The following is a 53208-nucleotide window of genomic DNA, read 5'->3' on the forward strand; positions in this document are numbered from 1 at the left end:
ATAATATGGCCAATTATAAGATGTAGTTTTTTTGGCATTCAGTGTATATACAGCATCGCAGCGATAGTTTGCCTCGTCGCCATGACGACGGCCCTTCCCCCTCTCCCCACTCCCGCCTGCTATTCCAAGCAACTTTCGTCTGACCAAAGCTATGACCTCAGCTTTGTCTGCAATGACGGAAGACAATACCCCGAGTAAGTACATTTAGCAACGTAGCAAACAATTGACAGGACAGGTCGGTTTTATTTCGTTAGAAACGTCCTTTTTCGCTAGCGAAAATACCATTTGAATTTCCATATATATTAATTCAAATGAAAACGAGTCATATTTATACATAAGGCGTAAGTACCAATAAGTCAAAATGTCGATATATATTCATTTTGTATGACATACCACGTACGTTTGAGTCGAATGTATATGTTATAAGAGTTAATGTACCGTTAAGTCGAAGTGTCTGACATATTCACTTTGGACTATATAACATGTACCTCTAAGTGGCATAACCGACATGCGTTGATGCACCGTTAGGTCGAAATGTCTGACATTTTACTTTGTCTCCAGACAGGAGATCGAGGAGGCTCTGTACTACGCCGACGATCACTGGCGTATCTACCTCAACCTGACATCCACCTGCTTCCAGGACCAGGACACCTACTTCTTGAACAAACAGTAAGTGACAAATCCGGAATAATGAATCTGGATTAGGGAGTAATGTCCCTATAGTTAATTTAATCGTCCACGATAAGCACGTCTTGAAAACTGGTTCACCATCCACTATCAATGACTTTGATAATTCATGAGAAACATACTGATAAAATGTAGAAAGAGAACATTAAAATATTGTGGTCTAATGTTCATTGCTCTATACAGTGAAAAGCTCCATGTTAACAAAATAACGTTACTGTTAAATGTTGTACGTTGTGTATTTAGTTCAATGCTTGTTTTCCTGGTATCCATACGAATTATCATGCCAGATATTCACTTCCCCCTTTAGCCATTCCCGTAGTTCTTTCAATAAGTATATTTGAGACCATGACATGTACAAATGAATTGCTGGTGTTGGCGAATGTTACATTATTCAACATATATTGGCGAATGTTACAGTATTCAACATATATTGGCGAATGTTACAGTATTCAACATATATTGGCGAATGTTACAGTATTCAACATATATTGGCGAATGTTACAGTATTCAACATATATTGGCGAATGTTACAGTATTCAACATATATTGGCGAATGTTACATTATTCAACATATACTGGCGAATGTTCAATTTCAACATATATTGGCGAATGTTACATTATTCAACATATATTGGCGAATGTAACATTATTCAACATATATTCTGGAAACGTTATTTATTTGACCTTGACATTGCAGCTCTGAGCCCAACTACTACAAGTTGAAGAGCGTGTGCAACACCACTCGTACCATGGTGCACACCATCTATGCCATGGACGGTCAAGTCTGCCACGTTGTCCGCCCTATGTCCCAGAAAGTCTTCTACGCCACATGCGGGTAGGTACACAGCTATGTTATTTTAGAAAGTTCTTATATGTTACTAAAACTCATAAAGATGTATTAATGAAGAAGGTTTGATTCTAAAACATACAGACGCCGACAAAATCAAACAAATAATTCTTGGAGTAGTTTGAAATTGTTTTTATAAATTTTAGTATTCAAAGGAAGCTTAAGCGAATCAAAACCCTTTACGTATATTGTCCACATTCATATATACACATTTATTGTATAAAAATAAAGGTATAAAGGATAAAGAACTTTTGCGAAATAAAGGATTATCGACAGGGCAATAATGATAACAATCTACATATCGATACTTAATGACTTAAATATTACTTATTTACGTTATTAAATATGTATTGTTTGTTTTACAGAGGAGAATGTAACCTTGGTTACGACGGCGTGACCGGCTATCACTGCATTCAACGCGGCATCACCTACCGCAACTTCCTCGGTTACTGCCGTCTCCCCGACTCCGCAACCTTCCCAGAATCTTCCCCCATCTATGCTCTTGACCCCTCCGTCGACAACTTCTACGACCCCCGTGTTGCCCCACCCACCCACCGCATGCAGCACACCCCCCTCAAGAGCGGGGGCCACTACAAACCCAAGGGCTACTTCACGGAGTTGAGCGTTACCCTCCCAAGCTACTGCGGCTGCAGGGGATATTTCTGCCCCCACGACAGGATTCTTTAGATAATGACTACGTTCTTTAAGGCACTGGTACGATTTGAACCTGGACTAGTGGACCAATGAACCAAAGTAAAACCAATTTTTTATACAAGCATTTCATTTTTGATAAATGAAAACTATTTTTTAAGAACCAAAATACTTTACGATTTTTTAACAATCTTTTCAACGAATTGGAAATTGCAAGTGTTATTTTGTACACAGGTCACTTTTTTCAAATTATGCTTCTGTTAAACTTATAATTTTTTTGCACTTTTATACCACAATGTGATCTCGGTCTTAAGTTGGCAAATATGTTAATTGTAAATATTTTGCGAATTCCATGTAAATACATCCAACAGGATGTTGTGAATATGTATTTATATGTTCCATCTTTGTACAGTATAAACTGACATCATCATTACTTGTGCGCGCATGTATTTTATGTACAGATAATAATATGTGAAAATAAAAGCAACATGAAAATATGTACTGTTTCTGCTTTGATGATTATTGCTAATTTTGGCCAATGAAACATAAACATGACTATATCTGACTGATTTCACATTGGTCGAAGACACAAATGCATAATTAGAACTTAAGTGAAACTCCGTTAATACGGACCCGGTATTCCGGAATCACACTCCTCCGTCCGATCACTGTGGTGAGTGAACGTACGTACATACAGTTGCTCTTCTCAAGACAGTATGACAAGAGGGATGACTTCAACTTTCCAATAGTCAACTTTCAATTTGTGCCAAACGATATTCCTGCCGCTCCAGCCTTTGGTGTCTGCATTTCACAACTCTTTCGTTACAATCGAGCAGGTTCTTGCCACGAACATTTTAAAACAGCGTCACACGTCTCCATACTCCATACAGCTGTCTGATCTTGGTTACAGCAGTCAAAACCTCAGCAAAGCATTCAAAACGTTTTATATTAGATATGTGGAGGACATTTACCAATTTGAAGCACCAGTGACAAAGATGATGCCCGATGCAATTAATCTGTTTTGACTTGTACGATATGCTCCGTGTTGTTTTCAGGTGAACCGTTAACTTGCCTTTGCATGTGTTTATGACGGATGCCAGCGGTTTGGCAGGATACGCTCACCTTTTCCCGAACCTGGTATCGTTACTATTTGATAGTGATTCATAAACAGATGCTTTTGATGCAGTCGGGACCGTACAAAAGGACTCTCCTTTTAGTGAAGGATTTATGAAAATCTTTGTTTTTGTAACTATTTGATAATAGATTAAATCGGACATTTGTTCATCCAGATGATGGTACATATACTATTACTGTCCAGATAAACGGTGTCGTTGTATATAAAAAAATATTTACCATTGACAAAAATCTAACTGATTTATTAAAATATATCAACTCTGTAAAGACACGAATATTTTACCAACAATAACCAACCATCAGTTGCCTGTAAATATGCCAATCTAGAACACCTGAACTACACCAGTGGTAATTGTTCCGATATGATGGTGCTCTCAGATTGTAATTTTTCTTCTTTTCGTTATGAAATAATCCCCCACGTCGCTTGCAGCTTCCATGCTTCCACGTCTATAAGTTCATGACAAAACATCGACGATACCCTTCCAGACATTGTAGGGACCGCCTCCGTGGTCTAGTGGTAGAGCGTCCGCTCGGAGAGCGGGAGGTCCGGGGTTCGATCCCCGACCGCGTCAAACCAAAAGACGTTAAAAGATGATACTTGTTGTTAGGTTGTCTGGCGCTCGGCATTAAGGCGCTAAAACAAGGACTGGTCGGCACGGAGTCAAAAGTGTCTGCACTATAAATCGGCCTCAGCCCGGACTAGTATAAACAGTCACACACACACACATGCACGTCGCTATATAGGTGCAATAATTTTGGACGTGACGGTAAACCACATTTCACCTCACCCACCTTCAGACATTGTATCCATCGGACTCAAAGTCAATGATATTTATTGTATGTAAGGCCTCCGGCCCATATACAAAAGGGTTACAAATAAGTAGTTTTTACATATTTGGATATATACTCTATATATATACTTATTTCTGAGGGAAATTGCATTATTAACATATACAACCTATTTTAATATGACAGCATCTTCTTTTGAAAAAAGAAGAGAAAAAACAGGTACGGGATAATTTGACAGATAGCGTTCTCGTATAAACTGGTTTCTTAGATCACAATAATAAGGACATACAAAAGTAAAATAAATTAAATTTTATATAGCTGAATGACATAATGGGCATCACCTCTTCGACTTTTCTTCCTTCATTTATCATGAGATCTAACAATCCGAGCCTAAATTGAATAAAAAGACGTCGAAGGGTTTCATTCTTTCATTCAGTGCCACCTGACCCCTCTTCTATAATATGACAATATTTCTTTTATCATAGTTAACTGATTGATAATTTCCACTCTTTGGTGAAACATTCTAAAATGTTAAGCTGTTATTGTAGTCCAACAACAGAATTTGATACTAAAATGACATCATCGGCAAAAAGAAGCATCAAAATGTCCGTTACATCTGGGAACATGTGAAGACCAAGTTTACCCTTAGCCACAATTTCATAATATAATTCATTAATAAAAAATAAGAACAATATCGGGCTCAAGATACATCCTTGTCCTAAGCCAACAGGATAGTCAAAGAAGTACACATGATATATTATTTGAATACATAGCTTTTAATAAAGAGTACATTTCCCCCAGAAGACCAGTAGTTCTTAAACAGTACTATAGTTTATAACGATCAACGGAGTCAAAAGCTTATTTTTTTAAAAATCGACAAAGGCTACATACACTTTGTGCTTACGACGTGATAGACATTTTTGAATAATCGCATATAATGCGAATATACGATCTGAAGTTGAGTACTTTTTTCTAAAACCAGCTTGAGTTTCGGGAATTTTATCACGCATGTTAGCCAAATTCGTAATCCTAGAATTAAGTACTGATATAAAAATCTTTCCAAGAATACTCATTAAGGATATTCCCCTATAATTGTCCGGATTGTTTAAAAACTCCTTTCGTGTGTATTAGTATAATTACCGAACAAGACCAGCTTCTGGGAAATATACCACTGTCAAACATCCTATTGAAACATTTTTGACGAAAAGGCCTCATCTCAAATTTGGAACATTTTATCATATCAGTAACAATATGGTCAGGACCAGCAGCTTCCCACAGTTTAGATGCATTATAGCGTCCAGAATTTCATCCTGTGATAGGTGATTCTAAAATATGTTTGTCAACAACAGTATAACATGGAGAGGAAATATCCATAATATCGTCAAACCAACACTGTCAGTGTTGAAAACAGTGTAATTGGAAAAAAAAAACTTTCATAAAACGTATATGCCACTAAGCCTTTGAGATACTATCTATTCTATTTGTCTGCTTCTTAATGAACGTATTTGTTTCCAAAACTAAGAAGGAGAATGGATAGTATCACCATGTGTATTAGCCTAAATTTACACAAGTCATATTTATATTTCCTACAGCAGAATTTGTTGTGATTTCTCTTTTTGCAGTACATGTTTTTATTAGAGTCACTACGTCTACATCTAATTGTATAATTGTCGCAATTGTGTGAGTGAGGTTAACGCCGCTTAGAACCACGTTAATTCAGTAATATAACAACAAATCAGCTTAATATTGGAGGAAAGCCCCAAAGTAGCTGAGTGATGAAATGAAACCAACGGGCACGTCTGTAGTGTTGACAGACAAGAGAACAATAATAAATTAACTAGCTGTTCTCTTCACAGTATAAGCTTTGTCTGTTTGTTGTCTAACGCCGCACTCAGTAATAGTCAAACTATGTGACGGCGGTCTGGAAAAAATCGAGTCAAGACCGAAATTGGGATACGATGACATGCATCGACCAAGTCAGCGAGCCTGACCACCCGATCCCGTTAGTCGCCTCTTCCGACAGACATAGTCGCCTCTTACGACAAGCATGAGTTGCTGTCAGCGTACAGGCTGCTTTCAACGGGGAGCTCCCGTGTGCCTGATTAGGATGCCAGTATCTCATGCTTACAGTGCCTGCCGACTAAAATATGAGCTGGGTTCTTTTAGACTTTCCTCCATGTCGTGGATAAGCTGAATTTAGACACTGGTGTTTTGAATAGTTTTCGAGTTGTATACAGAGGCGATAAAAGCCTTTTCGTTATCACACGACATCTCTGCTAAAAACTGAGTCCATTATATGATTCCGACTACCTAGTTCATAAGAAACGTGTTTATAAATCACTGTGAAATTGTGATGAAAGGTCACTTAACACAGGCTACAGATGCTTACTTCTTAAAAGCAGCTATCAATTCATAAAGGGCTTGGTATTTTTTGTTTTATGTAATAAAATCACAGGACTCTTTACAGAAGTTTATTTAAATAAATTGCCTGTTTTGTGACGATTCCCAAAGGGACACCATGCTCCATTGTCTGTTGCCCATTTTCAATGACTGCAATAATATTAATGTGAGACATTGACACATTGTGTCTGTGTAATGAGAATAACTATTTGTTACTTGACTGATCGAAATAAAAAAACTTTAAAAAAAATGTGCAGATGGGTATTGCATATTGCTCTAATGCAATTTGGCCCAAATCTAAACTCGCGTTAGGTTCAACGAACTACCTGGAAAGAATTGACAACGAAACATTGGAGCCACATGTGCGTATGTGTGTGCGTATGCGTATGTGTATGTGTATGTGTACGTGAATGCGTATGTGCATGCGTATGTGAATGGGTATGTGTATACGTATGTGTATGTGTATGACTATGTGAATGCGTATGTGTATGCTAATGTGTACGTGAATGCGTATGTGTATGCGTATGTGTATGTGAATGGGTATGTGTATACGTATGTGTATGCGTATGCATATGTGTATGTGTATGTGAATGCGTATGTGTATTCGTATGTGTATGTGTATGTGTATGCGTGGGCTTCGGGAAGAACTGTGTCATTCTATGTTCTCTTGTGTCGAGTGATTCAATTTGTATGCATAATATCATCATTCTCTTTGAACTGATAGTTTTGAACACTTTGTAATTCTGGAACTTGATGTGTTGTTGTAAGAGATTTCGCTACATGTTTGGTATAACTTTGATACAGGGTTCTAAAATAGCTCACCCATAATATAGATTACAAGGGGGATTTATATGTCTTATTGTCATGGTTATACCCATATTATCAGTTACCAGTGAGTTAAATGACCCACTACATGCCAGAACGAGTGATGCATGTCAACGTATCCCTTTTGCGTAGTCCCACAACTCCCGCTGATACAGAGATATAGCACAACGAGGAAACGTTGTATTATCTTTAGCTAGCATCCCCATGGGCACCAACTGTGCTCCCATTCTTGCTGTCCTGTTTCTTAATGCATATGAGTCGGGATTTCTTTTCAGATTGGCAAAAGTCAAAACAAGGTAATTTGGCCAAGATGTTTAACCTGGGCTTCATGTGTATCGACGATCTGATAACGTTCAATAACTATCAAATAGTCAATTCACTTCCTCTGACGTACCCACCTGAACTACAAATTTAGGAGACCAGTGAGACCGCCTCATCTGTTTCATGTTTCAATCTATGGACAAAGAATCAGAGTGACAAAACACTCTCCACGAGACTGTATGACAAGAGGGATGACATCAACTTTCAATAAGTCAACTTTCCATTCATGTCAAGCAGCTCCACCCTTTGGTGTCTACAATTCATAACTTTTGAGATACAATCGAGCATACCAAGATTACAAACATCATCGTGCGACTTTTGCTCAGAAGTTGTTTGATCAAGGTTACAACATCCAAGGCTCCAAGCTTACAAAGGTTTATGGTAGACATGAGGAGGACATTTCCAAATGTGACGCATCGGTTGATAAAAACATGACGTCCGATGCTTTTATTTATTTTGAACAGGGATGTTGGTGGATGTCAATGTTCAGTTAGCCATGTGACGTAACATGGAAAGTCTACTTGTTCATATTGTTTTTGTCACAACTAGGCAAACAACAAGTTTGCTTTCGGTTTGTTTTATATTCATTTTGTATAAACCATTCACAATAAAAAACACCGAAAAAGAGTGAGTGAGTGAGTATGGTTTTACGCCGCTTTTAGCACTATTCCAGCCATATCACGGCGGGGGACCCCAGAAATGGGCTTAACACATTACACCATAAAAGAAAATACACAAGTATTATTCAGAGAGATTTATTATTACACAAAGTTGGCAACACAACAAAATGTACACGTTATGTACAATATAAACAAACTATTTACATGTGCGAGCATGATATATTTACAATGATAATATATAATGTCACAAATACTTCAAAATCAATACGATTAAAAGCATTTTTGTAAGGTCGAAATAAACAAAGTTCACAAAACATTGTCCTTCTTGTTCTCAAGTGTTCCTAACATAAACGAATAAATGTTTGTATTCGGCATGACGCTGAGTCCCACTATTACACATGCGTAAAAGTACGACTTCGCAGAGGGAGTGTAAACCATGGTTTACACAAACTGATACTTGAGACATTCGTATTTCTTACAGCTGCATCCGGTGGGGATGGTGACGCGGGTTCTGCGGCACTGCTTGATCTCGCCGGGACAGAAGACGTAGATATCACGTTCAACCATGCCGTCGGGGACGCAGTAGTGGTGTTTCACCTCCGTGGTGTCCATGACGCAGTGACCTCTGGAGAAAAGAGATGATGGTGAATATTGTGTAATAATACTTTTTTGTACAAGCCTCAAATGTAATACCGACGTGTACATTATAAAAAGACCTTTTAACATTTTTGAATTGTGCGACTCAGAATCAGACCAAACGTAAATTGAAGACGTATGTTGCGCATATTGTTTATTAATACCTCTTATTCCCAAAATTAGAAACATAAGACCCATGTTACTTACAAACCCCAAACCACCATGAACTTGAAGGAAATCGTTTATCATGAATACTAGCATATGAAAGCTGGACATGTTTGGTCAAGCTAATCGTGTGACGTACCCGCATTGAGCGACTTCAATTCCCTGGGCTTCAGGCATGATGACGTAGCAGACCTCTCGGCGCCCGTTCGCGGTGTTGGTCCACCAGATTCTCTCCAGAAGCTCGGTGTTCTCGGAACACAGATCCTTGTAGCGGTAGGCGGGGTAGTGGCTGGAATATACCACAAGCATGGTTTAAACAGCTGTAGTGCAATAATTATAGCATTGCGTTCTTGAAGAAATGTCTGTGCGGCTGGAGTTTAATGCCGCGTTTCAGCAATACTCCAACCTACGGTGGAGTGAACCAGGCATGGGATTGACACAGTCGAACTTGGTTTCTGAGAGTGAGTGAACGTTTAACAACAAGTCTACTCCATCGTCCATTATACAATTGAGTCGTGTGAAACATGGAGATGACATCACTGATCCGTTTGTCTCGTCATATAAATTGATAATATTGTCACATCATAAACAAGGTAAAAGACTGTTTTACATAGGTAAATTATTTTTTTAATGTAATAATGACAACTCATGGTATGACACATGTGATAGTACTCGAGTGATTTAGTAGGACACAAGATCAAATTGAGTTGGGTGAGTCAGTGCGCTGAGTTTTGGAAAGCCACAGGTAACCTTCTAACATGTGTAAAAGTGACCTTCACCTGAGTGAGTCAGTTCCCTATTGAACAGTATATCAGATATATTGCGACGGGACAGCTTAATATGGGAGGGTAGCTCGAAGTGACGATGAAACGGGTGATGACTAGTAGCTTGGGTGGATCATTTGTACCTACCCGGTGGAGTTCATCTTGTTGTGGAGGTAGCATCCCTGCACCAGCAGCATGTACTCCATTGCGTCGGGGTCCTGTTCCAGGGCGCTGAACACACGGTCACTGGAACAACCACGTTAACATCATTGTCAGCCTTCTCATACACTATGGTGTACAGACAACAGTAGAACTTACAGTGTGAACACACGGTCATTGGAACAACTAATAACGCATCTTTGCAATTTCACAACATAGCTTCTTAAAATTACAAAAGACGCGGGGGACAGAACCCGAGCCATACAGATGACAAGCGATGACATTTACAACTTGGCCATCCCGCCCTACTGCCTGAACTAATTTACAACATAAATGAATATAAAGCATACTTCGGATAAATATAAATAATATAAAATAATTATTTACCTGTTTGTTGTTTTCCTCAAATATTTATGCATACATTTTAAGGGAAACACAACATCAAAGCATATTTCTAGATAAAATACATACACAGGGTATTTGTAGGACTTGTCGAAGCACAGCTTTTCCTTGGTAGGCCATTCGTACTGGGGGACGCCATTCTTGTCAAAGTAGCAGATTGGCTGTTTGGTCTTGGCGGAGAGGGCGCTGAAGATGCTGGAACCGTCACGGACGCGGGCACCAAACAAGGAAGACTTTCTGGATTTCAGGAGGCTAGCGAATCGGCTGGAGGTTGAGCCTCCCAGAGAACGCCCCCCGACAGGGGGTCGATTCCACGCCAAGGTGACGGCGGTGAGGGACATGAGAACGCATAATGTCACAAGAACTCTCTGGAAGAAATGAGAGACAGGGGTTGTCAGCAAATCGTAGAAACTGGATGATAATTGTTCATTGTCTATTGTGTATTAATGCTGTTGAATTTACAACTTCTACAACTACTACTGTTACTACTGGTGCAACTGCTGCAACTATTATTACTACACTCAATATTGCATACAGCTGCGAACGGCGCTTAAAACAACTGTTAGATAGGATATATACATCATTTAAACTACTCTGCACATAAATAAACTGTATATCAAGACATTAGCATCGTACACAGTTAGCAAAATATTCTACTTACCATATTTACAAACAAAGGACCAATCTATGTTAAAATAGTTACTGTAGCTGTGTACAGCGATGGCTGACTTGCTGGGGCCTTTCGCTCGCTTTTATTCCCTCTCGATTCGGAAGGAGGAGCACATTTCAGCCAATCAGAAGTGGCGTTTTTGATTGAATGACCCTGACGTCACGCGGCAACACTTCTTCCTGAAAACAATGGCGGCAGTGGATGACGTGCCTACGTCACAGATCATAACAAGGAGATTTAAAGATAACAACCTCTCTCTTATACATTCACGGTGTTCCAATGCCACTTAAGCCTCTTGCCCATCAATCAGAATGACAGAGTGAGAGAACATGACAATATATACATACATACAGATGACGCCAGTTATAATTAGATACATATAAATGACGACAGTTGTGACAAGATTGACGTTGTACAATAATTTATTAAGAGATAAAAAATTGACGTCACAGAATTTGAAGGACAACTGTCACGTGACAAGAGAGACAGGGTACGAGTCGAGAGTATATAAGGAGACACTGGCCCAGTCTGAGCCAGCGACTGTGAACACCTCACGAACCGAGCTTCACACATCATCCTACCATGGGAAAGGTATATATCTATATCTTATTTATTTCTTAGAAATGGTTTATATGTTGAAATATATTTCAAAATGAATTGATTGAAAGCATTTAGCTGTGTATAAAGTTGCATATTGCTTATTGAAATGAATTTTTTCCACGAAAATGGTGTTCACAATACATTTTGGTATTTTTAATGTGTGCACTTCGACCGTTACGTTAATGGTAGCATTTTCCTTTTAGTGGTGCTATTGTTACAAACACATATTTAGGTATATCTTCAAAGCTAATGTTCCGTAGGTAGTAATACTCAATATTTAAGATTTTTGTTCAACTGTGCCGTTTATTCTAGAACCTTATGGATCATAAAAACACCAGAGAAATTGAATTGTTCTTTCATTACCCCTTTATACTCAAACATAACCAATTACAAGATGTGATCTTTGTTTTCCAGTTCACCTACTATATCGCGGCGTTAGTCGGCCTCGTCTCCATGACGACGGCCCTCCCCCATCTCCCCGCTCCCGCCTGCTATTCCCAGCAACTTCTGTCGGACCAGAGCTTTGACCTCAGCTTTGTCTGCAACGACGGAAGACAATATCCCGAGTAAGTACATTTAGCTACTTCGGAAACAATGTACAGGGCAGGTTGTTTGTGTTTCGTTTGAAAAGTCTTCTTAAGTTTGCCGTTTGCTGTATGAATTTTCACAAATATATAAAATCAAATTAAAATGAGTCATAAATGAATTGTATTTAAGTCGAACTGTCTTTGAATGACACACCATGTACCTTTAAGTCGAATTACCGACATGCGTTGATGTTATAAGAGTTTTTGCACCGTTAAGTCGAAATGTCTGACATATTCACTTTGGACTATATAACATGTACCTCTAAGTGGCATTACCGACATGCGTTGATGTACCGTTAGGTCGAACTGTCTGACATTTCACTTTGTCTCCAGACAGGAGATCGAGGAGGCTCTGTACTACGCCCACGACCACTGGCGTATCTACCTCAACCTGACATCCACCTGCTTCCAGGACCAGGACACCTACTTCACGAACAAACAGTAAGTAGCGCAGCACACTAGATCTACTTTGAAATAAAGCAACAAAACCCTCCCCATAATCGAACGAAATGTCTATTGTCCTTTGCACGATTAGGACAATATCATGAGCATGTGTTTCTGAATCAATATACAAAAAGTAATGATACCAGATGCTGGCGACACATTGAGCGTTTCCTGCACTTGTGGAACCCGTCACAAACATATGCAAGGACATCTCAATTGTTTACCTGAAAATATGCGAATATATTGTATTGATCAAAACAGGAAATTGCATCGATCGTCAATTTTTACCCCTTTAATCCGGACGCGTCGCTTCCAATGAAATCGCCCGGAATAACGATACTTGAGTTGGGAGTAATGTCTCACTGGTTGTATGTCATTCACAATAATAAAGTCCTGAAATCGGGGTTCCGGATTAACAGGGGTTCACTATCTATTATCAACGACGTTCTTATATATTTTCATCCTAGGGAGTGCTTTATGTTAAATATACTGAAGAAATGTAGATAGGAAACACATTAAAATATCTTAGAATAATGTTCATTGCTCTATTCAGTGAAATGCTTCAGATGAAAGAAAATAACCGTACTGTGTTAAATGTTGGTACCTGGTTATTTCGTTCATTACCGAATGATACCTGGTTTTCCTGGTATCCATACGACTTTTGACAATACCAAACACATACTTCCCTCAGTTTATTTGAGGCTTGACATATACAAATTAAAACTGGTATTTGTGAATGTTACTATATTCTACATATATTCTGGAATCGCTATCATTGACTTTGTCCTTGCAGCTCTGAGCCCAACTACTACAAGTTGAAGAGCGTGTGCAACACCACTCGTACCATGGTGCACACCATTTATGCCATGGACGGTCAAGTCTGCCACGTTGTCCGCCCTATGTCCCAGAAAGTCTTCTACGCCACATGCGGGTAGGTACACGGCTATGTTTTTAACAAGAAGTTCATTATATATACTAAAATTCATAACTAAGCAGTTGGTTATAATTAATATATTTTTAATGATATGTCAACGACGAAGGCTTGATTATACAAAACGCAGGCTCCTACGAAATCAAACAAATAAATGTTGGAGTAGTTTGACTGCATATTTATATTTTTGAAAAAGATTTTATATTTTAATATTCAAATGAAGCTCAAAAGGATAAAAAACCCTTGCATTCATTGTACACATTCATATATACATATTTATTGTCTATAAAGAAAGTTTAGCAGTTCAAATACTCATGTGAAATTAAGAATTATTAAAAGGACATTCATAGCAATCTACATATCGACACTCTAAGACTAATTATAAGACTTATCATTAAAATATTATTTATCCATTACATCTCGCTTTACTAAATATGCCCTGTTTGTTTTACAGAGGAGAATGTAACCTTGGTTACGACGGCGTGACCGGCTACCACTGCATTCAACGCGGCATCACCTACCGCAACTTCCTCGGTTACTGCCGTCTCCCCGACCCCGCAATCTTCCCAGAATCTGACCCCATCTACGCTCTTGACCCCTCCGTCGACAACTTCTACGACCCCCGTGTTGCCCCACCAACCCACCGCATGCAGCACAACCTCCTCCAGAGCGGGGGCCACTACAAACCCAAGGGCTACTTCACGGAGTTGAGCGTTACCCTCCCCAGCTACTGTGGCTGCAGGGGATATTTCTGCCCCCACGACAGGATTCTTTAGATGATGACTACGTTCATAAAGGGACTGATACAATATGAACAAAGACCAATTGAAGCCAGTTGTTTTCCACAAGCATTATTTTTAAATAAGTGAAAACTATTTTTAAAGAACCAAACTCTTTCTGATTTTTAGAAGCCTTTTCAAGTAAATGGAAATTACAAATGTTATTTGGTTTACACTTCACTTTTTTCAAATCATTTCAGACTTACCTTTATTTTTTCCTCACTTTTATACCACAATGTGATATCGGTCTGAAGTTGGCAAATATGTTAATTGTAAATATTTTGCGAATTCCATGTAAATATTTACTATAGGATGTTGTGAATATGTATTTTATATGTTCCATCTTTGTACAGTATAAACTGACATCATCATTGCTTGTGCGCGCATGTATAATATGTACAGATATTAATATGTGAAAATAAAAGCAACATGAAAATATATACAGTTTCTGTTTTGATGATTATTGTTTAGTTTGGACAATATACACTGTAAATGTATTTCAGTAATATATAAAATATATATTTATCATATAATGGGTAGGTTTCTTAGCAGGATAAAGCCAACGGATAAAAACGATATCCGTTGGGGTCATATGCGGAAAGAGATGCAAATATCAAAGGTCAAGTGGGGACTACTTTCAGTGTTTATAAACAAACATGGCGTTGCCCTTGTCATTCGGCAACCGAGTCAGAATTAATCATCGGGAATCTGGATAAACTACATAGATAATTTCTATAATTATCAAAAGAACAGTCTAATATACTTAAAATCAGTGTCTAGCTGTGACGCAGTAAGGCATTTTATAAGTTTTGGCAACTTTGGAGATATAAATTTCGAAACAATTTTGCGAGGGCACTAGGCCTAGCCAAGCGGTATCAGTAGCCATATCTGTGCTTGTTGACCTCTGCGGCTTGAAACCTTTTCCACAAATAAAAATAGTTGGATTTGGCAGAAATATATTTGAATTGTTACCTTGTTTCGTTTGGTCGCTGTGTGTACATCTGATTGCATTTTTTAACGTTATGACAGGACAGGACTAGTTACTCTAGCGGACAGACCGATGGATTGCCGCGAAATGCAAGTGAATAACAATTGTTGTTTTGCGTATATGTTGCTTCGCCACTCTATAAAAAACAGATTTCAGTTGGAACTATATTGGCTACTGTCACTGTCCGACTGACACATCACTTACCCTGTGACGTAATAAATATTAATGCGCGCTTTCCAGGAAAATTCGCAATGTTTAGGTTATGTTTGTGAGAGAGTGAAAGCGATTTTCAAGTACAGATTAAAGAATGACATTTTATGATAAAGAGGTTATCACGCTTGTGTGTTTGGGGATGGTAAACATCCTGTATTAGGAATAAACACTATGTATTCCTAATGAAGGATATTTACCTTCCCCAAACACACTCGCGTGATATTAATTAATTATATATATATATATATATATATATATATATATGTGTGTGTGTGTGTGTGTGTGTGTGTGTGTGTGTGTGTGTGTGTGTGTGTGTGTGTGTGTGTGTGTGTGTGTGTGTGTGTGTGTGTGTGTGTGTTATCACACGAGTGTGTTTGGGGATGGTATATATATTTATATATATATAATTTATATATAACTGAAATATAAATTATATATAACTGAAATACACCAATACACCAATATTTATACTGAAATATCTAATTATATATATATATATATATATGTGTGTGTATGTGTATATATATATATATATATATATATATATATATATATATATATATATAAATTATATATAACTGAAATACACCAATAGTCCTAAATAGGTCCATTATATTGGTGCTGTCAAGATAACATTTTTCTTCTTTTTGTTATGACATAAACCGCACGAGAGGTTGTGGTTGTCGAGGTTGTGGTCGACAGTGTGAAAAGTCCTTCACGTCGCATGCAGCTGAGCGAGGGTCTGCAAGTTCATGACTAAACCAAAACCATCCCCTTCCAAACATTGTATCCATCAAATTCACAATTAACTGTTTGATTGATTCTATAAGTTGGCAAATAAATAAGAAAACCATACAACTTTATGGATAACAACTTTTGGTTTATTGCATATAGCGACGTTTCGATGTAGATTCTTACACCGTTACCAAGCTGGAGTGACAACGACCAAGCGATCAAATTTACAATTGTGTGCATGAGGTTAACGTTGTTTCTGTAATGTAACAACGAATTCGAATCACCTTAATATTGGAGGAAATCCCCAAAGTAGCTGAGTGATAACTGTTGCCAGTTCAGTGAACCCAAACCAACGAGACGTTGACAGACAAGAGCACACATGAATTCATAAGCTGCTAACACTCTTCACTGTATAAGCTGCTTTTAATTTGGTGCTCCTGTGCGACTGATTAGGTTGTCAGTACCTAATGCTTGCAGTGCCTGCAGAGTAAAACAAGAAGTGAGAGGTCGGGACTGGTGACTTGGCTCAACGCTCCCGACAGTGTAGATCGTTGGTCAAAAAAAAAAATGCTTTCAATCACTGGTTGGCCCATTCCAGTCTCGATTATTAACAGGTCGCGCTGTATAGCTGAAATAATGCTGACTGATTCACGCACTTACCTAATAAAACGAAGTAAGTGTATCTGATAAGTAAGGCGAAGCTGACGTGTTCACTGTACGTAAAACAAGTATGGTTCTTAATATCTTTCTGCGAATTTGAAAAACTAAAGAATTGATAACATGATATGGATCCCTTTAACACGTTCCTTCATGTCGTGAGTGAGCTGGGTTTATATAACTTTTTCAATAGTATTTTCAAAAGCGACGGCACCTTTTCCATTACCATAAGAAATTGATGCTAAAAGCAGAGTCCATTGTACGATTCGAGCTATATCATAAGCATGTGTTTATGAATCACAATCAAACAGTGATGAAACCTAAATTTACAGCAAAAACTTACTTCTTAAACATAATAATTTTAATGAAGAGTTCTGTTTGCTTTATGTAAAAAATACACGGGACCCTATACATTCGAATAAATTGCTTGTTTTGCGAGATACATTTTATCAAGATTTTGACAGATACAGAACGCGATTTCCATTGAGGCTTATTTAAGCGATGTGTTAATCTAGGTCTTCCAGCCCTAAAGTGTCACCCAGGGATTGTCGTTAAGTGAAACCCACGGCCACAGCTATGATGTTGGCTATCCAGTCTTAGATTCGAACCCACGACGACCGGTAACTGAGCAACAGAGGACCGCAACCAGACAAAGTAGGATGGGAGCCATATATGAGTTGTGGCAATTCAAGTGATAAAGTACCACCGTTTCAATACTTGTTACAAGAGCTTTAGCCATAGTCTTAAAGAGGTCATAACATTATCATAAAGATAAGTCGTGCCGAGAAGGTTCAGATAAATGCTGTAAAAATACCACCATTTGCAATAAATATATTTTGATTGCTCATACTGTCGACAACTATCATCTCATCTTGACGGAAGTCAATGCATCACCTCAAAACAGCTCATATATTGTGTAATATAACACCATCTAAAACGGTAGCCTACATATTAGAGACACAATAATGATCTCAAACAAACAGAAATATCTGCCTCAGGTGATTAACTCTCACATTGACTGATGTGGATACTCTCAATAATAATAATAGCACAAAGACAATGATCATTTCCTGACATGTTTTGACATTTTAGGGTTGTTTGATTGATCAGATGCATTATCATTACACCGTGTTCGCTGAAATATATACATGCAGTGACTCACTTTGGATGAATCATAGTACAGAAGGGTTAGGGAGATTGAACTGTAGGAAAAACAAATGCGAAACGTGCTCGATAACGAAATCAGGGACAAAACTGTTGTGCGTAAACAATTGGAAATAATAACTGATGTATATTTATTGGAAAAATTACTCTACATCCAGGCTGAAAATATTTTTCTGTTTGTAAGAGAGGCAATGCATTGCTTACAGATGTTCTGAAATTGTCATTGATGATGGCTATGTTTTGGCTGTGTAGGATATTTTGAGGCGGAATCTAACGGCGATATTGTCATTAATGATGGTTATGTTTTAGCTGTGTGGGATATTTTGTGGCGAAATCTAACGGCGATATTGCCATTGATGATTGCTATGTTTAAGCTGTGTGGGGTATTTTGTGGCGGAGTCTAACGGCGATATTGCCATTGATGGTGGCCATTGATGATGGTTATGTTTTGGCTGTGTTGAGTATTTTGTGGCGGAATTTAACGGCGATATTGCCATTGATGATTGCTATGTTTTAGCTGTGTGGAATATTTTGTGTCGGAATCTAACGGCTATATTGTCATTGATGATGGCCATTGATGATGGTTATGTTTTGGCTGTGTGGGATATTTTAAGGTGGAAACTAAAGGCGATATTGTCATTGATGATGGTTATGTTTTAGCTGTGTGGGATATTTTGTGGCGGAAAATAACGACGATATTGTCATTGATGATGGCCATTGATGATGGTTATGTTTTGGCTGTGTGGGATATTTTGCGGCGGAATCTAACGGCGATATTGCCATTGATGATTGCTATGTTTTAGCTGTGTTGGATATTTTGTGGCGGAAACTAACGGCGATATTGTCATTGATGATGGCCATTGATGATGGTTATGTTTTGGCTGTGTTGAGTATTTTGTGGCGGAATTTAACGGCGATATTGCCATTGATGATGGCCATTGATGATGGTTATGTTTTGGCTGTGTTGAGTATCTTGTGGCGGGATCTAACGGCGATATTGCCATTGATGATTGCTATGTTTTAGCTGTGTGGGATATTTTGTGTCGGAATCTAACGGCTATATTGTCATTGATGATGGCCATTGATGATGGTTATGTTTTGGCTGTGTGGGATATTTTGTGGTGGAAACTAAAGGCGAGATTGTCATTGATGATGGTTATGTTTTAGCTGTGTGGGATATTGTTTGCGGAAAATAACGACGATATTGTCATTGATGATGGCCATTGATGATGGTTATGTTTTGGCTGTGTGGGATATTTTGTGGCGGAATCTAACGGCGATATTGTCATTGATGATTGCTATGTTTTAGCTGTGTGGGATATTTTGTGGCGGAAACTAACGGCGATATTGTCATTGATGATGGCCATTGATGATGGTTATGTTTTGGCTGTGTTGAGTATCTTGTGGCGGGATCTAACGGCGATATTGCCATTGATGATTGCTATGTTTTAGCTGTCTGGGATATTTTGTGTCGGAATCTAACGGCTATATTGTCATTGATGATGGCCATTGATGATGGTTATGTTTTGGCTGTGTAGGATATTTTGTGGCGGAATCTAATGGCGATATTGTCATTGATGATGGTTATGTTTTAGCTGTGTGGGATATTTTGTGGCGGAAACTAACGAAGATATTGTCAGTGATGATGGCCATTGATGATGGTTATGTTTTAGCTATGTGGGATATTTTGTGGCGGAATCTAACGGCGATATTGCCATTGATGATGAGTATTATTCAAAGTTATATTACCATCGTTGAAGTTCATTGCTCGAGGTGTCCTGATATTATCTGTGATGGTGGCTATTTTTTTACTTTGCCGGGTATTTTCGCGGGAAACTAAAGAACAATTAGCTCCATAGTATGCTGCCCATACGGAAGGTAACTGATATTGTCTCAGTGTAATGACAGCATTCGCAGATGGGTATTGCTTGAATGCCGTTTGGCCCAAGCACACGCACACGCACACGCACACGCACACGCACACGCACACACACACACACACACACGTAACTATATAAGTGAAATAATCTTGAAGGCGACGTTGAACCCAATTTCACCTCATCTCACCTCACTCCACTTCTCGTCAGTAATAGGCAAACTACAAGTTTTATTCAGTTGTGTTTTATTATCTGTAAATTATTCACGGTAAACATCACCAAAAAATCTGAAAAGTATTATTCATAGTGATTTTATGTGTTTCACAAAGTTGGCATCAGATAATGGTAACAAATATGTTGCGAACTCCACAGATAAATATACACGTTATGTACAGAGTAAACAAACAACTTACACGTGCGCGCATGATATATGTACAGATGATAACATATAATGGTAAAACAGATTCCTCAAACTTAAGATCATTAAAAGTCTATTTACAAGTCGAAATATACCTGTCATATTGAGAAATTTTTATGAAGAACATAAAATCTGTTACAAACATTTTCCGGCCTGTTCAATTATGTTCGTAACATTTACGTATTCGTAAACATGTCGTAAGAGATCTCTGTTTGTGTATACATATCTGTATTTGGCATGACGTAGAGTCCTTGCAATTACGCCACTATTACACATGCGTAAAAGTACGACTTCGCAGAGGGAGTGTAAACCATGGTTTACACAAACTGATACTTGAGACATTCGTATTTCTTACAGCTGCATCCGGTGGGGATGGTGACGCGGGTTCTGCGGCACTGCTTGATCTCGCCGGGACAGAAGACGTAGATATCACGTTCAACCATGCCGTCGGGGACGCAGTAGTGGTGTTTCACCTCCGTGGTGTCCATGACGCAGTGACCTCTAGAGAAAAGAGATGATGGTGAATATTGTGTCATAATACTTTTTTGTACAAGCCTCAAATGTAATACCGACGTGTACATTATAAAAAGACCTTTTAACATTTTGAATTGTGCGACTCAGAATCAGACCAAACTAAAATTGAAGACGTATGTTGCGCATATTGTTTATTTATACCTCTTATTCCCAAAATTAGAAACATAAGACCAATGTTACTTACAAACCCCAAACCACCATGAACTTGAAGGAAATCGTTTATAATGAATACTAGCATATGAAAGCTGGACATGTTTGGTCAAGCTAATTGTGTGACGTACCCGCATTGAGCGACTTCAATTCCCTGGGCTTCAGGCATGATGACGTAGCAGACCTCTCGGCGCCCGTTCGCGGTGTTGGTCCACCAGATTCTCTCCAGGAGCTCGGTGTTCTCGGAACACAGATCCTTGTATCGGTAGGCGGGGTAGTGGCTGGAATATACCACAAACATGGTTCAAACAGCTGTAGTAGGAACATAATAGTATGTACGTCTTCAATAAACGGCTGGATAGATCACATGACATGACGCCGCGTTTCATTAATAGTCAAACTCACGGTGGGGTGAACCAGATATAGGATTGACACAGTCGAACTCGGTTTCTCGGAGTGAGCGAACCTTTATCCACTAGGCCACTCCATCGCCCTTTATACAATTGATCATTTAGAGATGACATCACACATTCTGATTTTTCATCATATAAACATATAATGATAGTATCGTGCCATAGTACACAAGGTAAAAGGCTGTTTTACAAAGGTAAATTGAATATATTTATGCAACAATGACAGCTGTTAGTGTAACACAGGTGATGGTACCTTAGTGATTTGATGGTCGTTATTGCTTCGACTCCAGATCAAAATAACGAAGACATAGTAACAATTTACTACTGTGGCGAAAGCCAAGGGTAACCGCCTAGTATAAGAGTGTGTGAGTTGGGTTTAACGCCGCTTTGAACAGTATTTCAGATATAGTGCGAGGGGACAGCTTAATATGGAAGGGTAGCTCGAAGTGACGATGAAACGGGTGATGACTAGTATCATCTGTACCTACCCGGTGGAGTTCATCTTGTTGTGGAGGTAGCATCCCTGCACCAGCAGCATGTACTCCATTGCGTCGGGGTCATTTTCCAGGGCACTGAACACACGGTCACTGGAACAACCACGTTAACATCAGTGTCAGCCTTCTCATACACTATGGTGTATAGACAACAGTAGAACTTACAGTGTGAACACACGGTCACTGGAACAACGTATCTTTGCAATTTCCCAACATGGCATCTTGAAATATTGAAATACGGGGATCTTACCCGACCCTTACAGATATGACAAGCGATGATATTTACAACTTGACTGTGCCGCCTGACTGCCTGGACTAATTTAACAGCATAAATTAAAATACTAAAGCATATTTTGGAAATAGTATGAAGACAATTTGCCAAAACGAAGAGAAGAAAGAATTATGATATATGTATACATATGCATTTTAATAAAAACAACAACACCAGACCATGTGTTTAAATAAAATACATACACAGGGTACTTGTAGGACTTGTCGAAGCACAGCTTTTCCTTGGTAGGCCATTCGTACTGGGGGACGCCATTCCTGTCAAAGTAACAGATTGGCTGTTTGGTCTTGGCGGAGAGGGCGCTGAAGATGCTGGAACCGTCACGGACGCGGGCACCAAACAAGGACGACTTTCTGGATTTCAGAAGGCTAGCGAATCGGCTGGAGGTTGATCCTCCCAGAGAACGCCCTCCGACAGGGGGTCGATTCCACGCCAAGGTGACGGCGGTGAGGGACATGAGAACGCATAATGTCACAAGAACTCTCTGGAAGAAATGAGAGACAGGGATTTTCATAAAATTAGAAAACCTAGTTGTTAATTATTATTTTTTGTTTCGTTTTATGATTTGGAATATGTCAAAACTATTGATATACGATTACAGCTGATACTACTACTACTACTACTACTACTACTACTACTACTACTGTTGCTGCTCCTACTACTACAACTACGAGCAGTACTGCTGCTATCACTCCTACTCATTCTGCTACTATTACCACAACTACTACTACTGCTACTACTACTACTACTACTACTACTACTACTACTACTACTATTACTGCCACTACTACTACTACTACTGCTACTACTACTACTACTACTACGACGACGACGACTACTGACGTTTCTACTACAACCACTGCTACTTCCAATATTTTAGGCAACAGCTGCAAACGATGTTTACAATTCAACTACAAGATAATATTAGATAGAATATCTGTTAAAATACTGAGACCTTAATAAACTGCTTTGCAAGACATTACAATCGTACACAGTTTGCAAAATATTCTACTTACCATATTTACAAACAAAGGACCAATCTATGTTAAAATAGTTACTGTAGCTGTGTACAGCGATGGCTGACTTGCGGGGAGCTTAAGCTCGCTTTTATTCCCTCTCGATTCGGAAGGAGGAGCATATTTCAGCCAATCAAAAGTGGCGTTTTTGATTGAATGCCTTTGACGTCACGCGGCAACACTTCTTACTGAAAACAATGGCGGCAGTGGATGACGTATCTACAACTGTCACGTGAAAAGAGGGCAGGGTACGAGTCGAGAGTATATAAGGAGACACTGGCCCAGTCTGAGCCAGCGACTGTGAACACCTCAAGAACTGAGCTTCACACATCATCCTACCATGGGAAAGGTATATATCTATATCTGATTTATTTCTTAGTAACGGCTTATACCTTGAAACATATTTTAGACTCAACTTATTGCGAGCATCCATCTTTGTGTAAATTTGCTGGCGCCGAATATTGTCAGCTTTATTATATTCTTAATGTGTGAGACTGTTAAGGTAAAGATATCATTTTATCATTTTAGAAACAAGTGGCGCTATCCCTTTTCACTGTATATATAAATATATAAATATATGATTATAAGAAGTACTCTTTGCGTTTCAGTTTATATACAACATCGCGGCGTTAGTCGGCCTCGTCGCCATGACGACGGCCCTCCCCCCTCTCCCCACTCCCGCCTGCTATTCCCAGCAACTTCTGTCGGACCAGAGCTTTGACCTCAGCTTTGTCTGCAACGACGGAAGACAATATCCCGAGTAAGTACATTTAGCTAGTTAGGAAACAATGGACAGGGCAGGTTGTTTACTGTTTGCTGTACGAATTTTCACAAATATATAAAATCAAATTATATTTACGTAAAGTCGAACTGTCTGATATATTCACACATCATTACACATCATGTACCTTTAAGTCGAATCACCGACATGCGTTTATGTTATAAGAGTTTTTGCACCGTTAAGTCGAAATGTTTATATAACATGTACCTCTAAGTGGCATTACCGACATGCGTTGATGTACCGTTAAGTCGAACTGTCTGACATTTCACTTGGTCTCCAGACAGGAGATCGAGGAGGCTCTGTACTACGCCGACGACCACTGGCGTATCTACCTCAACCTGACATCCACCTGCTTCCAGGACCAGGACACCTACTTCATGAACAAACAGTAAGTAGCGCATTACAACGACCAGATAACGTTTGAGATAAAAACAAACTACTTATCATGAGCATGTGTTTATGAATCAATATTTAAAAAATGATGGTACGAGATGTTCGCGAAATATTGAGCTTATCCTGCCCTATCGGTGCCACCCCTCACAAACACATGCAAAGGCAACTCAGTTGTTCAAACCTGAGAGCATATGGTACAATATCGTTAATCCGGACACGTCGCTTCCAATGAAATCGTCCGGTTAATGTATGTCCGGAAGAACGATATATGAGTTGGAAGTAATGTGATTCTGGTTGTAAGAAGTCATTAACAAAACTTGAGCCCGGAAAACGGGCTTCCGAAATAACAGGTGTTCACTATCTACTTTCAATGACTACATCTTTTATCATGTGGCGTGAAATATTGAGCCTATTTAGAAAGGGAGCACATACAAATATTGTAGAATAATGTTCATTCCTCTATTCAGAGAAATGCTTCATGTAAACAAAATAACGTTACAGTATATCTTTTTATGTATATTTGAGGCCATGACTGATATCAGTGAATTGCTGCAATTTGTGAATAAAACCATTATTTACATATATTCGTGAAACGTTATTATTGACCTTGACCTTGCAGCTCTGAGCCCAACTACTACAAGTTGAAGAGCGTGTGCAACACCACTCGTACCATGGTGCACACCATCTATGCCATGGACGGTCAAGTCTGCCACGTTGTCCGCCCTATGTCCCAGAAAGTCTTCTACGCCACATGCGGGTAGGTACACGGCTATGTTTTTTAGATCGTTCATATTTGTTACAAAATTCATACACTAAAGTATACAGACGCTACGACATTAAACAAATAATTGTCGGAGTAGTTTATATATTTTTAACTTTCCAAGGGAACTCAAAGGTAACAAAAAAACCTGCCTTTATTGTGCCCATGCATTATTTATATATAAATAAAATACTAATGTCAGAGGTTATTAACACGGCAATAATATCAAGCTACACGTCGACACTTTAAGACTTCTAAAAATTATTTTTTAACCTCTCCGCTACTACTTGCATTACTAAATATGTCCTATTTGTTTTACAGAGGAGAATGTAACCTTGGTTACGACGGCGTGACCGGCTACCACTGCATTCAACGCGGCATCACCTACCGCAACTTCCTCGGTTACTGCCGTCTCCCCGACTCCGCAACCTTCCCAGAATCTTCCCCCATCTACGCTCTTGACCCCTCCGTCGACAACTTCTACGACCCCCGTGTTGCCCCACCCACCCACCGCATGCAGCACAACCTCCTCAAGAGCGGGGGCCACTACAAACCCAAGGGCTACTTCACGGAGTTGAGCGTTACCCTCCCAAGCTACTGCGGCTGCAGGGGATATTTCTGCCCCCACGACAGGATTCTTTAGATGATGGCTACGTTCATTAAGGGCCTAATACAATATGAACAGGGACCAATCCAAAACATTTTTTTCTACAAGCATTTCATTTAAGTAAGTTAAGACCATTTTGAAAATAACCAAAACGCCTTTTGAATTTTAAAACTCTTTCAAGTAAAGCGGAATTGCAGGGGTCCTTTGCATACAGGTGATCCTTTTTCAAATCATGCTTCTGTCATTCTAATATTCATATTTTCCGCACTTTTATACCACAATGTAATCTCGGTCTGAAGTTAGCAAATATGTTAATTGTAAATATTTTGCGAATTCCATGTAAATATGTACTATAGGATGTTGTGAATATGTATTTATATGTTCCATCTTTGTACAGTATAAACTGACATCATCATTGCTTGTGCGCGCATGTATAATATGTACAGATATTAATATGTGAAAATAAAAGCAACATGAAAATATGAATTGTTTCTGTTTTGATGATAATTACTTATTTTGGCCAATGAAAACAGAGCAATTATAGATGGTGACTCGCATTGTTCATATGCAAATCTACAACTGAAATACACCAATGATCATATAATAGGTCCAATATAATAGTGCTTTGAGATTTACATGTTTCTTGTTTTCGTTCTGAAACATATGTGCTCGTGAACAATCAAACCTGTGGTCGACAGTGTGAAAACCTCTTCACATCGCTTGTCTACAAGGTCATGACTAAACCAAGACCATCCCTTGCTGGACACCGTGTCCATCCAGTTCACACTTTACTGAGTGAACGCCGCTTTGAACATTATTTCAGTCATAAGACAACGCATCAGCTTGATATTGCAGCCCCAAAGTAGCAGGTAAATGACTTTTACCACTTTAAGGAAACCATCGTCGAACCAACGACCAGAGGCAACAAAGTGGCGAAACCGATCGAAGTGGGATTGGAACAGGATATTTCCATGTACATATATACACTTTGGCAATACAAGGGATATTACCACTGTTTTAATATTTGTTACAAGAGCTTCTGACATAGTCTTCAAAGAAGACAGTACGGCGGTGATCAAAACGTCATAAATGTCATTCGTGTCGAGAATGTGCCGGTAAATGCTTCTATAAAAATACAGCCATTTTTTAATAAATATATGTTGATTGAGACGACTATAATGACTCATCTTGACGGAAGTAAAGGCATCACCTCAAAACAGCTCATATATTATGTGATCTAAAACGGTAACCTATAGTTTGGGGGACATTTTGTACGGATTAGAGAGACACACACAATGATCCAAAACAAACCGAAATATCTGCCCCAGGTGATAAACTCTCACATTGACTGATATGAATACCGTCATCAATTATAACACATAGAAAATGATAATTTTCTGACATGTTTGACATTTTTAGGTTGTTTGATTAATCAGATGTATATATTACATCGTTGTCACGTTTTCAGGATCCACAGACAGTGCCCCACATTGGATGTCGTCATATATGGAGCGGTACAGTACACAAAGGTAGGGAACAATGAATCGCAGGGAACAATAGATGCCAAACGTGTCAGATGAGAACTGGTAGGCAAAAACCAATCTGAAATAGTATTTGATGTATAATTATTGGCACACTCACATTTCATTCAAGATGAAAACACTTTTCTTTTTGTTTGGGGAGGCAATGTATTCAATGGTCATTGCTCGAAGATGTTCTGAAATTGTCATTGATGATGGCTATGTTTTAGCTGTATGGGATATTTTGTGGCGGAAACTAACGAAGATATTGTTATTGAATGTTCAATGTTCAATGTGATTTTGCCAATGATGATGAGTATTATTCACAGTTATATTACCATTGTTGAAGTCCATTGTTGGAGGTGTCCTGATACTATCTGCGATGATGGGTCTGTTTAAACTGTGTCGTGTATTTTGGGGCGGAACTAACAATGCTCGACTCGATGCCCATCGCCTGCTGTTCATGTTCAATGTTACTAATAGCAAAAATGTTTTGTTTGTTTGTTGTTTATCGCCGCACTCAGCATCATTCCAGCTATATGACGGCGGTCTGTAAATAATCGAGTCTGGACAAGACAATCCAGTGATTAATTTCATGAGCATCGATCCACGCAATTGGGATCGATGACATGCATCAACCAAGACAGCGAGCCTGACCACCCGATCCCGTTAGTCGCCTTTTACGACAAGCATAGTCACCTTTTTACGGCAAGCATGGGTTGCTGTAGACTTATTCTGCCCAGGAATCTTCACGGGTCAGGAAAAATTGACATTGAGACATTGTCTTCGTGTAATTAGAGTAAGTATGTTTAACTGGACTGAACATTTTCAGATGGGTATTGCTAGAATGCCATTTCGCCCAGGCATATACTCCAGGTTACGTTGAGCGCACTATCGATATATCGCTATACACTGTGATATCCTATAGGAATTGACAGTCAAGCATATTTACAAACACATTCGTGTGCTTTGAAATGAACTGTGTCATTATATGTTCTCCAATGTCAACTAATTCACGATGTTTACATCATATTACCACACTCTTTGAAATGTTAAACGTTTTGGATTTGGGGGACTTAAAGTGTGTTTTTTCGGTGCAAGGTTGTAAGGTGTATTATGTACAATATCGATGTTATTGGAGAACGGGGGCATGGGTGGCCCAGTCGTCTAAGGCGATTCGCTGTGCAGAGTTGCGTCCCTTAGGCACGCCAGAAACCTATGATTGTGGGTTCGAATCCCGGTTCGGCCCGATTATGATTCTAGGTTTGTCAGCACCATACCCGTGCTCGTGGGTTTCACCGAAGTGGTAAACGTCTGAGACCTGCATCACTTCGCGCTTTCCTCCCACATTAATCTGACACGCTATGATATAACTGTAATACTGTTAAAAGCGGTGTTAAACCAGACTTACTCACTCACCATTGGAGAACGACAACCTTATACACACAGGCTACCAGGGATTACCTCTTTGTGTCATCGAATAACCATAGTATTGTCCAGGTATTATGTCAGGATCATTCTTTAAATGTATGTTTTCAGTCAGTTAAATCAAAACGAGTGAATGGCGTTAACACCACTGCGTGAAGATCAGGGTTAGATGTGGTCTTCCGGGGCCCATGCTTGTCGTAAGAGTTACAGGATCAGATCAGGCTAGTTGACTTGATTGATGCATGTCATTTATCCCATTTGCGTTAATCGATGTTCATGATCTATACTCCATACAACACATGGACAAACAAACAGTTTTGGAGGAGAGCCCAAGTGACGCAGGTCTGGACGTGAACCATCATGAGGTGAGGTGAGGTGAAATGGGGTTTAACGTCGCGTCCAAGATTATTGCACTTATATAGCGACGTGCATGCACTTGTGTGTGTGTGGCTGCTTGTACTAGTTCGGACTGATGCCGATTTATAGTGCTAGCACACTGAGATACCATGCCGCAGTTTAACATGGATACCCCACTCAGACACAGTATACTGACTCCGAGCCGACCAGTCCTTGTTTTAGCCCCTTAATGCCGAGCGCCAGACAGGGTAACAACAAGTACTGATGATGGAGCAATGCACCTACGTTACTAACGCCTTGCAAACAGAGATGTCATTGGCACAAGCAGCTCTCACTGATAAAGAGATATAGCACAAGAAACAGAAGAATGTTGTGTTGTTTTTAGCTGGTTAAACCATGAAGTTATAATGTGAGGTGATATAAGTGAGTGAGTGAGTTGGGTTTAACGCCGCTTTTAACAGTATTTCAGTTATATCGCGGCGTGTCAGCTTAATGTGGGAGGAAAGCCCAAAATGATGCAGGTCTCAGACGTTTACCACTTCGGTGAAACCCACGAGCACGGGTATGGTGCTGACAAACCTAGACACATCATTGGGGCGAACCGGGATTCGAACCCACAATCATAGGTTTCTGGCGTGCCCAAGGGACGCAACTCTGCACAGAGAATCGCGGCGCCTTAGACGACTGGGCCACCCGTTGAGGTGATATAAGGTGAAATTGGGTTAGACTTTGCATTCAAGATTATTGCACTTATAAAGCGACGCGTATGCACGTATGTGTGTGTGTGTGTGTGTGTGTGTGTGTGTGTGTGTGTGTGTGTGTGTGTGTGTGTGTGTGTGTGTGTGTGTGTGTGTGTGTGTGTGTGTGTGTGTGTGTGTGTGTGTGTGTCTTTGTGTGTGTCTCTGCTTGTAATAGTATTTGTTTGTGCCCCGATCGCTATCATGTGTCGTTTCTTTCGCAAGTAATGATCCAACAAACTCGCGTCAGGGTGACATCGAAGGTGAAAGGCAAACAACAAGTGTTTTTTCAGTTTGTTTTATTATGCAGAAATCATTCTTTGGAAAATCATAAAAGAACGCATACACGTATTATTCAGTGAGATTTTGTTTTTCACTGTGTTGGCACCAGAAAATGGTAACAGGTATTGCGAACTCCACAATTAAATGTACACGTTATATACAATATAAACAAACTATTTACATGTGCGCGCATGATATATTTACAAATGAAAATAGAAAATGGTAAAACAGATATTCTCTCACATTCTTCACAATCATAATCATTAAAAGTATTTTTGCAAGGTCGAAATATGCATTTCATATAAAAAAGTTATTTTCGAAGGTCAGAATAATTGTACATGTTATATGCAAAAAAAAACAGTCAAAAAATAATTGATACAAATAAAATAAACCAAATCGACATTTTCCGGCCTGTTCAACTATGTTCGTAACATTTACGTATGCGTAAATGTTGTATTTGGCATGATGTTGAGTCCGACTATTACACATGCGTAAAAGTACGACTTCGCAGAAGGAGTGTAAACCATGGTTTACACAAACTGATACTTGAGACATTCGTATTTCTTACAGCTGCATCCGGTGGGGATGGTGACGCGGGTTCTGCGGCACTGCTTGATCTCGCCGGGACAGAAGACGTAGATATCACGTTCAACCATGCCGTCGGGGACGCAGTAGTGGTGTTTCACCTCCGTGGTGTCCATGACGCAGTGACCTCTAGAGAAAAGAAAAGGGATAACAAAATATGATAAAATAATACTTTCAACGGAGAACTTTGCTTGTCTCGAACAGCTCCAATAACAAGCCTCAAATGTCTTCTAATGGTTTGATTTGTTGTTTTACGCCGCACTCAGCAATATTCCAGCTATATGACGGCGGTCTGTATATAAATCGAGACTGGACCAGACAATCCAGTGATTTACAGCATGAGCATCGATACACGCAATCTGGGTCGATGACATGCATCAACCAAGTCAGCGAGCCCGACCACCCGATCCCGTTAGTTGCCTTTTACGACAAGCTCAGTCACCTTTTACGACAAGCATGGGTTGCTGAAGACCTATTCTACCCCGGATCTTCACGGGTTTGTATTCTAATAGCGTCGCAAAAACTATAAAGGCCATTTTGACATTCTGAAAAGTGTGTTATAGAATCAAACCCAAACAATGTAAAGATGTATAGCGCCTATATTGTTTAAGATCTGTTTTTCATTGAACTTTTGTTTTAAATATTCTAAAAAGAATCCCGACCACTCTGAATTTGAAGGAAAACATTTATTACAAATACTGGTATATGAAAGCTGGATATGTTTGGTCAAGTTGACGAATGTGTGACGTACCCGCATTGAGCGACTTCAACTCCCTGGGCTTCAGGCATGATGACGTAGCAGACCTCTCGGCGCCCGTTCGCGGTGTTGGTCCACCAGATTCTCTCCAGGAGCTCGGTATTCTCGGAACACAGATCCTTGTATCGGTAGGCGGGGTAGTGGCTGGAATATACCACAAACATGGTTCAAACAGCTGCAGCATTATCATAATAGTATTGCGTTCTTGAATAAATAGCTGTGTGGATGGAGTTTGACGACGTGCTTCGGCAAAAGTCGACCCATATCACGGCGGTTTCTCGGAGTCCGCGGACGTTTAATCACTGGGCCACTCTATCGCCCTTTATACAAATGAATCAGATGGAACATGACAGATGACATCACAAATTCTGATTTCTCACCATTTAAAGTGATAATCATACGTCATACCATAGTGAACAGGGCAGGAGACTTTATAACGAAGGTACTTTAGATGGATTTATGTAACAATGACCACCTTTGGTGAGTGAGTGTGTAAGTTTGGTTTAACGCCGCTTTGAACAGTATTTCAGATAAATTGCGAGGGGACAGCTTAATATGGGAGGGTAGCTCGAAGTGACGATGAAAGCTCCGATCACGGGTGATAACTAGTAGCTAGGGTGGATCATCTGTACCTACCCGGTGGAGTTCATCTTGTTGTGGAGGTAGCATCCCTGCACCAGCAGCATGTACTCCATTGCGTCGGGGTCCTGTTCCAGGGCGCTGAACACACGGTCACTGGAACAACCAATAAAGCTCTTTGCAATTTCACCACATGGCATCTTAAACACGGGGGACCTAATGGACCCTTACAGATGTGACAAGCGATGGCATTTAAAACTTGGCTATGCTGTGTGACTGCCGGAACTAACTTTAGAGCATAAATGAAAATACTAAAGTATATTTTGGAAATAAGTATGACGAAAATTTGCCAAAACGACCAGAGCGTGTCTTTGAAAAGACTACATACACAGGGTATTTGTAGGACTTGTCGAAGCACAGCTTTTCCTTGGTAGGCCATTCGTACTGGGGGACGCCATTCTTGTCAAAATAGCAGATTGGCTGTTTGGTCTTGGCGGAGAGGGCGCTGAAGATGCTGGAACCGTCACGGACGCGGGCACCAAACAAGGAAGACTTTCTGGATTTCAGAAGGCTAGCGAATCGGCTGGAGGTTGAGCCTCCCAAAGAACGCCCTCCGACAGGGGGTCGATTCCACGCCAAGGTGACGGCGGTGAGGGACATGAGAACGCATAATGTCACAAGAACTCTCTGGAAGAAATGAGAGACAGGGATTTTCATGAAATTGGTAAAACTGTATGTTAATTCTTATTTTTGTTTTATTTTAGGATTTGGAATATGTCAAAACTATTGCCGCTACTGCTGTTGACACACAACGTCGGGCTTTCCTCCCACATTAAGCTGACACGCCGTGGTATAACTTGAATACTGTTAAAAGCGGCGTTGAACCCAACTCACTCACTCACTCACTACTACTTCTACTACTACTACTACTACTACTACTACTACTACTACTACTACTACTACTACTAGAAAAGCCATATTCACTCACTTTCTACTACCATACCATACTTCCTGCTCCTGCTACTAATACTACAAATACTACGACTCGTATTATTAACTCTTTTCTCTCATATTTTAAAACCCCTAATTAATGATGTTGAATATTTTCATGCAAATTCAACAAGAAAGTATTTAATAACAATTCAGCATTTCAACCACTAATACGCAGTCAAGAACATATACTGCTTCTACTACTACTGCTACTTCTACCACTTCAACCAATATTTTTTTCACAACTGTAAAATAATGTTAAAAATGAACTCATTTAAATACTCAGCAAAAAACTGCCTTTAAAGACATCAGCATCGTACATACTTACATTACTACTACTACTACTACTACTACTACTACTACCACTACTACTACTACTACTACTACTACTACTACTACTACGACGACGACGACGACGACGACTACGACGACTACGACTACTAAAGTTTCTACTACAGCTACTACTAATACCAGTATTTTACACTGCCTGCTGCGAACGATGTTTACAATTCAGCTACAAGATAATATTAGATAGAACATCTGTTAAAATACTGAGGCCTTAATAAACTGCTTTTCAAGACATTACAATCGTACACAGTTTGCAAAATATTCTACTTACCATATTTACAAACAAAGGACCTGTCTATATTAAAATAGTTACTGTAGCTGTGTACAGCGATGGCTGACTTGCTGGGAGCTGAAGCTCGCTTTTATTCCCTCTCGATTCGGAAGGAGGAGCATATTTCAGCCAATCAGAAGTGGCGTTTTTGATTGAATGCCTTTGACGTCACGCGGCAACACTTCTTCCTGAAAACAATGGCGGCAGTGGATGACGTACCTACGTCAAACACTTTGATTGACAACTGTCACGTGACAAGAGGGCAGGGAACGAGTCGAGAGTATATAAGGTGACACTGGCCCAGTCTAAGCCAGCGACTGTGAACACCTCAAGAACTGAGCTTCACACATCATACTACCATGGGAAAGGTATATATCTATATCTGATTTATTTCTTAGTAATGGCTTATACCTTGAAACATATTTTAAACTCAACTTATTGCGAGCATCCATCTTTGTGTAAATTTGCTGGCGCCGAATATTGTCAGCTTTACTATATTCTTAATGTGTGAGACTGTTAAGGTAAAGATATCATTTTATCATTTTAGAAACAAGTGGCGCTATCCCTTTTCACTGTATATATAAATATATAAATATTTGATTATAAGAAGTACTCTTTGCGTTTCAGTTTATATACAACATCGCGGCGTTAGTCGGCCTCGTCGCCATGGCGACGGCCCTCCCCCCTCTCCCCACTCCCGCCTGCTATTCCCAGCAACTTCTGTCGGACCAGAGCTTTGACCTCAGCTTTGTCTGCAACGACGGAAGACAATATCCCGAGTAAGTACATTTAGCTAGTTAGGAAACAATGGACAGGGCAGGTTGTTTACTGTTTGCTGTACGAATTTAATAAATATATAAAATCAAATTATATTTACGTAAAGTCGAACTGTCTGATATATTCACACATCATTACACATCATGTACCTTTAAGTCGAATCACCGACATGCGTTGATGTTATAAGAGTTTTTGCACCGTTAAGTCGAAATGTCGATATATGTTCAGTTTGTATGACATAACATGTACCTTTGAGTCGAATGTACATGTTATAAGAGTTAGTGTACCGTTAAGTCGAACTGTCTGACATTTTCACTTTGGACTATATAACATGTACCTCTAAGTGGCATTACCGACATGCGTTGATGTACCGTTAAGTCGAACTGTCTGACATTTCACTTTGTCTCCAGACAGGAGATCGAGGAGGCTCTGTACTACGCCGACGACCACTGGCGTATCTACCTCAACCTGACATCCACCTGCTTCCAGGACCAGGACACCTACTTCATGAACAAACAGTAAGTAGCGCATTACAACGACCAGATAACGTTTGAGATAAAAACAAACTACTTATCATGAGCATGTGTTTATGAATCAATATTTTAAAAATGATGGTACGAGATGTTCGCGAAATATTGAGCTTATCCTGCCCTATCGGTGCCACCCCTCACAAACACATGCAAAGGCAACTCAATTGTTCAAACCTGAGAGCATATGGTACAATATCGTTAATCCGGACACGTCGCTTCCAATGAAATCGTCCGGTTAATGTATGTCCGGAATAACGATATATGAGTTGGAAGTAATGTCACTCTGGTTGTAAGAAGTCATTAACAAAACTTGAGCCCGGAAAACGGGCTTCCGAAATAACAGGTGTTCACTATCTACTTTCGATGACTACATCTTTTTATCATGTGGCGTGAAATATTGAGCCTATTTAGAAAGGGAGCACATACAAATATTGTAGAATAATGTTCATTCCTCTATTCAGAGAAATGCTTCATGTAAACAAAATAACGTTACAGTATATCTTTTTATGTATATTTGAGGCCATGACTTATATCAGTGAATTGCTGCAATTTGTGAATAATACCACTATTTACATATATTCGTGAAACGTTATTATTGACCTTGACCTTGCAGCTCTGAGCCCAACTACTACAAGTTGAAGAGCGTGTGCAACACCACTCGTACCATGGTGCACACCATCTATGCCATGGACGGTCAAGTCTGCCACGTTGTCCGCCCTATGTCCCAGAAAGTCTTCTTCGCCACATGCGGGTAGGTACACGGCTATGTTTTTTAGATCGTTCATATTTGTTACAAAATTCATACACTAAAGTATACAGACGCTACGACATTAAACAAATAATTGTCGGAGGAGTTTATATATTTTTAACTTTCCAAGGGAACTCAAAGGTAACAAAAAAACCTGCCTTTATTGTGCCCATGCATTATTTATATATAAATAAAATACTAATGTCAGAGGTTATTAACACGGCAATAATAACAAGCTACATGTCGTCACTTTAAGACTTCTAAAAAATATTTTTTAACCTCTCCGCTACTACTTGCATTACTAAATATGTCCTATTTGTTTTTTACAGAGGAGAATGTAACCTTGGTTACGACGGCGTGACCGGCTACCACTGCATTCAACGCGGCATCACCTACCGCAACTTCCTCGGTTACTGCCATCTCCCCGACCCCGCAACCTTCCCAGAATCTTCCCCCATCTACGCTCTTGACCCCTCCGTCGACAACTTCTACGACCCCCGTGTTGCCCCACCCACCCACCGCATGCAGCACAACCTCCTCAAGAGCGGGGGCCACTACAAACCAAAGGGCTACTTCACGGAGTTGAGCGTTACCCTCCCCAGCTACTGCGGCTGCAGGGGATATTTCTGCCCCCACGACAGGATTCTTTAGATGATGACTACGTTCATTTGGGGCCTAATACAATATGAACAGGGACCAATCCAAAACATTTTTTTCTACAAGCATTTCATTTAAGTAAGTTAAGACCATTATGAAAAGAACCAAAACGCCTTTTGAATTTTAAAACTCTTTCAAGTAAAGCGGAATTGCAGGAGTCCTTTGCATACAGGTGATCCTTTTTCAAATCATGCTTCTGTCATTCTAATATTCATATTTTCCGCACTTTTATACCACAATGTAATCTCGGTCTGAAGTTAGCAAATATGTTAATTGTAAATATTTTGCGAATTCCATGTAAATATTTACAATAGGATGTTGTGAATATGTATTTATATATTCCATCTTTGTACAGTATAAACTGACATCATCATTGCTTGTGCGCGCATGTATAATATGTACAGATATTAATATGTGAAAATAAAAGCAACATGAAAATATGAATTGTTTCTGTTTTGATGATTATTGCTTATTTAGGCCAATGGAAACAGCGCTATTATAGATGGTGACTCGCATTGTTCATATGCAAATCCACAACTGAAATACACCAATGATCAATCAAACCTGTGGTCGACAGTGTGAAAACCTCTTCACATCGCTTGTCTACAAGGTCATGACTAAACCAAGACCATCCCTTGCTGAACACCGTGTCCATCCAGTTCACACTTTACTGAGTGAACGCCGCTTTGAACATTATTTCAGTCATAAGACAACGCAACAGCTTGATATTGCAGCCCCAAAGTAGCAGGTAAATGACTTTTACCACTTTAAGGAAACCATCGTCGAACCAACGACCAGTGGCAACAAAGTGGCGAAACCGATCGAAGTGGGATTGGAACAGGATATTTCCATGTACATATATACACTTTGGCAATACAAGGGATAATACCACTGTTTTAATATTTGTTACAAGAGCTTCTGGCAAAGTCTTCAAAGAGGACAGTACGGCGGTGATCAAAACGTCATGAATGTCATTCGTGTCGAGAATGTGCCGGTAAATGCTTCTATAAAAATACAGCCATTTGTAATAAATATATTTTGATTGAGACGACTATAATGTCTCATCTTGACGGAAGTAAAGGCATCACCTCAAAACAGCTCATATATTATGTGATCTAAAACGGTAACCTATAGTTTGGGGGACATTTTGTACGGATTAGAGAGACACACACAATGATCCAAAACAAACCGAAATATCTGCCCCAGGTGATAAACTCTCACATTGACTGATATGAATACCGTCATCAATTATAACACATAGAAAATGATAACTTTCTGACATGTTTGACATTTTAAGGTTGTTTGATTAATCAGATGTATATATTACATCGTTGTCACGTTTTCAGGATCCACAGCCAGTGCCCCACATTGGATGTCGTCATATATGGAGCGGTACAGTACACAAAGGTAGGGAACAATGAATCGCAGGGAACAATAGATGCCAAACGTGTCAGATGAGAACTGGTAGGCAAAAAACAATCTGAAATAGTATTTGATGTATAATTATTGGCACACTCACACTTCGTTCAAGATGAAAACACTTTTCTTTTTGTTTGGGGAGGCAATGTATTCAATGGTCATTGCTCGAAGATGTTCTGAAATTGTCATTGATGATGGCTATGTTTTAGCTGTGTGGGATATTTTGTGGCGGAAACTAACGAAGATATTGTTATTGAATGTTCAATGTTCAATGTGATTTTGCCAATGATGATGAGTATTATTCACAGTTATATTACCATTGTTGAAGTCCATTGTTGGAGGTGTCCTGATACTATCTGCGATGATGGGTCTGTTTAAACTGTGTCGTGTATTTTGGGGCGGAACTAACAATGCTCGACACGATGCCCATCGCCTGCTGCTCATGTTCAATGTTACTAATAGCAAAAATGTGACATTGAGACATTGTCTTCGTGTAATTAGAGTAAGAACGTTTAACTGGACTGAACATTTCCAGATGGGTATTGCTAGAATGCCGTTTCGCCCAGGCATATACTCCAGGTTACGTTGAAAGCACTATCGATATATCGCTATACACTGTGATATCCTAGTATAAGATATGACAATCAAGCATATTTACACACACATTCGTGTGCTTTGAAATGAACTGTGTCATTCTATGTTCTCCAATGTCAACTGATTCACGATGTTTACATCATATTACAAGACACTTTGAAATGTTGAACGTTTTGGATTTTTGGGACTTAAAGTGTGTGTTTCGGTACAAGGTTGTAAGGTGTATTATGTACAATATCGATGTTATTGGAGAACGGGGGCATGGGTGGCCCAGTCGTCTAAGGCGATTCGCTGTGCAGAGTTGCGTCCCTTAGGCACGCCAGAAACCTATGATTGTGGGTTCGACTCCCGTTCGGCCCGATTATGATTCTAGGTTTGTCAGCACCATACCGGTGCTCGTTGGTTTCACCGAAGTGGTAAACGTCTGAGACCTGCATCACTTCGGGCTTTCCTCCCACATTAAGCTGACACGCTATGATATAACTGTAATACTGTTAAAAGCGGTGTTAAACCAGACTTACTCACTCACCATTGGAGAACGACAACCTTATACACACAGGCTACCAGGGATTACCTCTTTGTGTCATCGAATAACCATAGTATTGTCCAGGTATTATGTCAGGATCATTCTTTAACTGTGTGTTTTCAGTCAATTAAATCAAAACGAGTGAATGGCGTTAACACCACTGCGTGAAGATCAGGGTTAGACTTGGTCTTCAGGGGCCCATGCTTGTCGTAAGAGTAACAGGATCAGATCGGGCTAGTTGACTTGATTGATGCATGTCATTTATCCCATTTGCGTTAATCGATGTTCATGATCTATACTCGATTATCTAAAGACCGTATTGCGTAACAACACATGGACAAACAAACAGTTTTGGAGGAGAGCCCAAGTGACGCAGGTCTGGACGTGAACCATCATGAGCATGATGATGACAGTACTAGCAGGTGCCACAAGTAGGGGTTGATTTGGCTAATTGTACATCTACCAAGAGTTGACAAATTGACTCTATTAGAGTCTCAAATAGGCTGGCTTCAAGGGTATATGTTAACATCCAAATGCTAGATACGCTACGCGGGTGGTCAATCCGATGACCAACTGCTGTTGGCCGTGATCAGCTGATGATGGAGCAATGCACCTACGTTACTAACGCCTTGCAAACTTGCAAACAGAGATGTCATTGGCACCAGCAGCTCTCACTGATAAAGAGATATAGCACAAGAAGCAGAAGAATGTTGTGTTGTTTTTAGCTGGTAAAACCATGAAGTTATCATGTGAGGTGATATAAGTGAGTGAGTGAGTGAGTTGGGGTTAACGCCGCTTTTAACAGTATTCCAGTTATATCGCGGCGTGTCAGTATGTAATGTGGGAAGAAAGCCCAAAGTGATGCAGGTCTCAGACGTTTACAACTTCGGTGAAACCCACGAGCACGGGTATGGTGCTGACAAACCTAGAAACATAATTGGGGCGAACCGGGATTCGAACCCACAATCATAGGTTTCTGGCGTGCCCAAGGGACGCAACTCTGCACAGCGAATCGCGGCGCCTTAGACGACTGGGCCACCCGTTGAGGTGATATAAGGTAGAATTGAGTTAAACTTTGCATTCAAGATTATTGCAATTATAAAGCGACGCGTATGCACGTATGTGTGTGTGTGTGTGTGTGTGTGTGTGTGTGTGTGTGTGTGTGTGTGTGTGTGTGTGTGTCTGTGTGTGTGTGTGTGTCTGTGTGTGTGTGTCTGTGTGTCTGTGTGTGTCTTTATGTGTGGCTGCTTGTACTGGTATTTGTTTGTTCCCCGTTCGCTATCATGAGTCGTGTTTTTCGCAAGTAATGATCCAACAAACTCGCGTCAGGGTGACATCGAAGGTGAAAGGCAAACAACAAGTGTTATTTCAGTTTGTTTTATTATGCAGAAATCATTCTTTGGAAAATCATAGCAGAAAGCATACACGTATTATTCAGTGAGATTTTGTTTTTCACTGTGTTGGCACCAGAACATGGTAACAGGTATCTCGCGAACTCCACAATTAAATGTACACGTGATATACACTATAAACAAACTATTTACATGTGCGCGCATGATATATTTACAAATGATAATAGAAAATGGTAAAACAGATATTCTCTCACATTCTTCACAATCATAATCATTAAAAGTATTTTTGCAAGGTCGAAATATGCGTTTCATAAAAAAAAGTTATTTTCGAAGGTCAGAATAATTGCACTTGTTATATGCAAAAAAAACAGTCACAAATTAATTGATACAAATAAAAGAAACCAAATCGACAGGACATTTTCCGGCCTGTTCAACTATGTTCGAAACATTTACGTATGCGTAAATGTTTGTATTTGGCATGGCGTTGAGTCCCACTATTACACATGCGTAAAAGTACGACTTCGCAGAAGGAGTGTAAACCATGGTTTACACAAACTGATACTTGAGACATTCGTATTTCTTACAGCTGCATCCGGTGGGGATGGTGACGCGAGTTCTGCGGCACTGCTTGATCTCGCCGGGACAGAAGACGTAGATATCACGTTCAACCATGCCGTCGGGGACGCAGTAGTGGTGTTTCACCTCCGTGGTGTCCATGACGCAGTGACCTCTGGAGAAAAGAAAAGGGATAAAAAAAAATATGAAAAATAATACTTTCAACGGAGAACTTTGCTTGTCTCAAACAGCTCCAATAACAAGCCTCAAATAAATTCTAATACCGCCGCAAAAACTATGAAGGCCATTTTGACATTCTGAATAGTGCGTTATAGAATCAAACCCAAACAATGTAACGATGTATATTGCCTATATTGTTTTTTTATTATTCCCTAAATATAAATAAGAAAATAAGAACTGTGTTTATTGAACTTTTGTTTTAAATATTCTAAAAAAATCCCGACCACTCTAAATCACAAATACTGGTATATGAAAGCTGGACATGTTTGGTCAAGCTAATTGTGTGACGTACCCGCATTGAGCGACTTCAACTCCCTGGGCTTCAGGCATGATGACGTAGCAGACCTCTCGGCGCCCGTTCTTGGTGTTGGTCCACCAGATTCTCTCCAGGAGCTCGGTGTTCTCGGAACACAGATCCTTGTATCGGTAGGCGGGGTAGTGGCTGGAATATACCACAAGCATGGTTCAAACAGCTGCAGCATTATCATGATAGTATTGCGTTCTCGAATAAATAGCTGTGTGGCTGGAGTTTGACGACGTGCTTCGGCAAAAGTCGACCCATATCACGGCGGTTTCTCGGAGTCCGCGGATGTTTAATCACTGCGCCACTCTATCGCCCTTTATACAAATGAATCAGATGGAACATGACAGATGACATCACAAATTCTGATTTCTCACCATTCAAAGTGATAATCATACGTCATGCCACAGTGAAGAAGGCAAGAGACTTTATAACGAAGGTACTTTAGATGGATTTATGTAACAATGACCACCTTTGGTGAGTGATTGTGTGAGTTTAACGCCGCTTTGAACAGTATTTCAGATATAGTGCGAGGGGACAGCTTAATATGGGAGGGTGGCTCGAAGTGACGATGAAAGCCCCGATCACGGGTGATAACTAGTAGCTAGGGTGTATCATCTGTACCTACCCGGTGGAGTTCATCTTGTTGTGGAGGTAGCATCCCTGCACCAGCAGCATGTACTCCATTGCGTCGGGGTCCTGTTCCAGGGCGCTGAACACACGGTCACTGGAACAACCACGTTAACATTACTGTCAGCCTTCTCATACACTATGGTGTACAGACAACAGTAGAACTTACAGTGTGAACACACGGTCACTGGAACAACCAATAAAGCTCTTTGCAATTTCACCACATGGCATCTTAAACACGGGGGACCTAATGGACCCTTACAGATGTGACAAGCGATGGCATTTAAAACTTGGCTATGCTGTGTGATCGCCTGAACTAACTTTAGAGCATAAATGAAAATACTAAAGCATATTTTGGAAATAAGTATGACGAAAATTTGCCAAAACGACCAGAGCGTGTCTTTGAAAAGATTACATACACAGGGTATTTGTAGGACTTGTCGAAGCACAGCTTTTCCTTAGTTGGCCATTCGTACTGGGGGACGCCATTCTTGTCAAAGTAGCAGATTGGCTGTTTGGTCTTGGCGGAGAGGGCGCTGAAAATGCTGGAACCGTCACGGACGCGGGCACCAAACAAGGAAGATTTTCTGGATTTCAGGAGGCTAGCGAATCGGCTGGAGGTTGAGCCTCCCAGAGAACGCCCTCCGACAGGCGGTCGATTCCACGCCAAGGTGACGGCGGTGAGGGACACGAGAACGCATAATGTCACAAGAACTCTCTGGAAGAAATGAGAGAAAAGGATTTTCATGAAATTGGTAAAACTGTATGTTAATTCTTATTTTTGTTTTATTTTAGGATTTGGAATATGTCAAAACTATTGCCGCTACTGCTGTTGACACACAACTGCTTCTACTACTACTGCTACTTCTACCACTTCAACCAATATTTTTTCATAACTGTAAAATAATGTTAAATATAAACTCATTTAAATACTCAGCAAAAAACTGCCTTTAAAGACATCAGCATCGTACATACTTACATTACTACTACTACTACTACTACTACTACTACTACTACTACTACTACGACGACGACGACGACGACGACGACTACGACGACTACGACTACTAAAGTTTCTACTACAGCTACTACTAATACCAATATTTTACACTGCCTGCTGCGAACGATGTTTACAATTCAGCTACAAGATAATATTAGATAGAATATCTGTTAAAATACTGAGATCTTAATAAACTGCTTTGCAAGACATTACAATCGTACACAGTTTACAAAATATTCTACTTACCATATTTACAAACAAAGGACCTGTCTATATTAAAATAGTTACTGTAGCTGTGTACAGCGATGGCTGACTTGCTGGGAGCTGAAGCTCGCTTTTATTCCCTCTCACCTCGGAAGGAGGAGCATATTTCAGCCAATCAGAAGTGACGTTTTGCTTGAGTGCCTCTGACGTCACACGGCTACACTTCTTCCTTTGCATTACCTCATTGCTTGACAGTTACCCTGTTAATCAATCAAACTCGGTGAAATTTACAATTATATTTGACGCAAGCGATTAACAATAAGCAAGAACATTGTCCTTCGGACAAAGTCGGCAGAAGACAAATGTCATTCAATGCTAATTCCGTTAATCTTGTCGAGGGTTTCTGAGGTCGTCATAGGTATGACGCTGATGTGTACAAATACGCGTTTCAATTTAAATATGTCCTATCCAAACACTAGATATATTTGAATTTGTTTATTATTTGAAACATAAGTATTACAAATTTTAAAAAACAACAACTCCTCTTTGCTTCATATGTACGACTTGGTCTCTTTCAATGATAAACTGTGACATTTTCTTTACATGTGCTACATGGGCAGCATGTGTATAAAGAGTTTGTTTGTATGTACTCACTATATTTCATGTCATAAACACCAGACCGCCTCCGTGGTCTAGTGGTAGAGCGTCCACCCGGAGAGCGGAAGGTCCGGGGTTCGATCCCCGACCGCGTCATACCAAAAGACGTTAAAAGATAGTACTTGTTGTTACCCTGTCTGGCGCTCGGCATTAAGGGGCTAAAACAAGGACTGGTCGGCTCGAGTCAGTATACTGTGTCTGAGTGGGGTATTCATGTTAAAACTGCGGCATGGTATCACAGTGAGCTAGCACTATAAATCGGCTTCAGTCCGGACTAGTACAAGCAGCCACACACAAACACACACACGTACATGCACGTCGCTATATAAGTGCAATAACCTTGGACGCGACGTTAAAACCTCATTTCACCTCACCTCACCTCATAAACACCATAAGTAGGTAATAATTTTCAAATCAGATTAATTCAGATATTGTTGCAAGTGCTGAAACAACACATATACATATTGTGTAAATCAAAGAACAAACTCATAATAATGTACAATAAACTACGTTTATAACGAACACGCTTATAACGAACTGACGGATATAACGAACTTATTTTTTAGTCCCGGCCATTTGTTGTATATATGCTGTATGTATGATTATAACGAACTACGGTTATTACGAACTAAAATTAGTGGTCCCCTTGAGTTCGTTATAACCGTAGTTTACTGTAACAATATTCGCTCCCTTTACGTTTAACAAAAACTAACATCGACATATTTGTATGCATTACTATGTTTTGATAGTCGCTTAAAGGACCAACAATTAAATATGCATGTCCATTGAACTTTGTTTTGGTCAAGGCTGAAGACAAATTATGTTTTCTCAGCATTTTGGGAACAGATTTGTTTTCCATCCCCATCTCCGCCACCATCCCATATTTTCAAATATCAGGCTTCTGAGACTTTCTATCCGGGTGTACTGGTCACTTCCTGGACAAGACGTACAGGTCACATACGTCAAACTGACCACTGACGACATAGGTCATGACAATGTCTGACTGGTCAGAAACGACGGTCAGGGTAGATGCATTATGCATCCATTACGGTTGACAACTGACAAAGTGGTTTAGTTCTGACAGGTCACTTATTGTAACACGAGTCAGGCATTCTGATGAATGACAATCGCCATCCCCTAGTATCATCACTGTTCGATGTGATACCGTCGGAGTCACACACTCGACTCTGCTTTTGACACTGATTTCTTATGAATATGGAAAGGGTTGTGTCGCTTTAATTTATATATGCATTATATAATAATTTTGTTTTCTTTTATTAATTTATCCATTAATTAAACTTTCGCTGGTTTTTGTTGTGAGTATTTTGAGGTTCTTGAAAGAAAACATCTCTTCCAGCAATAGTATTACTCATTTATGAATAGTGACAAAGAGGTATTGTTCGTAATAATTCTTTTACTTGTACATAAATCAACACTTTACATTATTTTATTAGTTTGCTTGGTTGTTTTTTAAAAAAAGTATTTTGAGAAAATTATAATTTTACTTTGAATAACAGTTGTTCTCATTTATGCACATACACAAATTATTTGCGAGACTGTTGTTGTATTCATTTGGTCATTAAGTACGTTGTACCCGCTTCATACAACACGTATAGGTTGGTGGGGACTAGTTATAACAAGGGAGATACTTGTTATAAAACAAAACCTTAAATAATAGTCATACTGATTCATATCAACAACAGTCTGCAACAGAGGCTGTACCTTCCGTAATAACTCTTTCAAGAGGACATACCAACTTATCATAGAAGTGCATATGTACATGTACATGTGGTTGTTTGTTTTATACACTTGGGCATAATTTCATTTTTTCCCATTTTTCATTCACGTCTTTTATTGCAAATTAAGTGAGTGGCGGGTGCTACCGGCAGAGAGAGTGAGTGAGTGAGTGAGTGAGTGAGTGAGTGAGTGAGTGAGTGAGTGAGTGAGGTTTTACGCCGCGTTTAGTAATATTCCAGCGACAAACGACAGGGGACACCAGAAATGGGCTTCACACATGTACTCATATAGGGAAACGAATCCAGGTCCCTCGGGTCGACGAGTTACCGGTAGATCATGACATCCTTACCCCTTTGAGCGATCACCTGGGCCCCCTTGCACCAAGTGATCTTAGCGATACGACTATTGTAAGCCCATGTTAAAGTATGGGAGTTACGATCATCTTAGCGCTAAGATCGGGCCTAGGTGTCATCACTGACTTCAAGTGATCGGTTCATATAATTTTTATGATTGTTGTGCCTTTTAGAATCTGTTTCGGCAGATACGCTAGACTAATTATTCTCTGGCGTTCACGTTTCATATTTTGATTATCAATGGTTTAATGATACATGTGGCCTCTCCTCATGTAACAAAATATAGCCTAACATTCATACACACATACGTTCTCGCAAACGCTCTTGTAAGAGTACATATATAACATTTATAAGTTATTAAATGACCTGTTATTTCATACATTTTGTCATTTATTCCATTATCGTAGTAATTGTTTCGTTTGTTTCTTATTTAGGACGTATGTATGTGTATATATCTTCTGATATAAGAGCCTTGCTCAGTCAATTCAAAGAAAAAGCCGTGGCGATGCGGGTTAGGATAAATCTTCAGCAACCCGTAAAAGGCAACCCGCTGCCGTAAAAGGCGACTATGCTTGTTGTAGGAGGCGACTAACGGGATCGGGTGGTCAGGCTCGCTGACTTGGTCGATGCATGTCATTGTATCCCAGTTGCATGAATCGATGCTCATGATATCAATCACTGGATTCTCAGGTCCGTTCACCTGGGATATTGCTGAGTCTGGTGTTAAACAACCAACAAACAAAAAATGAAAGAAAAATAACATCAACATATTGTGCCAGAAAATTATATACACAGAGTTGAACGTATGGGTTAACATACACATATATTCCTATAAATGGAATCATGGTCAACAAGTACACTCTTTATTGCATTTGGCAAAAACACGTGCATACATTAATAACACGTAAATGTCAATCGTAGATCCCTATTCTAAAAGTGATAACTGACGTCACATCCCCGCATTGATATAGCTCCATTTACATGTGCATCCTTTTCCCTCTTAGAATAGAGCTTGTCATGATTTACGCAAGCTAAATCGGTATATAACGTTTGAGCAAAAACTACATGATTTATGAGAAATACAAATGATTGCAATAAAATGTCTCAGAGAACCGCTTTCATTTCTCCTTAGTCATTGTCAGCGGTTTCGGAAAAAAACCACAACGACATATACTTGAACTGGGTGTGCCGATGTTGATTTAAAATGGAATCTTCCCACTCCTCTCCAATCTTTGCGTACATTTGTGAATGAAATAAAGACAAGGAACGTCTTAATCAGTTAACAACCCCCCCCCCCCCCCCCCTTGTCCTTACGTCACCTCTTCGTGTCAGAAGTTGTGTAAAACGAAATATCACTAGGTGACATTGCAAAATAACGAATGAATAATTAATGTCTCAAAAAGGTGTCTTTGCATGTATAATATGTCTTTAGGCTTAAAAATTGAGTGTTTTCTTTGACGGAAATGCAATGAAATGTTTAGATTCGTTAAAATTTGAATAAATGGGTGCAGTTGCCAGGTGTAGGAAAATGGTTTGCAGATTGAAAATTAATGCTTTTTGTACTTCATTTATTATTGAGATGAAACTTTCCGCCTTCCGAAATCGAGAGGATTCGTCATTGATGTAAACACGTACATACATTTATATGTGAGATAGTCAGTCACGAATATACCCAATGACACCTGTACATCTGAAAACACATGTTTTGGACACTGTAAGAAAAAATAAATGTCTCCATGATCAAAAAACCCATCTGGACTGCAATAACGTCAAAAACAAATTTATGACGTCATCATATTCGAGGACACCTAAACGTTAATTAATCTAACTGATTCCTCATAATATCAATCACAGGTTTGTCAAATTAAGATTCGTTTATTTACAGACGTATTTATTTACTGAAGATTTGCGCTTAACAACAACAACAACAACAACAACAACAACAACAACAACAAAAGAAAAGGCCCAACATATTTATCAAGAAAAGTATTCATACACCGTGACATTTCGAGAAAAGTTCCGCGACTGGTTTTCCCACAAATCATCACTCTGGCTTCCTCGTGAAGTGCATATAATCAACAATTCTCGAGATATGTCATATTATCTACTTAACGTATGGTAATATACTTCATCTAGGTTTAATAATCACAAGTATATTGTGACATGTATGTAAATAAAAGCGATATGACCAATTAAACAATCATGAGAACTACATTTATGTGCTAAACGCAGTGTCCATTGTACGATTCCGATTATATCACAAGCATATGTTTATGAGTCACTATCAGATAGTCATGAAACCAGGTGTTCGCGATAAGGTGGGCGTCATCGTCCCCATCAGTGGCACCCGTCACAAACACATGCAAACACAAGTCAATTCTTCACTTGAAGAAAAATGGGAACAGAGGGCTTTGCATCAAACATCATTTCGGGCACTGTTGTGTAACATTTGGACATGCCCTCCACATGTCCAGCATAAAACCGTTTGAAAGTTTTACTAAGGCCTTCAATGTTGTCACCCTCATCAAACACCTTTCGAACAAGAATCGTATGACGCTCTTTAAAATCTTCGTAAGAGGAGCATGGTTGTCCTTGTTAGAGGTGTGAAATTTGGTTTAACGTCGCGTCCAAGATTATTGCACTTATATAGCGACGTACATGCACGTGTATGTGTGTGGCTGCTTGTACTAGTCCGGACTGATGCCGATTTATAGTGCTAGCACACTGAGATATCATGCCGCAGTTTAACATGGACACCCCACTCAGACACAGTATATTGACTCCGAGCCGACCAGTCCTTGTTTTAGCCCCTTAATGCCGAGCGCCAGACAGGGTAACAACAAGTACCATCTTTTAACGTCTTTTGGTATGACGCGGTCGGGGATCGAACCCCGGACCTTCCGCTCTCCGGGCAGACGCTCTACCACTAGACCACGGAGGCGGTCATCTTGTTAGAACCAAAGCAATAGTAATCATTACTTCAGAATAAAGTCACCATCAGAATTGTTTTCGACTGAGATGAATTTAATAAGTTCTTTTCAGCCTGAGAAAAGATTGGACAGGCCTAAATTAGGAATGAAAAATGTTCACAAATGCTGCCGGGATCAAACGCCTGTCAGTCAGAGGGGCATGCTAAGATAGCGAGAGTTATGTCCCTTTAACTCCCAAATCACATTTCAGTTATCAAGAGTTCTTTAACAAGGCATCAATGAAAATTACAATAATATATCTAATACCACTACGACTACTACCATTTATCGACTGCATAAGCGGAAGATTACTTCGATTTTGAGGGCCCGATCACAGTGCATGGCATTATTCCCCCTGTGTGTACTTAACTTGTAGTCTCAACTCCCTGGGAACTGTATGATCCCCAAAACCAATCTGCCTTGCGGGGATGGACATTTACTTGAGTAATGTACTTATTATTTTATGATCTGAGATATATCACACCTGTTATCTTTTACACTGATTAATCAAACCAAAATAGCATTTTTGTTAATACTTTTGCAGAACTTCTGCCAGTTTCAAATATACTTCTACTTGTGCTTTTACCACAATCACAGGTTTCAGGGGGTGTACAAGGGACGTAACTCTGCACAGCGAATTGCGGCGTCTTAGACGACTGGGCCACCCGTGCACACTATAAACAGTGCAAACAACAAAGTGTAAAATTGCCAACGTCTAAGGAATGACGGTCAAAGAATTCATGGATAATTTTTACTGACCTCAAGCTTTCAATATACAGGGAATGACGCTTTAAAGTTCAGTTATATTAGCGTGTCAACTTTATGTTGGCTAAACACACAAAAGCAGGTTGAAGACGTTTATAGCATCTGTGAAAGTCACACGCATGTTTTGTTAGTTTAGCAATATTCCAGCTCTTTGACGACTTTCTGTAAATAATCGAGTCTGGACCAGACACTCCCGTGACTGACATCATGAGCATCGATCCACGCAATTGGGATACGATGACATGCATCAACCAAGTCAGCGAGCCTGACCACCCGATCCCGTTAGTTCCCTCTTACAAGAATAGGCGCCTTTTACGACAAGCATGGGCTGCTGTTCAAGGACCTATTCTACCCCGGATCTTCACGGGGGAGACAAGCGTGGGTTGCTGAAAACCTATTCTACCCCGGGTGTTCACGGGTAGCAGGGTATAGTGCTGACAGACTGATGAGTATCGGGACGAATCTTGGAGCCTTACAAAAATAAACAAATAACTTGTAAAAATCACATAATTAAATAGCTATTAGCCTTTAATGACAGAGATATATTAACCTGAATATGCACAAAATAAGGAACATAGTCTAATTATTAAAGCTAGTATGTCTAAATTTAACAGGGTTACTCTATAACTGAATATTTTCTAACATGTTTACCAAGTGCGTAACTATGTGCACAGCTAAGGCTAGAAGAGTTACCTCCCATAGGTTTATAAATCTTGTCACCAGCTCGGCACCGTTTTACAAACCGACCATAGTGTTACGACGCTCGTTATACATATTTCAAGTTTTCAATATACAAAAAAAAAAGATGTGGGTGTAACGCTGCTTGAAAGTTAATTTCAGTTATATTAGCGTGTCAGCTTTGTGTTGGTTGTAAAGTCACAAGCACGTGTATGTTTATAGTATCTGTGAAAGCCACAAGCAGGGGTGTGTCTATAGTATCTGTGAAAGCCACAAGCAGGGGTATGTTTATAGTATCTGTGAAAGTCACAAGCAGGGGTATGTTTATAGTATCTGTGAAAGTCACAAGCAGGGGTATGTTTATAGTATCTGTGAAAGTCACAAGCAGGGGTATATTTATAGTGTCTGTGAAAGCCTCAAGCATGGTATGTTAATAGTATCTGTGAAAGTCACAAGCAGGGATATGTCTATAGTATCTGTGAAAGACACAAGCAGGGGTATGTTTATAGTATCTGTGAAAGTCACAAGCAGGGGTATGTTTATAGTATCTGTGAAAGTCACAAGCAGGGGTATGTTTATAGTATCTGTGAAAGTCACAAGCAGGGGTATGTTTATAGTATCTGTGAAAGTCACAAGCAGGGGTATGTCTATAGTATCTGTGAAAGTCACAAGCAGGGGTATGTCTATAGTATCTGTGAAAGTCACAAGCAGGGGTATGTTTATAGTATCTGTGAAAGTCACAAGCAGGGGTATGTCTATAGTATCTGTGAAAGTCACAAGCACGGGTATATTTAAAGTATCCGTGAAAGCCTAAAGCATGGTATGTTTATAGCATCTGTAAAAACCACAATCAGGATATGTTTATAGTGTATGTGGAAGTCACAAGCACGGGTATATTTATAGTATCTGTGAAAGTCACAAGCAGGGGTATATTTATAGTGTCTGTGAAAGCCTCAAGCATGGTATGTTTATAGTATCTGTAAAAACCACAAGCATGGTATGTTTATAGTATTTGTGAAAGCCACAAGCACGAGTCTGTTTATAGTATCTTTATAAGTGAATATTAACGAACATGCTTACTAATTCATAACGATGTGCTTTGATGCAATATTATGTATATATTTTGTACATATCATCTATGTACATGCTAAATATATACATGTATGGAAGCCTATTAGTGCCATATTCTAAAAAAGTAAATATCATCATCGAAGATGATACCGCTCACATCGTCGTAGATGATACCGCTCGAATCGTCGTAGATGATACCGCTCACATCGTCGTGGGTGATACCGCTCACATCGTCGTAGATGATACCGCTCACATCGTCGAAGATGATACCGCTCACATCGTCGTGGGTGATACCGCTCACATCGTCGTAGATGATACCGCTCACATCGTCGTAGATGATACCGCTCACATCGTCGTAGATGATACCGCTCACATCGTCGTGGATGATACCGCTCACATCGTCGTAGATGATACCGCTCACATCGTCGTAGATGATACCGCTCACATCGTCGTGGATGATACCGCTCACATCGTCGTGGATGATACCGCTCACATCGTCGTAGATGATACCGCTCACATCGTCGTAGATGATACCGCTCACATCGTCGTGGGTGATACCGCTCACATCGTCGTAGATGATACCGCTCACATCGTCGTAGATGATACCGCTCACATCGTCGTAGATGATACCGCTCACATCGCCGTAGATGATACCGCTCACATCGTCGTAGATGATACCGCTCACATCGTCGTGGATGATACCGCTCACATCGTCGTAGATGATACCGCTCACATCGTCGTAGATGATACCGCTCACATCGTCGTGGATGATACCGCTCACATCGTCGTGGATGATACCGCTCACATCGTCGTAGATGATACCGCTCACATCGTCGTAGATGATACCGCTCACATCGTCGTAGATGACACCGCTCACATCGTCGTGGGTGATGCCGCTCACATCGTCGAAGATGATACCGCTCACATCGTCGTAGATGATACCGCTCACATCGTCGTGGATGATACCGCTCACATCGTCGTAGATGATACCGCTCACATCGCCGTAGATGATACCGCTCACATCGTCGTAGATGATACATTCATCTACGTATATCATATTATAATCTTCGTAGAATAAGATATCATCAACTATCGAACAATATATCACTATGTGAGTAACCATACTCACGATAATAATATCATATACGCAGATGAAAGTGTATGCATTTCTTATGTATTTATTGTTGAATAAAATATATAGTGATAGGAAAAATGAAATATGAAAGACAATGCAAATACGTTTTGTTTCTTCTCTTAATGAGGAAGTAAATATGCCCGTCCCTCAGCCATGTTTATGAACACGGCACTAGCGACTAATGTCCGATTATATCGAGACGCAATAGTTTATGAACAGTTTAAATCATATTGAGGTAAAGAGTTTTTCTTTTCTTTCACACATATTTATGTTAGGCCATGTATGATGTGGATTCATAAACTCATGTTCATGGTATAGTAGGAATCGTAAATCGACTCTGCTTATGCAGATATCCTATTGAATATGGAAAGGTTATATTGTCGCTTTACTTATTGGATGCGTTGTCTTGGCAAGCGATGGATGCGCCAGTACAATCCCACTACAAACAATCAGGTTCGGAGGAGTTATCTCCCATTATTTTTGGAATCGCATCACCATCTGAATGCACGAAATGAAGTTTTTTGTTCGCGACAGATACAGGCATATGTACTGCAAA

General features: G+C 39.8%; 8 protein-coding genes across 8 annotated transcripts in view; 4 read left to right on the top strand and 4 right to left on the bottom strand.

Annotated features, from left to right (window-relative positions):
* Window positions 1-2682, top strand: part of LOC124141447 — a 3193-nt gene extending 511 nt beyond the window's left edge. Inside the window, exons 2-5 of the mRNA XM_046509466.2 lie at window positions 43-194; window positions 562-669; window positions 1385-1522; window positions 1900-2682. Of these exons, the coding sequence (XP_046365422.2) occupies window positions 43-194; window positions 562-669; window positions 1385-1522; window positions 1900-2221 (720 nt within the window). The 3' untranslated portion in view covers window positions 2222-2682. The remainder of the gene's footprint in view (window positions 1-42; window positions 195-561; window positions 670-1384; window positions 1523-1899) is intronic.
* A 5711-nt stretch (window positions 2683-8393) lies between these two features.
* LOC124141444 lies at window positions 8394-11181 on the bottom strand. The gene is made up of 5 exons (XM_046509462.2): window positions 11062-11181; window positions 10470-10768; window positions 9987-10085; window positions 9215-9364; window positions 8394-8899 (listed from the first exon to the last, which is right to left on the bottom strand). The coding sequence occupies exons 1-5, from the start codon at window positions 11062-11064 to the stop codon at window positions 8716-8718; spliced, it is 735 nt and encodes a 244-aa protein (XP_046365418.2). The 5' UTR covers window positions 11065-11181; the 3' UTR covers window positions 8394-8715.
* A 423-nt stretch (window positions 11182-11604) lies between these two features.
* On the top strand, window positions 11605-14849 carry LOC124141446. The gene is made up of 5 exons (XM_046509464.2): window positions 11605-11661; window positions 12085-12236; window positions 12591-12698; window positions 13495-13632; window positions 14087-14849. The coding sequence occupies exons 1-5, from the start codon at window positions 11653-11655 to the stop codon at window positions 14406-14408; spliced, it is 729 nt and encodes a 242-aa protein (XP_046365420.2). The 5' UTR covers window positions 11605-11652; the 3' UTR covers window positions 14409-14849.
* A 5424-nt stretch (window positions 14850-20273) lies between these two features.
* On the bottom strand, window positions 20274-23431 carry LOC124141445. Its single transcript, XM_046509463.2, has 5 exons — window positions 23360-23431; window positions 22529-22827; window positions 22049-22147; window positions 21279-21428; window positions 20274-20964 (listed from the first exon to the last, which is right to left on the bottom strand). Exons 1-5 carry the CDS (start codon window positions 23360-23362, stop codon window positions 20781-20783), a joined length of 735 nt encoding a protein of 244 aa, XP_046365419.2. The 5' UTR covers window positions 23363-23431; the 3' UTR covers window positions 20274-20780.
* Window positions 23432-23602: 171 nt separating this feature from the next.
* Window positions 23603-26386, top strand: LOC124141441. Its single transcript, XM_046509459.2, has 5 exons — window positions 23603-23708; window positions 23968-24119; window positions 24421-24528; window positions 25153-25290; window positions 25615-26386. The coding sequence occupies exons 1-5, from the start codon at window positions 23700-23702 to the stop codon at window positions 25934-25936; spliced, it is 729 nt and encodes a 242-aa protein (XP_046365415.2). The 5' UTR covers window positions 23603-23699; the 3' UTR covers window positions 25937-26386.
* A 3845-nt stretch (window positions 26387-30231) lies between these two features.
* LOC124141439 lies at window positions 30232-33825 on the bottom strand. Its single transcript, XM_046509456.2, has 5 exons — window positions 33755-33825; window positions 32534-32832; window positions 32203-32301; window positions 31561-31710; window positions 30232-30938 (listed from the first exon to the last, which is right to left on the bottom strand). The coding sequence occupies exons 1-5, from the start codon at window positions 33755-33757 to the stop codon at window positions 30755-30757; spliced, it is 735 nt and encodes a 244-aa protein (XP_046365412.2). The 5' UTR covers window positions 33758-33825; the 3' UTR covers window positions 30232-30754.
* Window positions 33826-34039: 214 nt separating this feature from the next.
* On the top strand, window positions 34040-36910 carry LOC124141442. The gene is made up of 5 exons (XM_046509460.2): window positions 34040-34122; window positions 34382-34533; window positions 34942-35049; window positions 35675-35812; window positions 36139-36910. The coding sequence occupies exons 1-5, from the start codon at window positions 34114-34116 to the stop codon at window positions 36458-36460; spliced, it is 729 nt and encodes a 242-aa protein (XP_046365416.2). The 5' UTR covers window positions 34040-34113; the 3' UTR covers window positions 36461-36910.
* A 3458-nt stretch (window positions 36911-40368) lies between these two features.
* LOC124141486 lies at window positions 40369-43394 on the bottom strand. Its single transcript, XM_046509523.2, has 5 exons — window positions 43330-43394; window positions 42503-42801; window positions 42082-42180; window positions 41445-41594; window positions 40369-41087 (listed from the first exon to the last, which is right to left on the bottom strand). The coding sequence occupies exons 1-5, from the start codon at window positions 43330-43332 to the stop codon at window positions 40904-40906; spliced, it is 735 nt and encodes a 244-aa protein (XP_046365479.1). The 5' UTR covers window positions 43333-43394; the 3' UTR covers window positions 40369-40903.
* Window positions 43395-53208: the final 9814 nt, after the last annotated feature.

Source organism: Haliotis rufescens, unplaced genomic scaffold (assembly GCF_023055435.1).
Source record: "Haliotis rufescens isolate VD_foot unplaced genomic scaffold, xgHalRufe1.0.p SCAF_26, whole genome shotgun sequence".
In the NCBI taxonomy this organism is placed as follows: Eukaryota; Metazoa; Mollusca; class Gastropoda; order Lepetellida; family Haliotidae; genus Haliotis; species Haliotis rufescens.

Coding starts and splice junctions, on each gene's coding strand:
- LOC124141444 (XM_046509462.2), bottom strand. Junction 9,365..9,986: donor AACAAGATGAACTCCACCGG/GTAGGTACAAAT, acceptor GGTATATTCCAG/CCACTACCCCGCCTACCGCT. Junction 8,900..9,214: donor ATTGAAGTCGCTCAATGCGG/GTACGTCACACG, acceptor TCTTTTCTCCAG/AGGTCACTGCGTCATGGACA.
- LOC124141446 (XM_046509464.2), top strand. Junction 12,237..12,590: donor GACGGAAGACAATATCCCGA/GTAAGTACATTT, acceptor CTTTGTCTCCAG/ACAGGAGATCGAGGAGGCTC. Junction 12,699..13,494: donor ACCTACTTCACGAACAAACA/GTAAGTAGCGCA, acceptor TTGTCCTTGCAG/CTCTGAGCCCAACTACTACA.
- LOC124141445 (XM_046509463.2), bottom strand. Junction 22,148..22,528: donor AAGTCCTACAAGTACCCTGT/GTATGTATTTTA, acceptor TGGTTGTTCCAG/TGACCGTGTGTTCAGTGCCC. Junction 21,429..22,048: donor AACAAGATGAACTCCACCGG/GTAGGTACAGAT, acceptor GGTATATTCCAG/CCACTACCCCGCCTACCGAT.
- LOC124141441 (XM_046509459.2), top strand. Junction 24,120..24,420: donor GACGGAAGACAATATCCCGA/GTAAGTACATTT, acceptor CTTGGTCTCCAG/ACAGGAGATCGAGGAGGCTC. Junction 24,529..25,152: donor ACCTACTTCATGAACAAACA/GTAAGTAGCGCA, acceptor TTGACCTTGCAG/CTCTGAGCCCAACTACTACA.
- LOC124141439 (XM_046509456.2), bottom strand. Junction 31,711..32,202: donor AACAAGATGAACTCCACCGG/GTAGGTACAGAT, acceptor GGTATATTCCAG/CCACTACCCCGCCTACCGAT. Junction 30,939..31,560: donor GTTGAAGTCGCTCAATGCGG/GTACGTCACACA, acceptor TCTTTTCTCTAG/AGGTCACTGCGTCATGGACA.
- LOC124141442 (XM_046509460.2), top strand. Junction 34,534..34,941: donor GACGGAAGACAATATCCCGA/GTAAGTACATTT, acceptor CTTTGTCTCCAG/ACAGGAGATCGAGGAGGCTC. Junction 35,050..35,674: donor ACCTACTTCATGAACAAACA/GTAAGTAGCGCA, acceptor TTGACCTTGCAG/CTCTGAGCCCAACTACTACA.
- LOC124141486 (XM_046509523.2), bottom strand. Junction 42,181..42,502: donor AAGTCCTACAAATACCCTGT/GTATGTAATCTT, acceptor TGGTTGTTCCAG/TGACCGTGTGTTCAGCGCCC. Junction 41,595..42,081: donor AACAAGATGAACTCCACCGG/GTAGGTACAGAT, acceptor GGTATATTCCAG/CCACTACCCCGCCTACCGAT.